The sequence below is a fragment of the Xenopus laevis genome, chromosome 1S (genome assembly GCF_017654675.1).
Source record: "Xenopus laevis strain J_2021 chromosome 1S, Xenopus_laevis_v10.1, whole genome shotgun sequence".
Taxonomy (NCBI): domain Eukaryota; kingdom Metazoa; phylum Chordata; class Amphibia; order Anura; family Pipidae; genus Xenopus; species Xenopus laevis.
In genome coordinates this window covers 40,258,093-40,330,181 of record NC_054372.1, presented here as the reverse complement: position 1 = coordinate 40,330,181, position 72,089 = coordinate 40,258,093, and the positions used below count along the sequence as shown (strand labels likewise).

The window sequence follows — 72,089 nt, the reverse complement described above, 5'->3', positions numbered from 1 at the left end:
ATATATTTTCAGAAAGTACACATTCTGACGAATCCAATATGGGTAAATATGTGTTCCTACTGCAAACTGCCAAACTGCAAAGCAATGCTGAAAGTAACGGTTTTTATCAAATTTCTGAAAATCGTCACAAAGCTTGAATTTTACCCCATTATATGCCCCACATTTCGTAACGTATCAGCATAAAACATCCTAAATATGAATGCCAGGGGTCTACTGAACACTTTGATGCCCAATATGCATAGATATACCAAACTATGTGGCGCACAGAGACCCCCAAATGACAATAGTGTATATACATTTTCACGGCTGACGCGCTGGCTGCTGCAATATGAGCACCTGGTGTGTGTATTATGCGACATTAGACCCCCCTAACAGTACAGAGACCCCAGAAAACCATATATTTTTAGAAAGTACATATTCTGACGAATCCAATATGGGTAAATAAGTGTTTCTAATGCAAACTACCAAACTGCAAAGCAATGCTGAAAGTAACGGTTTTTATCAAATTTCTGAAAATCGTCACAAAGCTTGAATTTTACCCCATTATATGCCCCACATTTCGTAACGTATCAGCATAAAACATCCTAAATATGAACGCCAGGGGTCTACTGAACACTTTGATGCCCAATATGCATAGATATACCAAACTATGTGGCGCACAGAGACCCCCAAATGACAATAGTGTATATACATTTTCACGGCTGACGCGCTGGCTGCTGCAATATGAGCACCTGGTGTGTGTATTATGCGACATTAGACCCCCCTAACAGTACAGAGACCCCAGAAAACCATATATTTTCAGAAAGTACACATTCTGACGAATCCAATATGGGTAAATATGTGTTTCTACTGCAAACTGCCAAACTGCAAAGTACTGCTGAACGTAACGGTTTTTATCAAATTTCTGAAAATCGTCACGAAGCTTGAATTTTACCCCATTATATGTCCCACATTTCGTAAAGTATCCGCATAAACCATCCTAAATATGAACGACAGGTGTCTACTGAACACTTTCATGCCCAATATTCACAGATTTACCAAACTATGTGGCGCACAGAGACGCCCAATTGGATATATAGTAGATAAAATTTACAAGACATAACAAAATAATACAGAAAGTGTGAAATTCAAATAAAATTACTAAAATCCAATAAAACCACAAAAATCTATGCTTTTTTTTTTCAGACTAGTGTAATCAGACATCAGAATTACAGTTTGAATATTATAGCTTGGCAAAATAGGTTTTACGGACAGAATAAAGCAAGCAACAGTTATGCAGCGCTGAAAATGCAATAAAATGGCTAACAATGCACCAAAATCCCTAAAATTTCCAAATAATCACCGAAATAACATACAAAAGGTATTGCACAGTAGTGGTTAGCGAATACGCTATTCGCAAAGGCAATAAAACATTTTTTTGAGCCAAAAACACAACAATGCAATATGAAAAAAAAAAAAAAGCTACACAACAGTGTATGTGTGTGCGCATGTGTACAATTGGTAAATTGCATGTTATGTGCATGTGTTTGTGTGTGCAAGTGTATGTACCCCCCCAAGTGTGTGTGACCCCCCTGATCCCCCAAAAAATGTATGTGAGTGTGTGTAAGTGTAAATCTAAGCATGTATTAGTGTATAAAGTGTGTGTAAGTGTATTTTGTGTGTGTGTTACACTAACCTGGGGTGTGTAGCTGCAGATCTGTGTCCATGATGGCAGGAGGAGTGGAGAAGCAGGAGGGAGTCGCCAGATCCGTTGATCCGATGCGTGGGCGTCGCTGGAGGGACCCGGAAGTGCAGGCAGCAGCAGCAGCGCGCAGCCACGTGCGTCTGTTGCGTTTGTGGGGCCCCTGGACGATCGCGCCTCAGGAGCCCCTTTCCCACCCGCTCCGCTCGTTGCCTAGGGGGTTGTGAGCGAGCGGGGAAGGAGCGAGCAGCATTTAAAGCCGCTCCTGAGCTCCCCGCACGCTTATGCTGCAGAACGTAGAATCTACGTTCTGTGGCATTTCAAGATACTTTTCCACAGAACGTAGATTCTACGTTCTGTGGCACTTAAAGGGTTAATGGATCTGCACACACACACAATTATTTGCATTTGGGGGGGGGGATTACCTCTTTTATTGTGCGACCAATGCTTATTTGAACCTGGGTGGAGTCACCTTTAGAAAACATATCAGTAAGTGGCAGTGTTTGTTTAGCAATGACCGGCTTTTGTGTGGCTACTTAAATTTATTTTGATTTGTGTTAATGATTTTTTCTTGTTTGATCTACACGTATGGCTTCTTCTGTTTTCTTGTTTGAAATGACATTACCCATGTTACTATTTTGGACAAGCGCCTTGGCAAAAAAGAAAAACAAACACACCCAGTACTGTTTTAGTGGCTTTACTGACACAATCTTTGTCAAAATCCAAAAAAGTTGAACAACAATAAAAAGACAATCTATATCTGTATAAAGTTTTTGTTTTTGGAACACACAATATTTATTTTAAACCATTAAATATGTACCTTAGCTGGAAGCCACAGGAGGAATTTGGTCTCAACATATATTTCAAAATATAGCAGCCCCTATAGACCACTAAAGGGCAAAAGCTTTACAAACGTTTTACAAATCATTTGTTGCATGACATTGATAATGCACCCCAGGATTCATCATGGCCAACTTTACATTAAACAGTATCCAAAAATTTGGCCCTTGATAAGCTTGTGTCCAAAACAATAATATAACAATCAATATGATCTACAAATGACACTTGTCACTATATGACAATTTGGCCAGTTTAAAAGTATCAACAATATGAGATTAGTGCTGGCCAGGTAGAGTGTTGGACACCCAACAATGCTTGATAGTGCAAAGTAACAACCAAGGCTTTGTGCCTTTAAGGCATATCATACACCGTGGACTTGCTATTTAATGAGCACAGGTGGAGGAGGAGGAGGAGGTAGTAGGCGTTAGCACCTATTATGAGTGCTGGGTAGCCAAAGTAGGGCAGAGGTAGCCAACATAACTTCTTGTGCAAAGTAACAATGCTTTGTGCCTTTAAGGCATATCATACACCTTGGACTTGCTATTTAATGAGCACAGGTGGAGGAGGAGGAGGTAGTAGGCGTTAGCACCTATTATGAGTGCTGGGTAGCCAAAGTAGGCCAGAGGTAGCCAACATAACTTCTTGTGCAAAGTAACAATGCTTTGTGCCTTTAAGGCATATCATACACCTTGGACTTGCTATTTAATGAGCACAGGTGGAGGAGGAGGAGGTAGTAGGCGTTAGCACCTATTATGAGTGCTGGGTAGCCAAAGTAGGCCAGAGGTAGCCAACAATACTTCATAGTGCAAAGCACAAGGTACACTGTTTTCACTTTGACAGTTGCAGAATATAGGCCATTGTTACATGAATGCACACAACATGTAAACCACATAAATACAGAGCTTGATTAGCATATGGAACCTTTGAAGCAACACTGCACTAGTGATAAATACACCATAAAAAAGTGTATTCATATGCTTGCAATAGAATTCATTGACCCTTACATGTAACATTTTTTGGCCAAGTGAATGTGTTTGGCAACACTGCAGCATCACCATAGATATATGTTAGAGCAAATGCACTTTTTGATGTTTGTAAGTGCTTTTCCAGATGTTATTGGAAAGGGCGCCAATGGGTGTTAGATATGGCACACCTTGGTGCTGATAACACCATACATATATACATATGTTAGAGCAAATGCACTTAGATGTTTTGAAGTGCTTTTCCAGGTGTTATTGGAAAGGGTGCCAATAGATGTTAAAATGGCACCCCTCAGTGATGAGAATGGAGCACAGTGTAAACAATGGGATGTGTTGTTTGGGAGTCAGTCCCATTGCTGGGTAACGGACAAAGTGATACCTGAAGCGTCAATAGGGCAAAGTTTGTTACCAGGAGAAAAATAGGCAAAGAGGCCAGTGTCAGATGGAAAATGACACAGACTGGAGCTAGGGACGTTTGTCCCCTCGGACAGGACAGTGTCCCCTTCTATACCCCCTTTCCCTCCGATGTTGAGGAGCTTAAGGGGGTGGAGGGGGAGCAGCAGGTGGACCAGGGACTTCACCCTCAGCAGAGCCCCCTGGTCGATGAGGCTGGGCTGCCACCAGGTCCTGGAATCCACGATGGATGATCAACCTGGGTCTCCCGAATATCCGTATGGATTTGGGCCATCCACCGCCTCATCCAGAGTTCCTGGCGGCGCTGCTGGTGGAGCAGAGGCTGCATGGCAGCCATCATGGCGTCAACGAGCCCCGGTTGTGCCGCAGGTTGCTCACCCAGTTGCCGTCCTTCCTCGTGTGGTGGTCCCCCAATTGCTGCAGCAGCAAGAAAACCTACAAGAAAAATCAAATCTAAGTATATATATATTGGACATGTGCATAACCCACAACAAACGAGCGGATCTCTCTCCGATATGCCCACCTTGAGGTGGGCAATATCGCGCTGATCCGATTGTGGGCCCTAGGGACCAACGATCGGATCCTAACGAATAGGAACGGGCGGTCGGATCGCAGGACCGCATCAACGAACAGATGCGGCCGCGATCCGACGGGATTTTAGTCCCATCCAATCGAGATCTGGCCGACTTACGGCCAGATCTCGATCGGGGAAGCCCGCCGGGGGCCCCCATACACGGGCCAATAAGCTGTCGGTCTGTCGGCAGCTTTTATTGGCCCGTGTTTGGCCACATTTAGATTGGAGGTGTTTTCTTTTGGGGTGGGGGTGGCATAAACACAACATTAGAGTGAAAATTTCACACCAGTCTGTAGCTTGGAAAACAAGTTTTTTTTTTTTTTTTAGACAAAAAAAAGTTTGAAAGGACATGTAAACCCTCCCTCCCAGTGAGGAGGAGCTTCAGATACCTGCCACTGGTTTTTAAAAGGTTAACAGTAAAGTCTGCAGTATCCCCTTAATCACTTAGAATTCCTTCTCCTCTTCTAGCTCACTCTGGCCCTCCCTCAGGAATTCCCTTTGGCTGTTGGCTAATGAGCATGCTCAGTTCTTCTCAGCTCAGATTACTAAACACACCCTCCAGTCTAACAGCCACTGAGCAGATATCATTACTGGTTCCCATAGAAACTCTGCTCTAACTGTCTGATCCTATTGTATTCTCCTAACCACCTCTCCTGAGCTCAGCTTAACCAATACATGGCATCTTTGGTGACACACAGACAAATAAAGGAAGGGGTTATTAGTTATAAAATTACTCTTACGTCTGGGGGGCACCACAGGTATCACAGCTGGTGACTGGGCGCGGCTTTCAGCTTGGTGTTCTGTAATGTGAGATAGGACATTAGTAATGCTGTAAACAAGTCGAGGAAGCAACTACATTGGCCACAACATTGAACATGTCTGTACCTTGAGCTTCCGGGGCTCTATCAGGATCTTCAGCCTCACCCTCTTCCTGGGGTTTCTGAGCGGCGTCGTCCTGGTCCTGGTCACTGCACGAGTCAGGCCGCGATGTTTGCGGCGGTACTGCAATTGTGAATAAAGAAAACAAAAAAAGTATTAAAAAAACAAAATCATATGGAATTGCAAGAGACCTCCCACATGCTACAAATCTATTTTATTTCTCATTCCAAATACTAACTCCAATGGAATGGTACAGCAAGTGAGATGGAATGGTTAAAACTTAAAGGAACAGTAACATCAAAAAAAAAGTGTTTTAAAGTAATGAAAATATAAGTGTTGCCCTGCACTGGTCAAACTGCTGTGTTTGCTTCAGAAACACTACTATAGTTTATATAAATAAGCTGCTGTGTAGCAATGGGGGCAGCCATTCAAATGAGAAAAGGCTCAGGTTACACAGCAGATAAACTCTGTAGAACATAATGTAGTTATCTGTTATCCACTATTTAACCTGTGCCATATAGACTTTTTTTAATTCCTGTTCCACAGCAGCTTCTTTATATGAACTATAGTAGTGTTTCTGAAGCAAACACACCAGTATTACCTGTGCAGGGCAACAGTACATGACATTTTCATTACTTTAAAACACTTACATTTTTTGGTGTTACTGTTCCTTTAAATACATTTGCAATGGTGTGAGCAGGAGAGAATGTAATATGACAATACTTGTGATTTTAAAAATATTTAGCTTTTTAATCAGCAGATCTACAGTTTGCAGTCTCAGCAATCTGGTTGCTAGGGTCCAAATTAGCATAGCAACCATGCATTCATCTGAAGAAGAGACTGGAATATAATTAGGGGATGGTCTAATTAGTAATATGAGTAATAAAAACTCACAATAACATCACATGTGTAGTCTTACAGAGCATTTCTAGACCCACATTTTAAAGCTGGAAAGAGTCCTTTCATTTTAAAAATAAATAATGAAGGACAACTGAAAAGTTGCTTAGACTTGGCCAGAACATACTTAAAAGTTAACTTAAAGGTGAACCACCCCTTTAATGCAGTTTCTAAACATTTGTACTATAGTGGGGAAATGGTTAATAAAGAAATGGCTGCAATTTTGTCTGTTACAGCTGGACTTAATAACTAGTAATGAACAAACAGCAAAGTTGTAAAGAAAAGCACAAGAAACTCCTCTAATGCAAAACAGGAGCAATATTTTAGCAAAGAAGTGAAATGCTAAAGGGGAAATTAGACATTTATCTAAATGATGTGAATGTGGAAAAAAGGAGTCAGATGTTTGTTTCTATAAATTCAACTTACTTCTCCAGTCTGTGTCCACTCCTTCACTGCCCTCTTTGCTCAAAATGTCCAGAAGCCGGCGCTCGTAGGGCTTCAGTCTGAGTGGAGGGACTCGCCCTCCGCCGGTCTTCTGGGCTTTAGCTCTCCTGGTAACCAGCTTTGCCCTTAGCCAACGCTTCAGGTCACTGAAGCGCTTGTACACTGTGGGGCGATCCCTGTGTAAAGCGCCCACAGTGTTCACCTTGTCCATTACCTGCTGCCAGTGTTGTTGACGTCTGGCAGCACTGATACAATGGGACCGACTCCCAAACAGCACATCCCATTGCGCTACCACCTCGTCCACCAGTGCTCCATTCTCATCACTGGTAAACCTTCGGGCCATTTTGTTGGTGGGGCCCTCCTCTCCTCCGTCATCATCACCCTCCTCCTCCTCCTGTCTCCTCTCTGAGGCAGTTGGTTGTGCCTCCATCAACTCCTCGCTGCTGGGCAGCCTCTGTGTCCTCCTCCTGGGGGAGCCTCTCCGAGCCCTGGGTGGGGTGCTTGACACGCTGCGTGCCCCAGATGGCGAGCGAGACACGCAGCGTGCCCTGGGGGACTCCCTGCGTTGGCTGGGGGACACCCTCCCTACACTATGCTCCTGCCCCCCTGCCCTACGCTCCTCCCTCCCTCTATGGGACCCCCCTGCCCTACTCTCCTCCCCTCTATGGGACCCCCCTGCCCTACGCTCCTCCCCTCTATGGGACCCCCCTGCCCTACGCTCCTCCCCTCTACGGGACCCCACTGCCCTACGCTCCCCCTCTCTACGGGACCCCCCTGCCCTACGCTCCTCCCCTCTACGGGACCCCCCTGCCCTACGCTCCTCCCCTCTACGGGACCCCCTGCCCTACTCTCCTCCCCTCTACGGGACCCCCTGCCCTACTCTCACCCCCACTACGGGACCCCCACCTGACCTACTCTCACCCCCACTACGGGACCCCCCACCTGACCTACTCTCTTCCCCTCCCCTACGGGACCCCCCACTCTCTTCCTCCTCCTCCCCCCAGGAACCCCTCCCAGTGACTCCCCAGCCTGTGCCCCCCTCTCTCCCCCTCCTGCGACGACGAAGATCCCACATAGTGTCGGATCCAGCCGCCGTTGGCACTTCTCCAGGGCTGGAGAGACGTTCCCCCTCCTCCTCCTCAATCCTCCTCCTCCCAGCCATTTGCAGCCACAATTTTCCAAAAAAGTAAACCTGCCTCAGACACCTCCTCCACCTGTGCAGTCTAAATAGCAAGTGCGCAATTAGGCCGAAAATGCACCTAAAATGGCCTCTAGAGGGCTTCCTGTTTGAAAAAAATGGCAAAAAGGAAGTGGGGCATAAAAACTTTGAATCGATCGATTCGAATACAAGTGGGGCAAGGTTCACTTCGATCTTACTTCGATCTTACTTCGATCTTATTCGACAGTACGCTATGACCGAACTCTTCGAATCGAAGGCACTATTCCTTCGATCGCAGGATTAAATCGTTCGATCGTACGGTTTTACTTCGAACGGAGATAGCACAAAAATCCTTCGACTTCGATATTCGAAGTCGAAGGATTTTAATTCCCAGTCGAATATCGAGGGTTAATTAACCCTCGATATTCGACCCTTGATAAATCTGCCCCTAGGTGGCAGAGTGGATATCTCTTTGCAGTTTGAAAATTTCGTGCGTGATGGATCTCTTAAGCTGCCCATAGATGTTGAGATTTTTAAAAGATCAGATCCTGATCGTGAGACCACAATTTTCCCTGAACGATCGTACGAATTGACCATCAACTAAAAGACCAATTTGCCAGGAAAACAAAGGGGAGCTGCCTGCTTGGCCCTGCAAACATAGATAAATTGCACTGGGACTGACAAAGATTTTTTAACCTGACCGATCAATTTCCTGACAGATGTCGGCCGAAAAATCTTAAACTGTACGATCGTTCGAATCCCACTAACCGCACAATAATTTCGAAGGATTGGTCAGACTTCCCTAAAATCGGTCATTCGGCAAGAAGAATCGTGGCGTCTATGGGGAGCTTTATTCTTCCTTCTGAGGAATTCCGCAATACCAAAACCTAAGATACTAACTAATAAACCTTTCTACATAACCCTCCCTGAATTTACCTTCACCTTAATTGTAGCTGTCTTCTATCTTTATTTTTCTGATACGTTATTCTTATGTAATTGAGATTTTTATAGCGCAGACTTATATGGAGATTACATCAGTTACTGACACATACCTATTGGATTTTGTATGCATTCTTTCTGTTTTCTGTATGTAGAGGATATGGATTTGAGCAAGGGAGGCAACAACAAAATGTAGTGTGGATTTCCTACATTACCAGATAAAGAGCAAGGGGGGAAGGAAGAAGAATAGCTAGAGTTACAAGGGTTGTTCACCTTTGAGTTAATGATGTAGTATGAGTGATATTCTGAGACAATTTGCAATTGGTTTTCTTTTTTTATTATTTGTGGTTATTTAGCTTTTTATTCAGCAGCTCTCCAGTTTGCAATGTTAACAATCTGGTTGCTAGGGTCCAAATTGCCCTTGCAACCATGCCCTGATATAAATAAGAGACTGGAATATGAATAGGTGAGGGCCTGAATAGAAAGAAGCATAATTAAAAGTAGCAATAACAATAAATGTGTAGCCTTACAGAGCATTTGTTTTTAGAAGGGGTCAGTGACCTCCATTTGAAAGCTGGAAAGAGTCAAAAGAACTGGGCAAATAATTAAACAACTTTAAAAAATAAATAATGAAAACCAATTGAAAAGTTGCTTTGAATTGGTTATTCTATAACATACTGAAATTTAACTTAAAGGTGAACCACCCCTTTAATAGGGGTATAGCTCTTACTATGGGAGGCTATTGGAAGAGCTTGGGAAAACACTTGCTTTAGGTTGCCCAGTTGTTCAGGAGCCTATATATATGTACAGGTATGGGACCTGTTATCCATAATGCTCGGGACCTGGGGTTTTCCGGCTAAGGGATCTTTCCTTAATTTGGATCTCCATACGTTGTCTGCTAAAAAAAATTATTTAAACATTAAATAAACCCGATTGGATTATTTTGCCTCCAATAAGGATTAATTATATCTTAGTTAGAATCAAATACAAGATACAGTTTTATTATCTTAGAGAAAAAGGAAATAATTTTTTTAAATTTGAATTTTTTAATTATAATGGAGTCTATGGGCGATAGACTTTCCGTAATTCTGAGCTTTCTGGATAGTGTGTTTCCGGATAACGGATCTTATGCCTGTATAAAACGGTCTTATTTGCTACTGTCTCTGAAGCTCAGGCTTTTTGTCTTCCCTGATGTGGCCTTGTGTAACAGTGTTGTGGGCTGTTACTGAGCACAACATTTATTCGATTCATTTATTTTATTCACCCACCCATTGTCCTTTTTGTGACCCTATCAAAAATATTTATAAAGGCCATAGCCAGCCCAAAAGTTAACTGAAGGGTGGACAATAGCATAATGCTCTAAAATATATAGTGGTGAATCATGTTCACGTTAGGGAAACATGGCAGCTGGGGAATACTATGAAGCTTCCAAGAAAATGGAATAAAGATAGAAGTAGTTTCATCACCCAGCAGTAGTGATGGGCGAATTTGTGGTGTTTCGTTGAAAAATTTGCAAATTTCCCGCAAAATTCGCTAAATGGCGAAAAATTTGTGAAATGGTGCTAGCGTCCGTTTTTGACGCCGGCGAATTTTCGCTGCGGTTTCGTGAATTTATTCAACGGTGTCGAATCGCAGGAACTCGCCGCAAATTCACGCCTGGCGAATAAATTCGCCCATCACTACCCAGCAGAGGCCAACATAGTTACAGAACTCTACAGAGATGGATCATGCATAGAAAGGTGACTGGAGAAGCCTCCTACATTCATAATTAATCCCTAAGCCACTGGTAAGAGATAAAACCGCAGCAATATCTGCTAAAATTGGTTTGATATGGTGTCTCTGATAGATAGAATAGAAATATCAATATTCCCCCCCACACTCGCATTCCCTTCCTTCCCATAGCCAATTTATTTGTATACTCTTCCCACAGTTTGCAGTTCTTCTCCCAGGGGCACTGATGTCATGAGGTGAGTTTTCAGCTTTGCTAGTGCAGAGGGTGCAACTGTGTCTTCTGTACTAATAATGTGGCTTCAGAAAGGGAGGCAAGGACCCCCAGAATGTCGCCGAATTTTCCCCATTTCACCCCCTCTACTGAATGCATTCCACCTATCCCACCACTGACTTTATGTGCCCTTCCCCCTTCTTATTTCCACACACCCCTCCTCATTACCCCACTCCATCCATCAACCGTGTATTTTCCCCACCCTTACCCTCCACCCATCCTGTACCCTCTCTTTCTTTTACTTCTTTATACAGTACATATAGGATTTATCAAAGGTAGAGGTGAATTTTCGAATGAAAAAAAAAACGAATATCGAGCTTATTTTTGTGTACTTCAACTAGGGAATCATCCAAATTCGATTTGAATTTGAAAAAAATTAGAAAATTAGAATATCAAAATTTATCATGTACTGTCTCTTTAAAAAATCGACTTTGACCATTCACCATCCAAAGCCTGCCAAATTGCTGTTTTAGCCTATGGGGGACCTCCTAGAACCTATTTGGAGTCAATTGGTGGACTTTGAAAAACTTTGGGAAAAACTTTGATTCGAATTTGGCTGAATACAGACCTATTCAATCGAAAACTGACCTATTCTACCAAAAAAAAAAACTTAGACTTAATTTTGGTTGTTCTTTTTGAATTAGAATTTCGAAGTTTTTTCAATTTGAAATTCGACCCTTGTTAAATATGTCCCATATCATTTAAATGCCCCTCTGTTGACTGGCAGCCTTCAGGATGATCTGTTTGGCAGTACAAAAGGTTTTTATGCAACTAAATCTTGCCTTCAAGCCAGGAATTAAAAAATAAGTGCCTGCTCAAAGGCCACTGAGAACAACATCCAATGGGTTGGTGAGCAACATGTTGCTCATGAGCCACTAGTTGAGGATCACTGTATAAGACAATGCACTATTGTTTTTAATTCTGGTGTGTTATTGGAATAGGCCTCTAGAGGGCAATACTCCAGAAGTATGTTTTCAAACATAATATAATGTGTCTGGCCACACAAGGGAACTGCCACACTTGTTTGTTGCATTTTGGTGATAAATTGGTCATTTGGGTTATGCACCTGAGGAAGGATCTTTTATTCCGAAACATATAGTGCAACTTATCAAAAAAAAGGATCACAGTATGTATGTATGTATGTATGGGAGGCTAACATACAGGCACAAATTGGAGATGAAAAAGTACACATGGTAAGGCATAGTCAGTAGGGACAGGACTAGGCTAATGTTCTAGTACTCCAAAATGTAGGCTCTTAGTTTTTCCTTGAAGAGATTGAGAGAGGATTCCTTACAGAGGAATTCAGAGATGGAATTCCAGAGGTAAGGAGCAGCAAGATAGAAGGGTTTGAGACGAGAGGTGGCACTGGCAGTGGATGTGCATGGTGTGAAGAGAAGGTGGCTCTGAGAAGAGCGGAGAAGACAACCAGGAACGTATAGCGAGACTAGAGAAGGAATGTAGTGAGGAACAAAGGAGTGAAGGGCTTTGAATGTTAGTAGGAAGGTTTTATATGCTATCCTTTGCCTACCAGGCAGCCACGCTAAGGAGTTTAGATGGGGTTGAGCAGGTTCCTTTTTAGGAGAGCATAAAGTTTGGCTGATGTGGTTCTCCAGAGTGATATTTTGTGATTTGTGAAATAAAGGAGGTGTGGCAGTACCTGGCTTTGTGTGATGAACCATATACATTGGGAACAACAAGGGAGGTCTTTACCTATAGTTGATTTATACCTAGGAGGAGCCAAGAGCCTACGTGGCACTGCCAGTGCCACCTTTCCACAAAGCCCTGCACAAAGCCTAAACCTGGCCATACTCCAGTAGTTTCACACCTTAACAAAAATAACAAGTGGACCCATACAGCCAGGGGAGGCCAGCATAAATATAAGTACAATTAAAATGAGTATTCAAAAAAACATAATGGCCAATCTACCCCTTTATTTACCAACACTGAGCAATTTGCAGCTAGTCAGTAATCCATGGCATGCAATCAATGATCAGCTTTATCCAGCCAGCTGCAGGTAAAACAATTCAAGTAGAAATGTGATCTGTTGCCATAGGTTACTGCCCAGGTCTAATATGAACTACTTTTCCACACACACACACACACAGAGGAAGGGGAAAAAGCAAAGAGTCTTATTTTGGTTCCACTGAAAACACCATATAAGGTGTAAATAATTGATCAAGGGACATAGGTCTGTTTCTAATTGATCTGGTTCAGTCATTAAATGGATGACCTTGCCACCCTGTGTGGCCATTATTGCCTTTTCCATTGGCCTCTATTGCCTTCATATTGTCACATTTATTAGAACCCATGGGATGAGAGTATAAATATGTGTATGGAGTCTTTCATGATTATTTCTAAAGAGAATTGTTTTCACTAAGTGTATGTGATTTTGTCGTGTGCCATGTTCACCCCTCCCGAGTGGTAGGTGCCATGGGGCTGGACCAATGGGTGTGAGTTTGAGCAGCTGGAAAGGAGGAAGGTGACAGGAGGGTGGGGGAGAGAGAAGAGGAGGGGGAGGCTGCTTTCAGGGAGTGTAGGAAGGAGAGAAAGACAGTAGCAGAAGGAGGGTACAACAGAAGGCAGACAAAGGGAAAGAGGAGAGGCAGATAAGGAAAGAAATCGCATGAATCAGTAGCAACGACTGTCCATAGTGCGTGTGGCTGGAGACGCAGCGCTAGTGTCTTTCTGGCTCTCCCATTCCGTTCCCAGACAGGTGTGACAGGACTCCCGCAATATGATGCCAGGAATATGGAGATCCGCGTGTCTGTCCGTGTTGCTGCTGCTGCTCGGCTGCTCGAGCTCTCTAGTCTGGGGGCGCAGGCTGAGCCAGGAGCCCGGGGACATCTCGTTTGAGTATCACCGTTACCCGGAGCTGCGCGACGCCCTGGTGTCTGTGTGGCTGCAGTGTCCGTCCATCAGTCGCATCTACACCGTGGGACGGAGCTTCGAGGGTCGGGAGCTGCTCGTCATAGAGATCTCCGACAACCCCGGGGAGCACGAGCCGGGTAACAACTACTCCTTTATTAGCTAGCAGCTCAGTGGCTCATGGTGCGACACATACTGCATTATGGCTCATTGTGCTCCCGACATCATCAGCGTCATATATTATATATATGTCTACTCCTAGTAACACACACACTATATACTGTCATATATTATATATATATTCCTACTCCTAGTAACACACACACTATATACTGTCATATATTATATATATTCCTACTCCTAGTATAACACACACTATATACTGTCATATATTATATATATTCCTACTCCTAGTATAACACACACACTATATACTGTCATATATTATATATATTCCTACTCCTAGTATAACACACACTATATACTGTCATATATTATATATATTCCTACTCCTAGTATAACACACACTATATACTGTCATATATTATATATATTCCTACTCCTAGTATAACACACACTATATACTGTCATATATTATATATATATATATATATGTCTACTCCTAGTAAAACACACACTATATACTGTCATATATTATATATATTTCTACTCCTAGTAACACACACACACTATATACTGTCATATATTATATATATATGTCTACTCCTAGTAACACACACACTATATATACTGTCATATATTATATATATTCCTACTCCTAGTATAACACACACTATATATACTGTCATATATTATATATAGTTCTACTCCTAGTAACACACACACTATATACTGTTATATATCATATATATATTTCTACTCCTAGTAACAGCAATATGTCTGTCCCACTGCTACACTGTACCAGACTCTATATAATGTGATATATATTATATAATATTTCTACTCCTAGTAACAGCAATATGTCCACTCTACCGCACACTATGTTAGAACCTATATTACATAAATACAAAAGTACAGCCAGTATTAGCAATATGTCTGTATCAGACTCTATATAATATCATATATTTTACATTTATTTCTATTCCCAGTATCAGCAATATGTCTGTCCCACTGCACTGTACCCAACAGGCTTCCCTCCCCAGCACTAAATGAATATATAACTGTTGGTTCATTCCTTTCTCCCCATTTCAATTCGGTGCAAACAATGGAACATACCGCATTAGCATATAAGCAGAGGATTCGCACATAAAGGTGGCCATACACGGGCCGATAAAAGCTGCCGACAGACTGTGGCGGCAGCTTATTGGCCCATGTATGGGGCCCCCCGACGGGCTTCACTGATCGAGATCTGGCCGAAAGATGCATTGTTTTTTTCCTTTTACACAGCTTGTACTAGAAATGCTAATAATAAAACAACAAATAGAACTCACAGGACACCACAGATCTCTAAAAACAATGAATTCAGAACCTCACTTTTTGGAAGCTGCCACAACGGAAGCTGTGATATCTCAGTGTATAAAATGTTATAGACCGGTAGAATAATAACTAGCAGGCAAACTGTTTTGCAAAACATTACCTTCTTGGCTATATTAATCAATTTCATTGGAAAAACCGATCTCTCAGACATGGGGATACTAATGTTTTTGGTTGGCCCTTAATATCAGGTTCTCTGGTGAGCCCTTGGAGCCCCAGTCCAACACTGGCTATAGAAATGTGATTGTGCTCAATGATAGCTTGGTCTCTTTTTAACAAAAAATAACATAATTTTAATACAGGTTTGGGATCCGTTATCCGGAAACCTGTTATCTAAAAAGCCGAATTAAAGAATGGCCGTCTCCCATTGACTCCATTTTATCCAAATCCAATCCCTCCATTGGCTGGAGTCCTGTTTTCATTTGTAATTAACCTATGGTGGGATTGCGAGGCCCCTAGTCCTGCATGACTGAAACAACAAACATGACTGAATGATGATTTAATGATGTCGGAGGGTCGCCGTTACAAAGGTTCGCCAGGCTGGGGGTGGCTTTGGGGAGCTTTTAGCTGCTTATATTTTGCCTGCAGCTTCTTTTCACTGATACCAACATGTTCCTATTTTTATAGGAACATGTCAGTATCACTTTAAGGGGCCCATTTACTTAGCTCGAGTGAAGGAATAGAATAAAAAAAACTTCGAATTTCGAATGTTTTTTTTGGCTACTTCGACCATCGAATTGGCTACTTCGACCTTCGACTACGACTTTGACTTCGAATCGAACGGTTCGAACTAAAAATCGTTCGACTATTCGACCATTCGATAGTCGAAGTACTGTCTCTTTAAAAAAAACTTCGACCCCCTTCTTCAATACCTAAAACCTACCGAGGTGCCATGTTAGCCTATGGGGGAAGATCCCCATAGGCTTTCTAACAATTTTTAGGTCAAAGAAAAATCGTTCGATTGATGGATTAAAATCCTTCGATCTAACTATTTGCGGTAAATCCTTCGACTTCGATATTCAAAGTTGAAGGATTTACATTCGGCAGTCGAATATCGAGGGTTAATTAACCCTCGATATTCGACCCTATGTAAATCTGCCCCAAGGCATTCAAACAACCAAGTGACCAATTCTCTTAACTCTTAGGGGCCGATTCACTAAGGGTCGAATATCGAGGTTTAATTAACCCTCCATATTCGACTAGGAATTAAAATCCTTCGACTTCGAATATCGATAGTTAGATCGAACGATAAAAAATTCCTTCGATCGAACGATAAAAAATTCCTTCGATTCGAAGGATTTTAATCCAACGATCGAAGGAATATCCTTCGATCAAAAAAAGTTAGCCAAGCCTAGGGGACCTTCCCCATAGGCTAACATTGACTTCGGTAGCTTTTAGATGGCAAACTAGGGATTCGAAGTTTTTTTTAAAGAGACAGTACTTCGACTATCGAATGGTCGAATAGTCGAACGATTTTTACTTCGAATCCTTCGATTTGTAGTCGTAGTCGAAGGTCGAAGTAGCCCAAAAAAACCTTCGAAATTCGAAGTTTTTTTACTTCGAATCCTTCACTCGAAGTAAGTGAATCGGCCCCTTAGTATGTTATAGAATGCCCAAATATAAGCAACTTTTGAACTGGTCTTCATTACTAACTTTTTATAGCATTTTAATTATTTGCCTTCTTCTTCTGGCTATTTTCAGCTATCAAATGAGGGTCACTGACCCCATCTAAAAGCAAATGCTCTGTAAGACTACACATTGTTAGTTAACTTTTTATTACTCATCTTTCTATTTAAGCCCTCTCCTATTCATATTCCAGTCTTATATTCAAATCAATGCATGGTTGCTAGGGTAATTTGGACCTTAGCAACCACACAGCTGACATTGAAAATTGAAGAGCTGCGGAATAAAAGGCTAAATAACGCAAAATCCACAAATAATAAAAAATAAAAATCAGATTGAGAATATCACGCTCTACATCATACTAAAAGTTAATTTCAAGGTGAACAACCCCTTTAAGTCAACTTTTAGTAGGTTATAGAATAGCTCATTCTAAGCAACTTTTCAATTGGCCTTAATTTTTTCATTTTTTTCATTTTTTGAATCACTTGCCTCTTTTTCTTCTGACAGCTGTCAAATGGGGGTCACTGATGCCATCTAAAAAACAAACTCTTTAAAGCTGCAAATGTATTGTTTTCGCTACTTTTTATTTCTCATCTTTCTACACAGCTCCCCTCCTGTTCATATTCCAGTCTCTTATTCAAATCAGTGTATGGTTGCTAGGGTACTTTTAGCAGAGCAGCTGAATAAAAAGCTAAATAACTCAAAAGCCACAAATAATAAAAAAATTAAAACCAATTGCAAATTGTCTTGTCTCTACATCATACTAAAAGTTAATTCAAAGGTGAACAACCCCTTTAAGTGCACAATGCTTGAAAATTGGTGCCAAGGGTGCTAAGTAAATGTAAATGTAGAACCTGTTTTACAGTGGAACAGCGGTACAGAAGTATGTGCCCAGGAGGTATCATGAAACACAGTGCTCCACCTGGGAAAACCGCATTCTTCTGGGTCACTCTCAACATTCAAAGCACCAGCATAAACAAAGAAATACAACCTATGTACCCTATGGGTGTACAGTAAACAGTGTGGGGTTGCTGCACATTTAGCACATTGCATAGCCTGTATAACTCTGTTTAGATTACATTAGTTCTATATAGTGCCCCCAGGATATATGCAAGGGTAGGCTTTGCCCCATCACTCACAGGGGAAAGTTCACTAGGGATGCATCGAATCCACTATTTTGGATTTGGCCGAACCCCCTATTTTGGATTCCGCCGAACCCCCGAATCCTTTCGACCGAATACCGAACTGAATCCAAATCCTAATTTGCATATACAAATTAGGGGTGGGAAGGGGAAAACATTTTTTACTTCCTTGTTTTTTGACAAAAAGTCACGCATTTACCTCCCTGCTCCTAATTTGCACGTGCAAATTAGGATTCTGATTCGGTTCGGCCGGCAGAACGGCTGAATCAGAATCCTGCTGAATCCTGGCCGAATCCCGAACCGAATCCTGGATTCGGTGCATCCCTAAAATTCACTAAAGGGCGAATTGTCGCCAGCAACCGCTTTGCCACACTCGGCGCCACTTCTTCAGGCACAGATTTGTTACTACTAAGCTAATTCACTAAAATGCAAAGTTGAGTCTCACTGGCGAATTTTCGCTAGCGTAACATCGGCTGGGTGGGCATTTCATAGCAAATTCTTGCTAGCGTTCATTGCTGCCTAGCGAAACTTCGATAGCACTCTTGCGCTTAAATAGGGCGGGTATGTAAAAATTGTATAGACGTCTTTATTAGTAATGTTGGTGCAAAGGCTTGAAGTGGCCACTTTTTCAAACACATGTCCAATGAGCCATAATAAAGACAGAATAGATCCTATAATGCCCTACACATGAGCCCACCCTGAAACAAATTTAGCATGCCCCTCAAATTAGTTTTAAAAAATTGTTCACACATAAATCTTCAATAGTTCAGACATTTGAAAGCAATCTCGCTTTAAAAAAAGAAAAGTCGCCAGCGTTTTTTTACAACTTTTATGCATTTCCAGCATACAGGATATGATGTCACTGACATAAGATTGATGAAGATGTAGCTTCGGTTTATCAGTTTTCCAGGTCTAAGGTGGCGAAGTAAAATATGGCAAAAGAGGTAACGTTTAGTAAAATTTGCATCTTAGTGAATTTGCAGAGTGAAAAGTCGCCTGGTGATAGAGTGCGAACGTATGCTAACGACGGTCTCATTCGCTAGCGAATTGTCCTCTACGCCTGTTAGTAAATTGGCGATGTGATTTCTGGCAAATTGGCGCTAGGGCCGACTACTTCGCCCATTAGTAAATCTACCCCATAGTATTTGTCTGTTGCACTGGCCATGTAATACAACTTGTCATACAACTGGCAGTGCCACAAAAGTTCAAATGGCTCACCCTTAGGTGATGTTTAATAGTCAGTGAATGTGAGATACCCTCACCCAATGTTCATCTGAAAATTTTAACACAAACAGGGATGCTGTGGGGGTTCTCAAACACCTTTAAATACTACTATTCCCAGAATCCTATATGAACTGTTGGCTGTAGAAGCTAGAATGCCACATGTTAGCTCATAGTATTCAGTTCTCAGGCACAATTGGAGTAAACTCATTAACAGATGGAGAGACACAGACTCAGCATTTGTAAATTCATTGAAATGGTTAATGTGCAGTACATGAAGCAGGGGGTATTTGCCAAGGAGCACTAGGCATAGCTGAATAACAAATAGCATGGAGATGTGAGCCTAAACCAACACTGGTTATGCATGGTTCAGTACATTTTGGCAAGCTCATTAAACAGAATTGGGAAATAGAGTTTGGTAAGTGCATACACCAATGCACTTTATTTAAAGGATTTATTTAATACTTTGAGAAACATATACTGACTGAGGAAATTAAACTGGCATTTGCATTAAGCATGGGGTGTGTGTGTGTGTGTGTATGTGTGCCCTTTGAATTGCTGTTCTGGATAAATGTTATGCAAAATAATTTAATTCAGTGATTCAAGATGGAAGATCTAGCAAATAAATGTTTCAGCCCTCTCTGGGGTCAGCGAGGGTCGAAACGTTGATCTAAATAAAGTTCTTTTTGTATTTGCAAAGTCCCTAGAGTGCAACAGCTTTTATGCAAATTCTGTATACACTTTCTGCTAGCAACAGGGCAGTATCCCCTTTATGGTGTGTGCAGCAGGAGTGGGTGAGCTTGGAATAAGCAAGTGGAAGTGTGCAGTGTACTCATAAAAGACTGTGGTTTAGTTGTTGGCTACTCATTGTTGGCATGGCTGGGAGAGTAAGCAGATCGTTGAGCTGCACCTTCCCTATCCATGGTACTGAACAGATTATACTGTGGCAGAGACAATAATTAATAAGGCACTGTTGTCAGAGGAGCACACCAGTAACACTGATATATTTATGTACAATATATGTATATATGTATATATATTTTATTTATATATCGCTACTTGTGTACATAGAGCTGTACAGAAGAACAATGTATTAACAGAGCAAATGGGTCAATATAATAATAACAATACAAAATACAATTACTTATATACTAATTGATAAAGATATAGGTGGAGAAGGTCCCTGTCCTGTAGAGCTTACAGTCTAAATGAGTTGATGTTAAAGCTAAAAGCAGGTCACATAGCTCTTCTTATTGTTGCCAGTCAGTGTTGCTGTGGATGCTTGTCTGACAGCATGCCCATAACAGTATGTAATAACAGTATATAGTCAGCAACACGAGGATGCTCTCAGAGCATCAGCAAGAGGATCTTTTGTTGTGTCAGCATTCCTCTTGGTGATTGTGAGCATTGCTAGGGCCACTGCTGTAACAGGGTGCCCCTATGATAGTCCCAAGACGTATACTCCATTGGCCGTAAATCAAAATGCCTGTGTGTAAATGAAAAATAACTAAATATGGGTAAAAAAACATTGCACTGTACAGGTCAAAATCCCCAAAAATTTTGTTTTCGGTTTCTATATGTTTTGCTGTCCCTGAGGAAGGTCACATATTACTGACTGCAATTATATATATATATAGTCAACTACAAGAGGTCCTCTGCACTCAACCCAATATCAATATATTTAAGAGAGAGACATTTTGTGCATACTGCTACTAAAAAATGCCTTACCCTTTAAACAACACAGGGATTGTTTGTCCATATATTGCAATATATTTAAGCTGGCCAACTACGTCAAAGTCATCCCATATCTGGCCAGTCCTACACTTAATTTTCATCTGATTCATTAAGAATTAAATTGCTTAATTATACATTTTACAAAGGGACTAAGTTTTACCTGCAACTTACTAGCTGCTTTCAAAGTAAAACTCCCAAACTTGGCTGCCCTTTTATTAGACATCAGTGAGATCACCTGACTAAAGCTGGGAAGGGTGGGAGCTACAACATGGAGCTGGTCACTGCTCCTGTATAACTATAACAAACAAGGGAAAGTTGTGCTCACCACTATTTTTTAAAACCATTAGGCAGGGGTGCAATGAGGGTGTGACCACAAAATACATATAGTCAACTACAAGAGGTCCTCTTTTATGTCTTAAATATATTGATAATGGGTTGAGTGCAGAGGACTCTTGTATTTGTCTATATGTATTTTGTGGTCACACCCTCATTGCACCCCCGCCTAATGGTTTTAAAAAATAGTGGCGAGCACAACTTTCCCTTGTTTGTTATATATATATATATAGACAAATACAAGAGTCCTCTGCACTCAACCCATTATCAATATATTTAAGACAGCGACATTTGTGCATACTGCTACTGAAAAATGCCTTACCCTTTAAACAAAACAGGGATTGTTTGTCCATATATTGCAATATATTTAAGCTGGCCAACTACGTCAAAGTCATCCCATATCTGGCCAGTCCTATGCTCAATTTTATCTGATTCATTAAGAATTCTATTGCTTCATTATACATTTTACAAAGGGACTAGGTTTTACCTGCAACTTACTTGCTGCTTTCAAAGTAAACCCCCATACTTGGCTGCCCTTTTATTAGACACCAGTGGGATCACCTGACTATAGCTGGGAGGGGTGGGTTTTAAAAAATAGTGGTGAGCACAACTTTCCGTTGTTTGATATATATATATATATATATATATATATATATATATATATATATATATATATATATATATATATATAAATAATTTAAATGACAGCAACAACATACAATCACTAAAATATTCTCGCCAATAAAATACATTTAATAGACATAGATAGCCAGTTTGAGGACATTTAAAAGAAAGCAAATCTTATCCTTATTTACATAAATATAATTTGTTCCAATTTTTACCATGCAACCATGAAGGATGAAAGTAAAATCATACTGCTAGGGAGAGGCAGACATAATTATATTCAGATTAAATCAATATAGAGCTGCCTTTTTTGAAACAATGTCACAAAAACTCAGTTAAATAGAAGCTGACTTAACAATATGCACCACGGCCTTCATGTAAGTCAAGATATTTCCCTTGTCTCGGTTCCCTAATAAAATACAACATCCCTTTCTAAACAAATTCAGATTAATTCAGCACAACTGACAGTTACATTTCACAGAATCTTTGATTTGTTGCCAAAGTAGGTTTGACTTTCAGAAAGACTCAGACAGAAAATGTTTAGCTGAATATGCAGGATTTCAGTACCAAAACTGGTGCATAACTGATATCAGTGATCTCATAGCCTCACAAATTAAGGGGCAAATTCACTAAAGTGCGAATCGTCTAACGCTAGGGCAAATTCGCCAGCGTGATGTCATTTCGTTACTTCGCCGATTTACTAACGGGTGCTGGTGTAAATTCGATAGCGAAGTGGACCTACTCTAGTGCTACTTCGCACCCTTATGCCAGGAGAAGTTGCGCTATGGCAAAGGGACGTAACTACGCTAATTCACTAACTTGCACATTTTACTGAATGTTACCTCTTGTGCCAGACTTGCCTTCGCCACCTCAGACCAGGCGAAGCGCAATAGAGTAGATAGGGATTGCTTCAAAAAAAGTTGAAATTTTTTCTAAGTCCCAAAAAACTCTTTTCCTTTTTTAAGGGTGATAGGCTGAAAAAGATCGTAAATTTTTTTGGGGGTACCCTCCTTCCCCCCTACATTTCCTAACATATGGCACCTAAACTATACAGTGGGCACATGTGTAGGGCAATATAACACCTCTATTTTATTTTATGAAGCTTTCCCAGGCTTCTGCGATGCTTTAGAAGGTGAAGAATTAAAATTTACACTTCAATATTAGAAAAACAATCACAAATAGAAAATAGAAAGTAATTGGAAAAAGCCTTTATTTATGGTGATCTATCTGAAACCAGCGAAACTGAGAACAATTAAAGACTCTTTAACTGTTCTAAATTGTTAATCCATTTGTTAGCTTTGTCCCTGAATCCCTGAGTTTCATTAAAAGCAGCTGTTAGAATTGAAACAATAGTTGCTAATATTCCATAGATGCTGCTGAAAAATGTATCAACTAAATGTAGCAAATTGTAACAGTTCAGAACCTGCTTCTGGATCACTGAGCTGCCAGACTGAAACCAGACACAGGAGCATTAAAGTTGAAACTTCAATTTTTGGAAAAAGGTAAAAAATAAAAGATGAAAAGCAATTGAAAAAACAACTCAACTGAAAAAAAGTGTTTGGAAGGTGAATAACCCCTTTAATTTTGAGCCAATCTTCTTTTGTGCAAATCATTAGTGCAAAATAATGGTTATACACAAAAGTTAATTATGTCATGGCACATGTCTGAAATAAGAAAAAACACCTTTACTGTAAACCTAAGCTGTAACGTGCTCTAGACAAAATGACCATGCTGTAATTTCAGTAAACAAAATATTTTTTATTATCTATGTGGGCTTTTTCCTAATGTGTGTCAGTAACAGAATGATACTGCTTTAGAATCAGAGCATTAAGTCATTTTCAAAAGCTTATTATAAAAGACAATAAAATTTGCAGACACCCATATTAACTTCTGCGTAATGTCTATGGAATTTATTTGGGCTGTTTCTTTGTACATTTTTAAATAAGAGAAAGTGAAAAGAGACATTTCTCTAGGCAACCTTCCCATACCAGCTGTAATATTATTCATACAGACTCAAAGCAATGTATATAGAGACATTACATAGTATCAGTCAACATTAAAGGGGAACTGTCACTATTATACAAAATGCACTAAACTGTGTGGAATGGGATCTCTTATCTGATATCCGATAATTACTGGAAGGTTCATTGTAAGCAAATAATTTGAATGTATTTTACATATCTCCCTTTTCTTTGTAATATTAAGACAGTAACAAACAAGGGAAAGTTGTGCTCACCACTAATTTTTAAAACCATTAGGCGGGGGTGCAATGAGGCTGTGACCACAAAATACATATAGTCAAATACAAGAGTCCTCTGCACTCAACCCATTATCAATATATCTAAGACAGAGACATTTTGTGCATACTGCTACTGAAAAATGCCTTACCCCAAAACAGGGATTGTTTGTCCATATATTGCAATATATTTAAGCTGGCCAACTACTTCAAAGTCATCCCATATCTGGCCAGTCCTATGCTCAATTTTCATTCATTAAGAATTCAATTGCTTCGTTATACATTTTACAAAGGGACTAAGTTTTAGCTGCAACTTACTTGCTGCTTTCAAAGTAAAACTCCCAAACTTGGCTGCCCTTATAAGACAGTACTCTGTGCTCAATGTTAAATATGCTGCATGAACCCATATTGGTGATACAATAATCCTATTGGGTTTATTTCATGTTTAAATGTATTTTACTAGACTTAAGACTAGACTTAAGATATGGTGATCTAAATTTCAGATAAACCCATGTTCCGAGGATCCTAGGTACAGTCTTCAGTAGGTCACAAATAAGTTCTATATTTCTTTCTTAAACATTTTGAGATATAAATGTATTTAGATTTTTTTTTCCTGCTGCAATCAACCCAGCCATACTGTCTATTAGTTGTATTGTAGATTGCTGACCAGGCCCAGATTTGTGGAAAGGCCATCTAGGCCCGGGCCTAGGGCGTCAGGATTTTAGGGGGGTGGCATGCTGCCCAACCACACCCACATTGGGTCAAAAACACTGGGAATGCGCAGAAGATACAATAATTTGGATATTTCCCGTGCCCAATCCACATTGCCCCGGTCCCGATTATGAAAATTTGCATGAATAAAGGGGGGGGCACGGGCGACGAACGGAAGTGGGCCTAGGGGCGGCCGCTATGTAAATCTAGCCCTGCTGCTGACTCATGCTGGAATCAGCCAGTTAGAGGAGGTAAAATTTGTCAGTGACTCACAGCATCAGGAAACACAGCAAAATGTTAGGTTGAGAAATTCTTTAATTGAAGTAGAAGTATAGGCATAATCAATGTGGGGGCACTCTGTTAGACCACTCCCATGATTATAATTACTTACTGTAGACCCTTGGCAAGTGCTGTTGTTTGTCATGGATCCTTTGTACAGTGCCGGAGATAATCAGCTTTTCACTTTACTGCACAGTCACACAGACACATGGACCGCAATGGATCTCTAGGAAATAGAAGATAGCGATATGTTGCTCCTGCAGTTTTTTCAATTTTGTCACTTGGGAAATTAGTATTATTTTATTAATTGGGTGGCGTTTGTTTTTTTGTAGGGATTGTAAAAATGACAAAAATCTGCTCTTTTTCTCTTGCTAAATTACTCTTGACTTCGATGCAAAACTATAATACTAGGATCCGACTGCTGAATGAATGTATCTTGGTCATTTGATTTGGACATGAAAGATTTGTTCAAGAGAGCTGTTGCTATGGAAACAGAAAGGATTAGCAGAAGGGGATGAGTTCACTGATCTGTTTCTGGCTCCACCGGCTGTTATTAGGAGCATTAATATAGTCACTCCTGCTGCTGAACTAGTAGTCACCATCTGTCACCAATGTAAACCTTTAAAGATTCCGTTCTGTATCAAGTACTGAGCTGATGACAGATCTTGCTTTGCCCTGCTCCTGGCAGGCATATTCAGATTGGGATTTTTGTTCAAAAAAAAGAACCAATTTCATTTTAATTAGGATGTACTGAAAGTGTGCATTTGCAAAAAGACCTACGCTAACCTGCCCACAACTGTAACATATTACTACTCAAGCATGATCAGTAAATGATATCCCAAGTATAAGGAGTATAAACTCTTCTTATGAGTGGGGTTAACAGAGATCTTACACTTAGTACATTGCAATGTTCTGTTATGGCAGAGTCTGTGGCAAAAACTTCAAACGAGCAGAATAGAACCCCTTACTCTTATTTATAAAGGCAACTAAAATGGGAAGAAACATAATTGTGGATAATTTAACTTAGTGCAGCTGCTGTAACTTTATTTACTGATTCACATCTCCCTTCATTCTGTTTATATGGTGTTGTAGTGAGTCAGAGGATAAAGTGCCCTTCCTGTCAAGCAGTTTTGGCTAGCATCTTAACTTGTCATGCTTCTGCAATTCTTCTACTGCTTAAAGGAATCGTCACTATAAAAGTAAATACTGGTTAAAGAGGCTGAGTAAAATAAAACATGTTTTCAAAATAGTTAGTTATCTAAAAATGTAATGTATAAAGGCTGGAATGACTGGATGTCTAACATATTAGCCAGAACACTACTTCCTGCTTTTCAGCTCTCTTGGTTTACACTGACTGGTTACCAGGCAGTAACCAATCAGAGACTCTAGGGGGGCCACATGGGTCATATCTGTTGCTTTTCAATCTGCACTGAATGCTGAGGATCAATTGCAAACTCACTGAACAGATATGTACCATGTGGCCCCCCTTTACTCAGTTTTTATTTTTACACTGAACTGTTACTTTAAACGGACCTGCATCTGACCCTGTATACATATTCAAGGAGCATATTAGGGTTATGCTGCCAGATGCAGTTTTGCGGCAGTGTTGCTCTTTGAAACAAGAAATTTAGGAACTACTATTTGGGACTTTTTTTAATATTCTGCATGTGCCATGGTCTAGTTTACATCTAATTCTTGCTGCTATTTGTGTTAAATACTAAATTGTACCAAATGAGTATTTTCAGACCGACAGTACATTGTTGTTGATTTTGCTGCAAATTCTAAGAAGGTGGGTGGGAATGGGTCTTGTGGTCCAATGGAATTTACTGTATACAGCCGACAAGTGTGACTCTATTTAAATTCTATTGAAGTATAATCCAGTAATCTAAAACACTACAATAACTGGCCCATGTATTCTTTTACACTATAGTATACATTTTGGGGAAATTTTTGCTCTGACCCTTGTCCTACATGTGTGATTCACTATGTCATTGCCATGCCAATACTTTTACACATGCCCTCACAACTTTCTTCCACTTCCCCACTTTCCTTTTACTGTTGTCTGTGTTCTCTATTCAGCTTTGCTCCATCGCTTGTCATGTAAACCTCTATCCTCCCTTCAACACTGTCTCTCAGTCCTCACTCTCTAACTGCAACCTTAAAGGAACAGTAACAAAAAAAAGGAAAGTGTATTTAAGTAGTGAAAATATAGGGGCCGATTCATGAAGCTCGAGTGAAGGATTCGAATTAAAAAAACTTCGAATTTCGAAGTGTTTTTTGGGCTACTTCGACCATGGAATGGGCTACTTCGACCTTCGACTACGACTACGACTTCGAATCGAAGGATTCAAACTAAAATCGTTCGACTATTCGACCATTCGATAGTCGAAGTACTACCTCTTTAAAAAAAACTTCGACCCCCTACTTCGGCAGCTAAAAGCTACCGAAGTCAATGTTAGCCTATGGGGAAGGTCCCCATAGGCTTGCCTAAGTTTTTTTGATCGAAGGATATTCCTTCGATCGTTGGATTAAAATCCTTCGAATCGTTCGATTCTAAGGATTTAATCGTTCGATCGAAGGAATAATCCTTCGATCGTTCGATCGTAGGATTTGCGCTAAATCCTTCGACTTCGATATTCGAAGTCGAAGGATTTTAGTTCCTAGTCGAATATCGAGGGTTAATTAACCCTCGATATTCGACCCTTCATACATCTGCCCCATAATGTACAGATTGTGTTGCACTGGAACAGCTGCTGTGTTTGCTACAGAAACTCTACTATAGTTTATATAAACAAGCTGCTCTGTAGCCATGGCGGCAGCTGATAAAGCTGAAAAATGAGAAATGGGACAGGATACACAGCAGATAACAGATAAGCTCTGTAGTACGCAATAGGATTATTCTTCATTATATTGCCATTCCTTTAGAACACTTAAAATTTTGCTGTTACTGTTCCTTTTAAAGACCTAACCCCCCCATTCTGTTTCAATAGTCCTAGGGATAGGGTAAGAGTTAAGCTTGTATGTGTTTTTACACACTCAACAAATGATACCTGCCAACTGATGGTACAATGTTGGGCTAAGAGACGACCCAGTTGACAACCAGTGGCAAGACCTGGAAACATTATCTTTACAGATTAGACTGACAGTCTCTCATGGCAAAAGTGAGAAGAGCTGAGCACCTGTAAAAAAGAAACAAGGGAAAAACCATGAACACTGTTGAAGGAGGACTAGCGGATAGGAGGGATACAACTAAAAAAAAAACGTGTTAGTATAACTGAGAAATTACAGGGAGAATCGTACATAAAGGGCAGGATTTGCATGTCCTATAATATACATGATGATATGCTAAGCATGTCTTTATGAAATAAAGGGCACAGAAAATCGATCAGGAGTGCAGAGGAATAGCAGAGGGCTGCACTATAGAACTTAACCCTAGTCAGGGGTGTAACTATAGAGTAAGCAGACCCTGTGGCTTCAGGGGGGCCCAGGAGGTATAGGAGCCCCATGAGGCCCAAATTCATATACATTTTGAATACATATTGTTAAAATAAGACATTTTTGGGGCCTGAAAAATAATTTGCTGTGGGGCCCTGCAATATCTAGTTACACCACTGCCCCTTATGAGCACTGTACATTCCTTCCTTCAAAGACGGGAACGTGGGAGCAGAGATACTGTTGCTATAGAAAAGTCTCTAGGGGGAATAAAGCCTTTTTGGAGAAAAAAAACAGCAAGCTCCCTTCTGTATAGGGCATATCAGTCAACAAAGAATATGACGTATGCTAGAAATCAAGTTACTGGCTCTGGGAATTCTATTGGAAATGAATGCAATGGTCTATTAAAAATGTTACCATAAGCATTTGCTTTTCTTAGTCTTTCAGAACATCATTACTAAAGTCACTAGGAGGATAAATGTGATTCTGAATCTTATACTGAATGAATATAGACATGTGTTGTGTTTTCTACCTACGGGTAAACCCCAGTATGCCCATAACCTGGCTCTCCTGCACACAATTCTCTGGGTGACAAGGACTGGCAATAAACGACATCATTGGGCATATTTAGCAAAGTGTAAACATAGAGTTCACCAGAAGGAAATCTCACAACTCTGCATTCAGTTATATGGGGCTTTTAGAGTGCACTCTCTATGGGGTAGCACAATATTGATTTGACACATCTGCTTTGCAGTCTTTTGGGAAATTGTATGGAAAATTAAAGGGGAACTTTGTCTTCCAAACCACAATTTGATAAAAAGGCCCACATAACACAGAAACCCCTATATACCCATCACAGTTACCTGTTTCTTCAAAAAATATGAATAAAAGATCACGAAAAGCCTGCATAGTTTTTAATTGATGTATATTGCAAAGTTGCTGGAAACTTACTTTTCAAAAAGCTTAAGCTTAAGGTAATTTTTATTATGTTATAGAATTGGCAATTCTGAGCAACTTTTCAATTGGTTTTCATTATTTATTTTTTGTAGTTTTTGAATTATTTGCCCTTTTCATCTGACTCCTTGCAGCTTTCAAATGAGCGTCTCTGACCCCTTCTAAAAAGCAAATACTCTGTAAGTCTACAAATGTATTGTTATTGCTACTTTTTCTTACTCGTCTTTCTATTCAGACCTCTCCTATTCATATTCCAGTATTTTTTTCAAATTAATGCATGGTTCATAGGGTAATTTGGATCCTAGCAACCAGATTACTGAAATTGCAAACTGGAGAGCTGCTGAATAAAAAGCTAAAAAAACTCAAAAACCACAAATAATGAAAAATGAAAACCAATTGCAAATTGTCTCAAAATATCACTAAAAGTTCTTAAAGGTGAACAACCCCTTTAAGTTATGTTTGTGTGGAGTTCCCCTTTAAGATTTATGGGGCAGTAGTAGACTGAATCTAAATCACAGAAAGACCCCTTTCTCAAGATCCCAAGCATTCTGGATTACAGGTCTCATATCTGTAATTGATTATGGAAAACAAGTTGTAAATACACTTTCGCTGTAACATCAGTGCTCTGTCTATACTCAGTAGTGATAGTGCAGCTAAATTGCTTTGTCTTGACTTGCATTGTAAATGCAGAGCAGGACTTTAACGTATTTACCTTAATTAAGTGAACAGCTGTTGTTTCTCTGGGCTTCCATTGAGTACACATGCATACGGCCCTTTTGTCTGCCCACAATGTTTCCTATTATCCTCCCACGCATATCCATAAGGTGCGTCATCAGAACCCATTCCCTTGTGGCGCTCAGTGCGTATGTGGAATTGAGTGGTCATGCTGATAGAAAAGGTTAGCTAATTATTATCTGCAGAACTGTCCCTATATCTCTGATTTTGCTATACAGTGTGCTTGCATATGTTTTAGGCTTTTTATGGTTTGGAAGGAAATGATTTAAAGCTTACACGGCATAGAAACCTTGCACATACAGTAAATGCAGAACCTACCTTTTAGGCAAATTTTATGAAGGCCATTTATAAGAAGGCATTATTGCTAATAATATACAGTTCATGCCTGGTTTTAGGGGAGGACAGTAAGGACATTTACTCTGGGCTTCATCCTGTACCATTCAATTCCCCCCCACATGAGCATATGTGTTGTGTGTCAATTGTTAGATGATTTTAAGTATAGGTAAGGGACCTGTTATCCAGAATGTTTGGGGCCTTTGGTTTTCTGGATAAGAGGCTTTCTGTAATTTGGATCTCCATACTTTGTCTATTAACATTAATATTACCCAATAGGATTGTTTGCCTCTAACAAGGATTAATTATATTTTAGTTGGGATCAAGTGCAAGGTACTGTTTTATTATTACAGAGAAAAAACTGAATCTGATTAAAGATGGTCTATGGGACATGGCCTTTCAGAATTTGGAGCTTTCTGGATAACGAGTTCCTGGATAATGGATTACATAACGGTATATTTACATTAGATCAGGGATTTCCAGTCTACATTTTTCCAGCTGTTGTTGAATAGCAAGACTGACCAACATGGTTCTTGCCTAGAGAGATGTAGTGGTTGGAACACCATGTGGGCCAAGCCCTTATTAATATGTAATATGGCAAGTATATGGGTAGTGCCATAGCTAAGTGCTACTGAAACTGAAAATGAGTTCCAGTTTTGGGCCTGTGTTTTTACTAATGTTTTCTTCTGTTCACAGTCTCACAGTTTACTCCATACCAAAATTCTGCAGGAGTAGCACCATGGAGGAATATGTTTTTTTCTTCCACTCTCCTTAAATATGAACCACATCCTTAGTTTGATATAGTCTGCCCCTATAGTTGCCTCTAAAAATCTGTTGCAATACTAACAATGTTGTGTGATTCAGTAACATGCTCTTCCAGTTGAGTGCAAAACGTGGCCTCCTTAAAGGAACACTAACACCAAAAAATGTAAATGTTTTAAATTAATGAAAATACAATGTACTATTGCCTTGCACTATAAAACTAGAGTGTTTGCTACAGAAGTTTTACTATATTTTATATAAACATGCTGCTGTGTAACCAAGGGGCAGATATTCAAAGCTGAAAAAGAAGAAAAGGCAAAGGATACAAAGCAGATACAGGTAACAGATAAGCTTTATAGTAAACAGTGGGATTCTACAGGGCTTATCAGTTATCTATTGTGTATCCTGTGCTTGAATGGCTGCCCCCGTGGCTACACAGCAGATTGTTTATATAAACTATAGTTGATTTTCTGTAGCAAACATACCCATTTTACAAGTGCAGGACAACACTACATTGCATTTTCATTACTTAAAAGCATGTTTTGGTGTAACTGTTCCTATAATGATTCTGCCCCATTGTTCTCTATATTGTACCTTGTTTCTCCATCCTCTTACTCAGTTTCCTTCATCCAGCCACCGTTTTCTTGGTTCTCAACTCTTCTACTATCTTGTGGGTTACTATTTATTAGTTTTCTCTCCACTCTCCAACCTTTCCATATGTCTTAACCACCGTCTACATATTTTTCACTTCCTTTGCTATATCTATGATGTTATATAGCTCCATGATCTCAGCATGGTTATTCTCCATATACCATCTTCATTTACGGGCCTTTTTAGGAATTAGATCATTCTAAACAGTGAAAAATGAAAAAGCAATTGGTTCATTACAAGTATATCCTCTTACTAATCTTTCCATTGTTACTTTCACCTTTTTGCCCCATAGAAGAAGGAATATGTACTGGAGCATGAAACTAGACTTTACTCTTGTCTGTGTCTTCTGAGCTCTTCTTTCCCTTGTTTATTCTCTCCTGCTTCTCACCATCTTTTATGGTCCCTCTTGCATTTCTGCACTCTTTTTCTCTTTTTTTCATTTCTGCCTGAGGATGGTGGAAAGCAGTGGATGGGGAAGAGGGGATCCAACTGAGGGCCCCATAGAATAGAATTTTCTTGATGAGCAACAGATTCGCTATTGGTCACTGCTGACTGAGCTGTATCATCAGCAGTCTATACGTAGGCCCTAAACAAGCATTTGGGGGATAAAATTGAAAACCAATGCCCCTTCTGACTGGACCATAGCAATGCAGTGGGATAGCTCTAAATTCAGTTTGAGTCCAGCCAGCATAAAGAACAACATCAACATGTAAATGAAGTTAAATTTTAGAATTAGTGTTATTTATTAGATTAAGTTTAATATACAGGGTGTTCTTTTTCAGAGTGGAAAACCAAAGTGCAAACATTACAAATTACAAATTTGTTGTAGGCATTCATTATTACAATTTAGTCTTATTTCAACACAAAAGCATGTGTTTACTGTTTATTCCCAGGTTGCATTCTCCTCTCTAATTTGTAATACAATAGTTTAAACTTGGTTAGCTGCAAATTATTCTCTCTTCTATTTAATACACGTAGCACACAGAAGTGCTGTACAATGTTTTTAGTGTAGTGGAATATTTATACCATAAACTGTACTTACATGGGCCAAATTACATTAACATGGTGATTATATACAAAGAAATATATGGTGTTCTTATGCGGCTGTGTGTCATAAAAATCCTTTGGAGGGACATCACCTGGTCTGACCTGGAAACATCCTGGAGTTAAAAAGTAGTATCTGTAAAAACACTCAACAATGTACATGTTGGTTTGCTGACTGTTCCTACAAACTCTCATTCTCCCCATAATTTGGTCAGCAAAGTGTAATATTTTGGGCTTAGCTTTAAAAAGCTTGCAGTGGATTAATTAGATTGATATGAAGTGTTCCAAAATGTATATAACATTCTTCTTTTGCCAATCCACTACCAATAACCCCATGTCAATGGCTGTATGGCATAGGGACCCTGTGCAGGCTTGTAGCAAGAGAATAGTATCCATTTGGGGTGTAGTGTTGTTCTGCCACCCATTTTTGTTGTTATGTTTACACAAGAACATATTTGATGCAGCTTTATGAAGGTTCCAGTGAATAACCAAGAGGTCTAAATGACCCTTCTGGAAATGGCTTCCCTGTACCCATCTCTATTCATTTTCCACATTGCAACTGGATCACTCTATACAGGACTCAACACTTAATGAGATGCCAACTGGCCAATTGCAGATCTATATAACATATAGGCCGATGACTTCCCACACTAGTCAGTTGAACTAAAGAAGCTGCTTTTGAACGTCTTCAATGATTTCTCAGCAAGTCCAGTTGCTCTAGAATTACTTCTACTAGACACACTCCTGAACAACATGCAGAACTGGTACATACTCCCCAAAGACTTCAGATATTGCACTTTATGGTCATATAACTGTCCATCTTTTATTATAGAAGCTCTTTTGCAAAGTGCTCCATTTACCTCTAATATGAGGTTGTATTTTGTATGTAATCTCTATGTTCAACGTATACTCTTATTTTTGTACAGCAATGCAGAATATTGTGGTGCTTTATAAATATAATATTAATATAATCATTTTTTTTTTACATTTTTAAGTGGAGCTTCCTTATCTCATATTATATATATATTGTTATCTCGGTAAGTGATCCATTTAGTGATCAGCTTTGCTTTGTGGGACAAGGCTCTGATAACTGAGTGGATATCCAGAATTTCTGCCTTAAAGCAAGATGGATTAAAATGGAAGCATTAGTGCTTCAAAGTAAAGCAGTCATTGAGGACAATACATAGTGTATCATTTTGTTAAAATTAGAGACTTGTTAAAACTCATACTTTTGAAGGCACTTTTTGTTCATTCAGTGTTTTTTCCACTTGTATTGCAGGTGAACCCGAATTTAAATATGTTGGAAATATGCATGGAAACGAAGCTGTTGGAAGAGAGCTGCTTATATATTTTGCCCAGTATCTGTGCAATGAGTATCAGAGGGAAAATGAAACCATTGTCAATCTGATCCACAACACTCGTATCCATATTATGCCTTCTCTGAATCCCGATGGCTTTGAGAAAGCTGCCCAGCAGGTGGGTACAGAAAGAATATACTAAGTTGTAGTTACAAAGATTCTTCCTATCTTTGGCGGGGATAAAAGTTTGCATTGCAGAGTGTGAATAGAATCAGGGAGCAAGCTTTTGTGTGACCTACTGGACCAAAAGACTCTAAATTGGCTATCCAATTAAACTGGGGTACAAAATCTCAACAAACAACTGTGTAACTAAGGTAAAATATGATCTGATTAAGTTTGATGATATTTGATTTGTTATATTATTTTTAGATGTGCAACTTTGTAGATCTGTAGTATCAATCTGTAGATGCAAGGGCCTTGCATAGTTTAAGCCTAAGCCTGGTGTAAGTCGTTAAGGGTGCAGAGCATTACTTATTGCAAATAATATTTGCAGTCAAGTCACTTTCAATTTCTTTTCCATAGTCTACAATATGGTACCCATAACAATACAAATAGTCTGAATAAGAAACTGGAACCTAACACAGAATGCCCACAGACAATTGCTGTAATGTGTGTAATGTGTTATGTGTGTCATTAGTCCAAACCCTCAAATATCAAAAAGCAGTTAAATAAGTCTACATCCTAGGTGGTGGGCAATATTATCTAACACTATATATGCCACAATTGATTGGTTATAGTTATAGTCCATCATTTATATCAATCATCTATCTATCAACTATCTGTCTATCTTTCCATCTATCTATCTATCTATCTATCTATCTATCTATCTATCATCTATCTCTATAATCTATCATCTGGGTATGGGCATGGATATTGGAGAGGGAGCAGAGAGAAAAAGCAGAGGGCACAGAAACCGGGCAAGAAACTGGAGTGAATGGCTAAGGGTATTATGTTGAGTATACAATAGCTGGATTAAAGGCAAACTTGTATGTTCTAATTAGGCTTTATTATAGAAATGAATGTTTCAAATCCCTCTGTTTTATTTTATATTTGGTTACAAGCCTGGAGACATAAAGGACTGGTTTGTAGGACGTACTAATGCTCAGGGCATAGATCTGAACAGAAACTTTCCTGATCTTGATCGCATTGTATATTTAAATGAGAGGGAAGGAGGCACAAACAATCATCTGCTGCAAAACCTAAAGAAGTCTGTTGATGAAAACGCAAAGGTTAGTACAAAAAACACAGTTGTCACTGTAGCAGAACAGTTGCTTGTTGTGCCTGGGCTGGATGTGTGTATGCTGTATTTATTTTAAATATCAAAATTAATTAAACATAGATACAGGGCTCAAGCTGTTGAGTTCATATACTAACAGTGTTTTTGTTTTGGGTGGAAGTGGAGTGTTTTGTGCTTATTGTAACTAAGTTGATAAATTGTAATAATCATTGCAGCTGGCTCCAGAAACAGTAGCTATAATTCACTGGATTATGGATATCCCATTTGTCCTTTCTGCCAACCTTCATGGAGGAGATCTAGTTGCAAACTATCCATATGACAAGACACGCAGTGGTAAGTGACCCTCAACCTTAGGCAATGAATGTAATCCAAGGGAATTAAAAATGTATTTTTAAAATATTTATAGAATAATATATATATATATATATATATATATATATATATATATATATATATATATATAGGAGAAGGAGAGCTGTTGCACGCAAGGGACTCTTATCTTATTTTATTTAGATCGACGTTTCAACCCTCAGTGGGGCCTTTATCAAGATCAGCTCTCCTTCTACAAATTTTTATACATATATTCTGTTGGCACCAGGGCATTATCTCCTTTTTTGAAGTGTGTGCAACAGTCTTACAACAGGTCAGATTCGCCCATCACTAATCTGTATCCCATTTATTTGCCTGTGCGGCCATACAAGTGTATGGCCACCTATGTATTGCACATGCCATTCATTCCCAGCTGGCCATCCAAAACTTAGCATGCAGAGCTTTAGAGAAATATTTGGTGACTTTACTCCTTCTTCCTCATTGTGACTCCCTTTGCAGTTGTGAGAAATAAATCACAACCTTTTCCCTTAAAGGACCAGTAACATCAAAAAAATTTTTTAAAAAAAATTAATTTGTATACTAAGAAAATACTGTAAATATATTAAACTTTAAAATCGGAAGTCTTTATTTAGAAATAACTTACCAAATCTCCGCTTGCACTCCTCTTAAAAAAAGGCGACAGGGCAACGATCCATCATGCGACACTCAATTTCTCCTCCCTGGCTATCTCCTATAAGGAAGGCAGGGAGGAGAAATCGAGCACTGCACAATGGATCACTCGATCGCCTTTTCTGAAGAAGAGCGCAAGCGGAGATTCTGTAAATTATTTCTAAATAAAGACTTTGCGATTTTAAAGTTGAATAAGTGTGGGTGGTTTTTGTTCGTAGTATACAAACTAACTTTTTTTAAAAAAAATTTGATGTTACTGATCCTTTAATTTGGGATTCTTGCTGCAGCTGTGGCATCTTGACAGATTTAGGGCGTTATTTATTTAGCTCTGAATATTCGAACCTCGAATAATTCATAGTTTTTGGAGCAAAAAATAAAAACCTACGAATTCTTAGAGATTCCGAAAGTCCGATGGTTTAAAAACTCAAAATCCGAAATCCCGGCATCTAAAAGCTCTCGAGGTCCTGTATAAGTTAATGGAGAAGGTTCCAGTGTCTGCGCTGATGTCTGTACCGATATCCGATGATTTTGTGGTTTCTGCACAAAAAACTCTGAAAACCCTGAAAAAATCTTCATTTTTGTGCAAAACTACAATTCGTAGTTTTGCCTGACCCTATTTTTTTCTTCTTCATAAATAAGGTCCATTTGGGAATTCGGAGTTGCTCATAGTTTGATATTAGATATACTGAGATAAATTCGGACCTTGATAAATAACCCCCTTAAGGTAGCATCATTTTAATGTTTAATGATCTTTTAAATAAATCACAAAATCATGGAATAAATAAATCTCATATTTTCATTATTTGGTCCAAGGTTTCTTCATTTGTACTTTACTATTACCTTTAAAATAAAGGACAGGACCAATAACAGCACTACGAGCCATTTTAGCACTGTGTACAAATAAAGATAAAAGGGAAAGAAAAACTGAATTGCAATATGATATGCTTGTACAAGGAGCCCTCTGCTGGTCGTTATTAAAATAACAGTAAGGTCACCTACCAAAACAAATGTTAATATATGTATCCTTTGGGCCTGTTTACATATGTAAAAACAGTAAGTCTACTACCTCAACACTTATAACTTGGAAAAACAAGATTTAAAAAAAAATGGAATGTTTATGAAAATATGTTCCCCTTGTAAGTAAGGAAAGATATTGCAAAACAAGACCATTATGGTTTGATTGAAGCAAAACAAAACGTGGTAAATGATTGTTCAGACCCAGGTTGTTACTGCATAAACTGAGGTGCTTTAATTGAGTGTTCAATTAAAGCACCTCAACGATCTGCATCTGACCAATCATTTACTACGTTTTATTCTGCTGAATATTTGCTTTATTGATCGGAAGCTGTTGTTAATAGGTCTAATGAACTGAATCTATACCTTTTCATCAGTTATGGTTTTAGGACAAAAAGTATTTAAGGCATATATGCTAATTTTTTTCTTTTACAAATAGTGAAAACTCACCAGATCTGTCTGGATATATCACAGATTTTTTAAATCACGCTGAAAAGAATAGTGCCTATAGACTTGCATTACCGCAATGCTTTTTCAGAGAGTTTATGAACTGGTTAGGGATTCAGAGCTGCTTTGGGACAGTTCTGACCATACAGAAATAAAGGAATTCAACTGGTTTTCTCCATCAAACACTTTCTGCTGTAAAGCCAATTTGCTAGCACACTGTGTTAACTGTCAGGAAAAGTTTCCTGACAGTCAGTAAAATTTGAGCTGTAGGGAAATTGACAGAAATCCCCAATTTGACCTTTGGTAAATCTTCCCATATGTCTTATAGCAGCTGCAAAGTTAATTGTTTGCTTTGCAATTGTGTGGTATTTTTCTGTAATATGGTTACTGCTCATAGTGGACATATTAAATAGATCCATAATGCACATCACAGGCTATTGCAAGCGTATGCAAATCCTCCAGGGTTATACCACTCAAGTGATATGCCAATGATAAATTAATATTTAGTCAACTTGCTTTTTTTACATTGTTTGTTATTATTCCTTATCCTATAGGAAGTACACATGAGTACAGCGCGTGCCCAGATGACAGTGTTTTCCAAAGCTTAGCCCGGGCCTACTCATCCCTTAACCCTACCATGTCAGACACAGACAGGAAGCCATGCCGCAAATCTGACGATGACACCAGTTTCGTTGACGGGACAACAAATGGTGCAGCTTGGTATAGTGTACCTGGAGGTAAGTGTTTTTTTAAAATTCATGCCAGCGGTAAAGCAAGTGGATATACTGGAAGATGAATAGGAGAGGGCCTTAATAGAAAGATAAGCAAAAGTAAAGAAAAAAACAATAGATTTAAGGCGGAAGGGGGAGTTGACCCCCATTAGCAATCATCAAGTACTGGACTACGATTAAAATACATTTTTATTTCTAGACTTATTTAAACCAGGGGCAGAGTATGCACCTATTATTACATTGCCATTTAGGTTCATGCAAACTTTTTGTAGATACGTTTGCACCAGAAAGCATACATCTTCCATTTTCTGATTTGAGTGATATATATATACTGTATACAGTGTCGGACTGGCCCACCAGGATACCAGGAAAACTCCCAGTGGGCCCAGGTGTCAGTGGGTCTCTTGCTTCTAACCATTTGGCCTATTTCATGGTCATTCCCCGTTTCATAGGCGTAATAATGGAAGAATAGAGTATAGTTAGTAGATATAAAAGACTAGGAGAATAAAGAGGTTAAGTGAAGAGAGGAGAAATAATAGTTTGGAAAGTGGGCCCATGGTCTAAGGTTTTCTGGTAGGCCCCTGGCATCCCAGTCCGACACTGACTGTATAGGTATTAATGTTTGCTTCCCTGGTCCCCAGCCAAACCCCCATCACACGCAAAAGCCTTGATCACCTTGTGACTCTGTTATATGTGTGTGTGTGTGTAATTATTTGCAGGTATGCAGGATTTTAACTACTTGAGCAGCAATTGTTTTGAGATAACAGTTGAGCTTGGCTGTGACAAGTTTCCTTCAGAAGAAATGCTGAAGTCCTACTGGGAAGATAATAAAGATTCTTTAGTAAACTATTTGATGCAGGTAAAAAAAAACTAGATAAACAAATAATTTTGTTGGTTTGGGGTCTATTATGAGTACCTTGCCTCAGACGGCATCTCTCCAGTAGTTACCAGGGGCGTCCATAGACCATAGGAACTGAGAACCCACCCCAGGCTGTGCATGTGAACAGGGGTTGCGTGACGCCTCTTCCAGTTGCGTATGATGTCACATCTGGCATTGACGAGCATGGTACCCCTCATTCCTCCTCCCGCTCTGCTGCCAGATTTAGACAGCAAGTCAGCTGGGGAATTTTACAAAAAATTTACCCTTAGATGCATATATATATATATATATATATATTTATATATATATATATATATATATTAAAACAGCTCTGCACATTTCTTTTACTTTTATCAAAATCTTTATTATGATAAGGAATAATTTGGTAGCTTTGTTTTTCTTATTGTTAGCTTATTGGCCATGATAATTTTTCTTTGTATTTACCTAATGAAAAAATTAGGACATGAAATGACTCTTTGCTATAGACCACATCTAAAGAAAAAAGTACTTCTTATCTTCTGCTTCTCTTATTGTGAATACTGACATTTCAGTTGCTGCTTTCTTTTCAGGTGCATCGTGGTGTAACGGGATTCGTTAAAGATCATCATGGCCTTCCAATTGCCAATGCTACTATATCTATTGATGGAATCGACCATGACGTGACTTCAGGTAAGGATCGTTATGCTTGTGAAATATTTATTGGGATTAAAATGAATAATAAATATTTTTTGCTGATGATTTGTTACTTATTGTTCCGACACCAAATACTTTATTAGAGGAAATGTTTAATTTCGTGCAAGAATTTAGTTGTATTTCAGGATATTAAACAAAGTTTGAAAAAGATGTGAGTATGCTTGTCTTTGGTTCCCTATCACAAAATCATTCATACAAATTGAACTAAATCCTTAAACCAAGCATAATATGTAGGAATTTATTCCTTGTCTATAACTCCAGCTATTAAAAAATGTTTCTCATCTTAACAATATAAATTCTTTGCTTAATTTCTTTAAAAATTATGATTTTTCTGAACTGATACTCTTTAGAAAATGTGTCCTTTCCCATTAAGCACTCAGAAGAATGAAAAGACAGGATTCTGCTTTCTCAAGCTATTCATGGAAAAATATTAGACCTAAAAATTTTTGCTATAAATTGAGATATCAGTGCAGAATAAAATGCAATCTGGTTTTGGGTTTTTAATCTGGTGGCAATTTCCAGATGTTTAATAAAATGGATACACAGCATGATTGGGAGAACTATATACACTTGGATTTAGAAACTGAAATAAACCATGAGAAAACTGTAACATGGGAATATATACGTATTGAACTGAAACAAAAGCTTTCAGGGATTTATAATATATTTGTGGAAACTATTCTTTAGTCACAATGAATTGAAATACCAGATGACTACCTTCTCTCCAGTTAAAAGTCAAGGTTCTTTTTTCTCCTTTGATTGATCTCAGTTACATTCCCTGAAACAAGTGAAAATAAGAGAAATGGTAGAGCACCAAAGGGTACAACTACTTGTCAGATAATCCAGACCAAAAAGAGTCTCTATAGGCAATCATTTACATGCAACTTCAAAATTTGGTGGAAAACCCTCATTTAATTAAGATTAATTCTTTTGTGGATAAGGTTTGGTTATGAAATAAACCAGATAAGGATTGATTATATCCTTCCAATAAGGATTAATCATATCTTAGTTGGGATCAAGTACAAGGTACTGTTTAGAGAAAAAGGAAATCATTTTTAAAAATGTATATTATTTGGATAAAATGGAATCTATAGGAGACGGCCTTATCGTTATTCTGAGCTTTCTTGTTAAAGGGTTTCCAGATAACGTATCCCATACCTGTATATGCTCAGTTCAACATTCCGTACCATTTATAAAATTACCAAACTTCTCACTGCTACACACTCCACAACCCGTCTCTCTTTCTTTTCTCTTCATGCAGTAGGTGTAGTCTGTTTTTGAGTGAATGCTAAGTCTAATACATCCTTTGGGGGTTGCACCCTTTGCCTAGAAGATGTATTATAATAACTGGTCCTGATGTAAATCCTGTTTTTCTGCATGCAATGTGTTTGTTTTGTTAGCTTTTGTTTGTGCTGGAGTTGGTTATTTGAGTTAACTCTAATACAACTGCTAGGACAGGGAGCACCCCCCAAAAGATATATTAGACCTACCTGTCAATCCAAATCTGACCCAGAACTCTGCATGAAGAGAGCATTGACAGTAACGGGCTGCTGAAAGTGAGATGATAGTGTTAATGAAGAGTAACTTAATAATTTCATAACCAATATAGAATATTTAATTGATTATATATTTAGAAAGTGTCTTATTTCATTGAGATGAAGCTTATATTAAATTGTCATTTTCGCGATAGATCCCTTTAACACAGAAAGCAAACCAAGCTATTTATTATGCTCCAAATCAAAGATCTAATCAAAGGACTGGAGAGAACAGTACTTTGAGATGATTTACTTTATGGTTGATTTTTTTTACCTAAAATGTGACGAGATAATATCAGTTAATTTCATAAATAAATCTATGATCATGTCCTTAAAATAAATGAAAGAAACTGGAGAGGCTCATTTCAAAGTATATTAACTAACACTGTCTTTATAGTATGTATTACTTGATTGGTTTGGCGGAAAATGTAGCTTTACCTGATAAATTAAATTAGATGGAAGGAGCTGCACCATCATCTGCCACCTTGTTGTTTAAAAACAATGGAACCCAAAAAGAGAAGGGTCTCCCTAAAGCATACAGCAATTATTCGTAATGAAACACATTATTATGGATGCAGAAAACAAATCCATAAATATAAACATAATATATAAACACAATTCTTAAATAATATAACCCTAAACAGACTAAAAACAATGCTACAATTCATATAGGAGGACATGGATATTCAAAAAAAAAAAAAGAAAAAAATGCAGTCAGTATTAACCCATAAATTGCGAGTGGAAGATCAGATGATGGGCCAGAAGGAGCTTCTGATAGTGAGGTGAAACACTTGTTGGTTGCTTACATGTACAGGCTGTTGCCATCTTACCCCAGGCTCTCAGGTATCCGCTGAGTGCATTTAAACTTGGTACATGTGTTGCACAGGACTTTTCCAAAGATTTTGTCTCTCTTGTACCTTGTTTCCTCCAGCATTACCTGACTTGTGTGTTCCTGTATGCAGTTCTGCCAAACGCGATGAGCAGAATTGAACAGGGAAAGCATCAAACGTACACACTGTATCAGTCTGCTGCCCCGTACTACCCTTTCTGCTGTATCTGAGTCAAGAATAACTTATATAATTGTTTTGAAGCTTAAAAAAATAATGCAAATAATGATAATAATATATATATTTGCTGCTTAAGTGCTTTAGAATTGATTTGAGAGTAAAAATCATAAAACATTTGATAACCCTTGGCAAAAGTGTCTTTGGTAAAGGCAAGAAATTTTCATCATTTTCCCCTCTTCTGAGCAAAATTTTGTATACATTTGCACATGTATTGTGCTGTGGGTACATACTGTATGGTGTTGGGAAAAGCCTCATTAAATGTTAAATCAGGCCTGAAATGCAAAAAGCATAAACAAATCGGTGTCTGAGTTTTCTATTAAGTTTTTTAATGTAGAAAAGTGTATTAAACAGCTGTTGAGGATATGAGCTATTCACACTTTATATAAATATTTGGTCCCAGTTGTCTGGCTTTGCAGAAACACTTGTATATTATAAAGAATGCATTAAGCAGTCCTTAGTGAATCATGAGCTTGATAATATTGAATCATGTTTTTGCAAATACTTCATATTAAGCTTCTGTTTATATAAAACTCATATAAAAAACTTCATTTAAAACTTAAGTTTCTTTCTCCCATTTAAATTTTAGCAAAGGACGGTGACTACTGGAGGCTGCTGGCACCTGGCAATTATAAAATTACAGCTTCAGCACCTGAGTATCTGGCTGTTACAAAGAAAGTAGCTGTTCCTTATAGCCCGGCTGTTAGGGTAAGTATCAAGCACAGATAGGGAAGACAGGTTAAATACTCAAAGTTTCATTAATATTCATGAATTATTGGGTATCACAGGCGTTTATGAGCAGTATTTTTATAATGACTTTCACTAAAACAGGTATGTGATCCTTTATCCTGAAAACCCTTATCCAGAAAACTCAGAATTATGGGAAAGCAATCACCCATAGAGCCCAATTTAAGCAAATAATTCTATGGTAGACAATTCTAGTATCTGCTGATTTACTTAGGGGCCCATTTACTAAGGGTCGAAATGAATTCGAAGTGAATTTTCGAATTCAAAAAGTTTGAATTTCGAAGTAATTTTTGGGTACTTTGACCATTGAATAGGCAAAAAAATAGTTTCAAATTGAAGAAACTTCGAATATTCGACCATACGAAAATCGAAGTACCGTATATACTCGAGTATAAGCCGAGTTTTTCAGCACCCAAAATGTGCTGAAAAAGTCTACCTCGGCTTATACTCGAGTCAGCTGCTAGGGAAGAACTAAATGTATACTGATATGTTAAAGTTGCTGCTTACTCACTGATCCGAAGACAGCAGTGACTCCTCCGTGCTTCCTTAGCCCTCCGCCCCTCCCCTCTCAGCTCTCGTAACTCAGTCCTCCCTCCTCAGCCCTTCCCCTCTTAACCCTCCGTGCTCTGCGTTTGTGAGCTAGCATTTTCATTTCAGCTTTGAGCACGGAGGGGAGGGGCCGAGGGCTAAGGAAGCAAAATCAAGCCACGAGGGGGGAGAAGTATGGGCAGAACGGAGGAGTCACTGCTGTCTTCGGATCAATGAGTAAGCATCAACTTTACCATACTGCCATCGGTGTCCGCATAACAGGGCAAGGGGGGGGGCACGTCTGCATAATATGGCAAGGAATTTGTCCCCTTCTTTAGCTGCCCTACAGTTCAAGCTATTTTATGAAGCGTCCGGTACACAGACTCATAAGTCTATGCAAAACCCTTACCGGCTTTTTGCTGTTCTAGGGATTCCTTTGATAATGGTATGCGCAGCAGAGACTTGTCTGCCTGAGATTACCGTCGCGAAAGAGAAGAAAGTGCTGAGAGATAATGAGAGGCCATAGGAAAGACACAGAAAGAATAAAACAGGGGGTGAGTTGAAATATGACAGGGAGAGGGAGATTAAAAAAGAGCAGCAGGAGGGGGAGGTGCGGGAGAGATAAAGGCAGGAGAGCAGACAGGCACACTATGCATATATAAGAGAGTTGCAAGCTCCACAGCAGACAGACAAGCACTTGGCCAGAAATTAATTTAGGAGTCAGGATCCAAGTGCTGCAAGACAGGCATGTTAACCATTTAGGAAACCAAAATATGGGTACTAATAATTTGAGTGATATGTTATCTTCCTTGCCCCCCCCCTGGAAAATATTCTGCGGACACCCATGCATACCGGTATACTTTTTAGAAGACTATTAGACTGCTTGCTGAATTGCATTGTAAAACAAAACTGTACAATACATTGTAAAACATTATGGGATCAACAAAGATGCTGGGAAACACCAAAGACACTTATCAGATCTTCACTAAACTTCTTTTACTTAAGTGCCAGTTCTTCCCTAGCAGAGCGCACGCAGGAGCGTGTGTTCTGCTGAACATGTCCTAAAATGTATTTGTCACCCCCTAGGCTTATACTCGAGTCAATACCTTTTCCCAGCTTTCTTAGGTAAAATTAGGTACCTCGGCTTATACTCGGGTCGGCTTATACTCGAGTATATACGGTACTGTCTCTTTAAAAAACTTCGACACCTTGCCACCTTAAACCTGCCGAATTGCTATGCTAGCCTATGGGGACCTCCTAGAACCTAAAGCCAGTATTTGGCTAAGTTTTTAGAAGTTGAAGTTTTTTTTTTTGAAAATCGTTCGATTGAACGATTTGAATTCGATCGAAAACGGCTAAATTCATTAAAAAAACTTAGACTATCGAATTTCTACAATTAGATGGTCGAATTTTGAAGTTTTACCACTTCGAAATTCGACCCTTAGTAAATGTGCCCCTGAATGTATTCACCAATATTTGTCTTCTTTGACATAGATTGACTTTGACCTTGAGTCCTTGTCAGAAAGGAAGGAGGAAGAGAAAGAAGAGATGATGGAATGGTGGAAGATGATGTCACAGACTTTGAATTTTTGAAAAATAAAAATGAAAAAGTCAGTATATAGAAAAGCGGTTTCAACATATTTCTAGAAATGCGTGTGCTTAAATACAAGAGTGTGTTGTACATACACATTACATATACATTACTAGAAATGTTGCAATATGTGTAATTTTTATTATGTAATATGTTTCCCTTTCCTGTAATAGAAATAGATGGAAAACTGCACTCCTTAGAATTGCTAAGCTTTTGGCTAATAATGTAGAGGTTACTGCTGTGAAAAAAGCAACAAATAGTTTTAAATACTGTAATTAATACATAGAAATGGGAGGCCAGAAAAGGAGCAGTTCTGTAGAAATGCAGTATTCTGTGTGTAGAGTCATGTGTAGAGTCCTTTTGAGTTCATACAACAGTATAGCACAGCTGCTGCCAAAAACACTTGGCAGTATACATATATATGTATAAAAATGATCTCAATTCCATTTAGTGTGGGTGCTGTAAGGAAATGTATATTGGCATGGAAATTTATTTTTAGTTTTATCCATAAAAGAATGTAAATTAAATCCCAATGTCGCCTCCAGATAGGAAATATTTCTAGACAATATTACATTTCTGGTTTATGCATTAATCAATGAGAGTGCCTGACTCATTCACTTGACTGCACAGAAAAACTTCCATGAATAGGACAAATTCATCAGAACAGTCTAGTTAGAAGTCTGCGTTTACCTTATATTTAGGTAACTCCTTCCCCTTTAATCTACAAGGTGAAGGAGTTACCTTATATTTGGGTAACTCCTTCACCTTGTACATTAAAGGAGAAGTAAAGTCTAAAATAGAATAAGGTTAGAAGTGCTGTATTTTGTATGCTGAACATACACATCAACTTACTGCAGCACAAGCCTAATCAAACAAATGATTTATGCTTTCAAATTTGGCCACATGGGGGTCACATTCTTGTAACTTTGTTAAACATCTTTGCAAGACCAAGACCATGCACATGCTCAGTGTGGTCTGGTCTGCTTAGGGATCGTCATAAATTATTAAAACAGCACAAGTCAAATAATATCTGCCAGAAGAGGATACAGCAAGACTGATTAATAATCAGAATATGCAGACTGCACTGGGTCCTGTGTTGTCATGTAATCTAATGTGGATTTTATAGTTGTTGTATTGTTTAATACAAACTTTCTCCAACTCTGCAGAACCAGTGGCTGCAGCAAAATAATCCTTCAATGAGAATCCCAGTTTATCTGTTTAAATCTGGCTCCATGATCTTTGTCCCTGCAGCTGGAGTTGGAAACAGTAAAGGGGATGTAAAGGCAAAAATAAAATCCAATACAAATCTCTACACAGTCGCCGACTGCTCTTCAGGGAAACAAACAAAGCTGCTTGAGTTCTGCATGGCTGGGAAGTAAGGCGGGGGCTCCCCCTGCTGTTCATAAGTATGATTGTTTCTCTGCAGAGCAGTTAGGGACCGTCTAACAATTCGTATCCACAGCAGTAAATGAAGGGAGAATTTCACTGCATACAGTCAGGTTTCTAATAAAAACTGTACACATTTTTTTATTAAAGTATATTAGAGATAGGTTTCTTTTTCATTAAAGAACGTAAAAATAGGAGTTTTTGCCTTTACATGCTCTTTAACTGTTAGCATTGAAAATATGGGGTGCCTCACATTGTATGGCATTTGAGTGAAACAAAGTAGACACTGAAAAGCTAAGTGACCAGCAAGAGGATTTGTTCAGCTTTGTTCAAAATATACATGAGGTAAGTTTCTAGATATCCACCAGTAAAAAGATCTGCAATGGGCGATATTATGAGGGGGAGCCATATTCGCTGCTTATTACCCCAAAATACATTTTCAAACTCCCCACTGGGTGTTAACCAACCAAAAGTGAAACTTACAGGGAGAATACTGCTGAAAGTTAAACAGTGATTTGTATTGAGAGTAAAGCTGGCCATAGACACACAGATATCACCTTATATAAAACAAGGCTTCATAAGATTCTCTGACTGTGGACTCAAAATAATTGTCCAAACATTTTCTCTATCATGTATTGCCTGTCTGACGACATCCATGTGTGAATGTCACTACTATTTCTGGGTCATGATTTTGGTACGACCTCTGTCAATTAATATCCAGAACATCATTTGATTTGTTATTTTTCCTACTTTAATTCTACAATTGAAATTTGAATGGTCAGTTTTAGATACGAACTATTGCTATGTGACCGTTCAGCAATCAAAGACTAAACTGTGAACATGTATGGCCATCTTAAGATTGATAGTCACACCTTGGTTGATAGAACTTTGCCACTTGTAAAATAGTGTAGAATACAATTAAGAAGAAATAAAAAAAATCCTAACCAAGTTTATAAGAAAAGAGTACATGTAAATAGAAGCTTAGCATTGAAGCAAGGGAAGACCAATTGTAAGCAATATCTAACAAGATGGTTGGTGTGGAATAGTGTTAAAGATGAATATTTGTAGAGGATTTCTTAAACAAATGCATGAGAGATAAGTCTACCTTCGTGGTTCAAACCGGTTTTGGGGTGACAGGCCAACTTGATAACCAAACTAATGTTTTTATGCTCATTAGCCTGAATCCTGGAGAAATAGCTCGATTTCTGTTGAATATTCTCTAAAAAATTCAAGTATTTACCCTCATTTCCCCTGATAATATTCTTGAAAACAATCAAGGGAATGAAAGAGCTTTGTAAAACAAAGAAGAATGCACAGAGCTAAACTTGCCATATGTAATGCCCAATGATTCATAGCAACAAGCACAATAAAGTTCCATCAGCACAGAATTAAAATGTACCAGAGTCGCTCTATTTCTTTCTAAATGAGTTTTACATCCATATGTTTGTGTGTTGTGTTTTTATATTTAGAATATATATATATATATATATATATATATATATTATTTTTTGTAAATCTTAATTCAGTATCGGCTACAAAAAAATGTAGCAAAAAACACAAAATAATAAAATACTGTGAAGGAAAGGGTGCGCTGATTTTTAATAACTAAAAGGCAAATAATTTTTCATTATCTTTCAACATATTTCTCTGTGTGACTATAAAAACTATATTAGTCCATAGCTATATGCTCATAAAATTCATTGTAAAATGTTTACAGATATGAAGTTTAATGTAGTTGGTAACTGCTTCAAAATACCAGGCTGTCCGGGTCAAAACCAGACAGGTGGCAACCCTAATCCAACCCAACACAATGGTTCCAGGTGCAGGCAGGACAGGAGGCTAAGGCCCACTTGGTTGCTTATTTTCTGCCAATTTCAGCTCCTCTGTGGCACTAGCCTAAAATATTGGACTATTTCAGTAAATCTAGACTCACAAAGGGTATACTGTCTTAGTTCTGCAATTATAAGCGTGTATTTTTTATTCAATATGCTACTAATTATTTAAATAGATTTAAAATATATATATTATACAGACATGGGGAGGATCATGCCAGAGAGTTGTCTGAGGCTTTGGTAAGGAATCACACTGAAGCATATGCTTTTTTTGTTTTTTTTAAATGGGGCATATTACATTTTTGAAAAATCAACCTCATTATTAAGAAAATGATGAATTCCGTATGGTACCTGATTTCAATCTGGCCTTCATGGGGTTTTCTTCTACCAGTGACATAACTACAGAGGAAGCAGACCCCGCAGTCGCAGGGGGGCCCGGACTTTCTTTCTCTATTGCTAATGAGAAAACCCCCTCCTCCCCAGCCGCTCTCTTTCCGGCAAGGAAGGGGACGCCAATAATGGTGGGACGTGGGAGGAGTCGGGGGATAGGAGTGCGCCAGGCCCCTCTGAAGGTTTTTTTTTAGGGGGGCCTGGCACACCCTAGTTACGCCACTGTCCCCTACAAGTGCTTTTACCCAGAATTCCACCTTAAAGGAGATCTAACCCCCCTTTATAATAATAAAAACCCCTACCCACCATAGTCCCCCTCCCTGCTCCCCCCAACACAGGAGTTAACACAAGTAAATACCCCTAAGCCGGTAATTACCCCTTTTTGCAGAGTCAGCGCAGCTGAGCTCACGGGGGCCATCTTTAGCCAATTCAGTAATCTCAGTAAGGAAGCTCTGTGTCTGTGCATGCGCAGTTGGAGCATTTTCAGGATGACGGCTTGAGTTTGTAAGCCAAAACGTTGAAATAAATCTACCAGCTTTTTTTCACTTATCAAGCCCTATGTGTGCAGAAGTTTTTTTGCTATATAGATATATGCTGCCAGTATTAGGGATGGGCGAATTTGACCTGTTTCGCTTGCCCAAAAATTCCACGCCGGCCAAATGTCGCCTACGCCCATTAAAATATGGGAGACAAAAAAAATTCACGCGCGGTGAAATCTTATTTTGACACACGTCTTTTTTTTTTTGTTGCACGCTGCCATACAAGTCTATGGGCATCATTTCCGCAGCGAAACAAGGCGAAAAAATCGCCCATCCCTGGCCAGTATTAAATACTAAGTCTGGGAGGCAAAACCCAAACTAGGGAGTTTATTTTGCACTTGAGTCTGTTTCATTGTGATCTACTGAATGAATATGATAGGGGTATAGTCATTGGTAGTAAGAAACCAACGTGTCACTGCTGCTGTTTTTCTTCCAATGTTGTTAACATTTTCATACCCATTTTAAATCATGAAAGTTATTTTTCTAGTTATGTCATAGTTCTTTCCATTTACCATTTAAAGGGGTTGTTCACCTTTAAATTACATTTTAGTAGGGAGTCATATTCTGAAACAATTTGCGGTTGGTTTTTATTTTTTATCATTTGTGGTTTTTGAGTCATTTAGCTTTTTTTTGCAATTTCAGCAGTCTGGCTGCTAGGGTACAAAGCCCTAGCAACCATGCATTTGTATAAGAGACTAGAATATAAATAGGAGACAACCTGAATATAAAGATGAATAATAAAAGGTTGCAATAACAATACATGTGTGGGCTTACAGAGCATTTATTTTTTAGATGGGGTCAGTGACCCCCATTTGAAAGCGGGAAAGAAGGCGAAGGCAAATAATTAAAAACTATGAATAAAAACACAAACACCAACGGAAAAGTTGCTTATGTTTGGCCATTCTATAACATATTAAAAGTTAATTTAAAGGCGAACCACCCTTTTAATAGACGGGAAGATTTTCATTTAACAAAGTCATACCACAAATCTAGAAGTGATATATCTAAATCAACTGGACTTGATGAGTAATCCTAAAACGGTTTCAAAGATCATTCAGTACTACAGGTCCATTTGTTTAATACTAAATACTGTCACAGTTTGCTTTGCTTAATGCAAAAACAGTAGCTTATGTAACAGAATCAGTACAATATAATTATTTCCACGATCTCCAGTCAAAAGTGGTGTGTGTTCTGGGTCCTTTCTGAGACAGTGATGGCTACCAATTTTAGGAGCTAATATCTCAACATTCCAATTCAAATTTTACAGAATTTTTTTTTCATCTTAAAATCATGAATTCAAATTATGGTTTTAAAAACTTGATAGTTTGATATATATTGAGCTGATAAACATCAATGTCAAACTTCTGCATCTAAAAGTTTGCAAATCCAATTCATTTTTGTTGTTCTAATTTTTCAATTTTTTTATTGCGAGTTTGTAGACCCATTGAAAATGAGGAGTAGAATATGCATTCGTTGTATTCAAGTTGTTTTCACAGTTTAATTCAATCAAGTTTTTTTTACAATCAAACTTAATAAATAACCCTGAGTAAAATTTCAAGTTTAATTGACCTGACCTCTAAAATGAATAAATTCTAATTTGGATAAAGAAGCCTCCCTATCTCATAGGGTTCTATCATTTCTATCAGACAGTAACTGATATTAAGCACAGGGCTGTTGCAGCTATATGAGCAGTGCAGACTACTGCTGCCATTCTCCCCTAGAAGTCCTATAGGGCCTCATATGTGGACATCGCTGCAGTTGCAGGTTACATATCAGCACAGCAGTAACAATTTGATAAAAAATCAATTTCATTTTTAAAGTGTTTTGGTGGTTCATGTGTCTGCTGGTGCTACCTAGCATAACCTTTCATTAGGGGACATTTCCAAAAATGCTTCCTACATTTGCAAACTGATCTGGATAAATAAATAAAAACAAGGCCAAAAAATAGCTTTTATTAATAAGCAGTGTGGTGTTGTGGTTCTGTGAATGAAACATTTATAAAGTGGTGCTTTCAGACTTGTATTTCTCGCAAGAGCCGGGCCACACCGGCCGGGTTGCTTAGGTTGCTGATGCCGACACATGCAATTGGCATGCACGCATGCGTGGAGGCGCAGGAAGACGGGGAGTGAGGGGACCGGACATGGGGTAGGTGACAGAACAGGTACATACCTGGCGCCCCCCCAGCTTTGCGACCTAGGCTTGTGCCTACTCTGCCTGCCCCTATTTCCAGCCCTGCTTCTCGCTGTGCCAATAAATAAAAACAGCATTTAATAATTAAAAGAGAGAAAACAAATAGAGTGCAGACTGTGTCCTGAATTAGTGAAGTGTTATTGACATATTCCTTTGATTTTACTGTGCTGCCCATATTTATATTTCCTTTCTAACAGTTCATAACTGTCACATACGGCTCCCTAAATTCAGAACAAGTGCTAAGCTCCCTAGTTAAGCAAAGCTCTGCCTGTAGCAGCCATCTTTGGCCTCAGGAGGAGCCCTCAGCTACTCAGATGCCGACAGGTCTTAATTTGAGAGGAGCAAAGCAGATTTCTGAACGAGCAACTAAGCTTTGGACAGAAGGCACAATGTGGATCAACAATAGTGTTTAGCCGCACACCACTTACTTGCTTGCTGGGTGCATCCGTATCCCTGGCAGCCTCCAAGCCAAATATTATACAGATATGTGAAGTGGGAAGGAGCACACCAAAAATGTCCAGGCAATGCCTTAATTCATATGCAGATTTATTGAGTGCACAAGCTTTCGGGGTCAGAACCCCTTCCTCAGGTGCACCTGAGGAAGGGGTTCTGACCCCGAAAGCTTGTGCACTCAATAAATCTGCATATGAATTAAGGCATTGCCTGGACATTTTTGGTGTGCTCCTTCCCACTTCACATATTTGGACAGAAGGCAACAGTTCAGGGAATAGACGAAAAGCATAGTCAGGCAGGCCGGGGTCGGTACAGGCGGAGTTCAAGGAGGGTCAGACAGGCAGTGGTCGGTACAGGCAGCGTTCAAAGAGTAGTCAAGCAGGCAAGGGTCAATACCGGAAGAGTTCAGAATAGTCAGGCAGGCAAGGGTCAAAACTGGAATCAAATCGTACCCAGATACTAAGCAAGTTGGACCTAACAACGGGCAATGATTACCAGCCCAAAGCCCCTTTAAATATTCGAAATTTGTGCCAAAACGTGATGACGTCATGATGCTTGCGATGCGTAAAACTCGGAAGTGTGCGCCATAGTAGAACTGGCAATGGAGGAAGAAGGATCACCATGGAGGGCGTCCCCGTCGACCCACTAGACCACCAGGATGAGTCCTCACAATAACCCAGTCAACAGCTGAGGAATGACAGAAGGCTGTTGTAATTCTGTACAGTATATTCATAATATATTGCTTTGTGAGTCAGGCCCCACATCTGGAGAGAGAGCTGGTAATGTACAGTATTGTTGGTTGATGCTCTCATTTACCACAATACAAATGTTCTTACCTTTCCAGATAATGATGAGGCTGAAGCAAAATACAGCACAACATACTGCATTTCAGTTTAGGTCATCACCTCTAATATCTGCATTTATTACTGAAAGTGCTTTCACAATCCAGATTACTTTTATGAAGACCATCAAAATGCTTCTCTACACTACTTTTATAAACTTAGTATCAGTTATGAGCACGGGTATTCATACCATTAGACAAGGCACTATATTTAAAAGCTGAATATCCATTTCTTACAAACGTGTACCTGCAATATCTACGTCCTCCTCCTCCATGGTCCAAGCTCAGGACAGATAAGCTAGAGGCGACATCAAGGCACTATCACCAGATTTGCACGTTCATTTGGCCTCAATGACCCTTTTATACATATTCATAAAAATGTCCTACCTAAAGTAACAGGCACAAACACTCAAGTATATTAACGGCTCTGCTAGTTTGACAATAAAATGTCATCAATCCATCAATGTAATCAAGTGTCTATTCTATACCATTAAGGAGATGCACAAACAATGTATTCATAGGCAGGTAACAAAAAGTCCCTGAATCCATATCTTCCCAATAGAACAAAATGAGGAAGGGTTGCATGAAACTTTGAGCCTAAGGAGGGGGTTGGGGAAATGGGTCATACCACTATGGGTTCATACCACCTGGAATCAGGTATATCGGTGTAAAAAAATATGTTTCTGCAACATCATATAAAGTTTATGCATCTTTTCTACATAAGCCCAACAAAGTACCTTTACGGATTAAAATTGTGAGTTCTGAGTTGTAATATTTGCATATAAATTAAGATTCTCCATCAGATAGCAAAATATCCTGATTATTTAACAATCCTGATTAATTAACACACTCAGTTCAGTGAGAAAAGCTTTATCATGTGAAAACTTAAAGGGATACTGTCATGGGAAAACATGTTAATAGTGCTGCTCCAGCAGAATTCTGCACTGAAATCCAATTTTTAAAAGAGCAAACAGATTTTGTTATATTCAATTTTGAAATCTGACATATTGTCAATTTCCCAGCTGCCCCCAGTCATGTGACTTGTGCTCTAATAAACTTCAATCACTCTTTACTGCTGTACTGCAAGTTGGAAGGATATCACCCCCTCCCTTTCCCCCCAGCAGCCTAACAACAGAACAATGGGAAGGTAACCAGATAGCAGCTCCCCAACACAAGATACCAGCTGCCTGGTAGATCTAAGAACAGCACTCAGATACATTAAGTAGGAGAAATAACAGCCTGCCAGAAAGTAGTTCCATTCTAAAAGTCACATGACTGGGGCAGTTGGGAAACTGACAAAATATCTAGCCCCATGTCAGATTTCAAAATTGAATATAAAAAAATCTGTTTGCTCTTTTGAGAAATGGATTTCAGTGCAGAATTCTGCTGCAGCAGCACTATTAACTGATGCGTTTTGGAAAAAACATGTTTTTCCATGACAGTATCCCTTTAAGATTCATTTTAACGTTACCCTTGAATCCTCTGGGAATCTCAAATACTCTGCACTATCCAATAACAGCCAAAATACTTTTTTTTATACTTCTCTGCATCCATTAACACTACATTAGTGCCTTTATCTGAGATTTTCATGATAAGATTCTGTTTAATTCACTTAGACATTGTCTCTCCCTTAAATTGTCCTATGATATAGGTTTCACTGGTAATCTTATCTCTTTCTCATCAAATGTCACAAAAGCCCTTAAAGAGGTGTTTTTCCCTTTTAGTATTTTACAGAATGGCTAATTTTAATGTGTAAATAGTCAGAAAGGTCCTCAAAATGTAAAAGGATTTCCACCACTGGACTGTAGTACTGTATCTCCCATTGCAGCCAAGGGGAATTTACTAATATATGCCATTGGCAATGTTTAAAATGATCATATATACTATATAGTACAGGTATGGCATCCATTATCCGGAAACCCATTATCCATAAAGCTCTGAATTACCATTTTATCCACATAATCCACATTTTTTAAAATTATTTCCTTTTTCTCTGTAGTAATACAACATTGCCTTGTACTTGATCCGAAATAAGATATCATTAGCCTAGTGCCTATTGGGTTTATTAAATGTTTACATGAGTTTCTAGTAGACTTGAGGTATGAAGATCCAAATTACACAAAGACCCGTTCTGGAAAAGCCCAGCTCCCGGGCACTCTGGATAACAGGTCCCATACCAGGTTGTACCAGGTCCCTGATACCTGATTGTACCTGTCCTTGCCTCTGTTAGCAGTTATCTTTGTCAATAATATTTTATGGCGGTGAGGAACATTTGTACAAGATGCAGGGCCGGAACTAGGGGTAGGCAGAATAGGCACATGCCTAAGGCGCAAAGCTGGGGGGGGGGGCGCCAGCACGTACCTTCTATGTCGCCTACCTCTAGTCCGGTCCCCTCTCTCTCCTCTCTCTCCGTCCATTCGCACAAGTGACAATTCGCGTGCATGCGCACTTATTGGCCTGGCTGGCCCGGCTCTGACAAGATGGGTATATTGCTGGGTTGCAAAACAAGTTTATCTTCGCTCATTTTAGCCACTTAAATGGAGCTCCAAATCAGGAATATCTGCAGGTTCATGTTCTGCATTTAAATCAGTGATCAGAACAGAAAGAGGCCTGTAGAACTGTCCACCTCCAACTAAAACCAATGATCCCTCGAAGATTGATTGAGGCCAGTGCACACAACATATGGTGGTTTGCACAAATAATTTTGTATGAAAACACATTTTGCATTAATTCTGACCTGACGACACAGTTTTTATAAACGGCACAATGTGCAGATAAAATATTTTTTTTGTGCACAGAACCGAGAAGGAATTAGAAGAAACATTGACCACAACCATAGCCAAATGAGCTCAGTTAGGCTGACTCAGCAGCCAATGTCTGTCCACATATGGACTCCTCTATTCCTGCCCCTAATGCCACCCATACACCTCAGTTCTTGTATGTGGGATTATGAACGGGTCCCTTCACACAGCAGGCTTTTCTTCTAATCATTTGCATCTATGGAGCCCTCTTATGCCCTTATGTAGTTGCTGCTCTCTGTGGATAAGTTCCCAAAGACATAATGTAAAGAGGGCAGAACATTTATTTTATATCAAATTCAATTAAATCATATTTTATGGAAAACTGGTAAAAACGTGTGTGATAATTGATTGTGTTGAAATTGTTTTAAACAATGCTAATACCACCAAAATATATTAAATACAAGGCTTATTCTTGTAGAAGAATTTAAACTGACATAAATTGGAAACCATTAAAACATTCCACTGTCCTTAATTTACTTTCATCTTAGGAGGATCTTCCTCTTTAACAGCTCTGATTATAAGGTTTGCAACATCAGACATTCTCAAACAAGTCTTTTATTGATGTCTGAAAAGCCATTAACAGCTCACATAACAACAGCCAGATATTGACTCCTGCTGAGGTGAAAAGGAAGAAGCCAAGGTCAATATCCCCCTGAAGGAGCAATGAATCTTAATATTTACTCTACAGAATATAATAAATTAGGCACCGCACTGATTCCAACTATGTACTGACTTTCAGCCACTACTTGAAGCAGCATTCTGGATACTAGGATAGTCTTTTTTTATTTTTTTTTTACATAGAATTAAAATATGTAGGTTTAAACATTTTTTTAAACACATGTTTTAGTTCTGATTTAAATCACTCATATTTACAGTTTTATTGTTTTTGTTTTAAAATAATTTTCATTTCTAACACATAATATCACATTTAAGAAAAATAGCCCTGTGGTTTAACTTTTAAATATTTAATTTTAAGCACACTAATGGGCATATTTATCAAAGGTCGAATTTCCAATTTGTGTGAATTTTTTTACTCTAATACATTCGAATATACTCACAACTCGAATGGGAGGTTATTGAACGTCTAATATTCGAACGAATAGTCCCGACCCAAAAATTTCCCTCTGAAAAAAACTCGAATGTCAGAAAGGCAATTGACATATTCAAATGGATCACAGACCTCTGGCATTAACTTGTAAATTAACTTGGCAGGTTTTAGGTGGTGAATATTCGAATTAGAACTGTTTCCATGGTCGAGGTGTGATAAATCTCACATTCAAATTTGCATTCGAATTGGGGACACCAAAAAAACAATTCAACGTTCGAATTTTAATTCAAAATTTACTATTCGACCCTTAATAAATCTGCCCCACGGACAGATTTATGAAAATGTGAGATCATCATGGAAAAACTCCTATGGGACTTTTAAAAGCTTGTTTATTAAATGGTAACCCCTAACTTTCACCCAAATACACTTCTAATCCCAGAGCAATGAATAGAAAGTGGGTGAGAAATAAGAACTTGTTTTGAGGCCACTGGGAGCAACAGCCAAAGTGTTAGTGAACAATATGTTGCTCTGGAGCCACTTCTCAGCAGACCAGAGGGAATTTTACTGGGTAGCGGATATTCCAAGTTACTGTAGCCTATTTTTGTTACCTCTAAGGGTTATTAGCCGCATGTCCTATAGAATCTCTGAAAGGCTAGTATACGTAGGTTGTTCATCATCATCTCCTTTCTTTAATGGTGTCCAATGGGTGTCCTAGGCCTCAGTCTAACTAGAAATACAGCTTGATGGGTTGTTTTTGCAGAACATTATTATTAGGTGCTAGGTAGCACAAAGCCCCCTTGAATGGTTGTGGATAACAGAAAATAAATACACAAACACCCTTGCCATGGGACATGTATTTTTTAAATTAAGAATACATTGTTCTTTAAAAGAAAGCCAGTGTATAATGTAGAGATCTGTTTAATTCCTCCTGCATTGAAGTGGATTGAAAATTTAAAAAGGAAGATTCATTTCCTCTGGGCATATATGGAGACCAATGAACACAAAGCCCTGACGTTCATCATGTAAATAAGAGGAAGGGCAAGAGAGAGACACATAAGGGTTCAATATAGTTACAGAATAATGTTGGGACTTTTATTTCGGAAATAGGGATTCACCGAAACCAGGATTCGTTTCGGTATTCGGCCAAGATTCGGCTTTTTTTAGCAGGATTCGGCCGAATCCTTCTCCCTGGTCGAACCGAATCCGAATTTACATATGCAAATTAGGGACGGGAGGCAAATCACGTGACCTTTTGTCTCAAAACAAGGAAGTAAAAAATATTTTTCCCTTCCCACCCCTAATTTGCATATGCAAATTAGGATTCGGGTTCGGTATTCGGCCGAATCTTTCGTGAAGGATTCGGGGGTTTGGCCGAATCCAAAATAGTGGATTCGGTGCATCCATAATTGAAAAGCATCTTCTACAGTCAGTTTATACAAATCTTGGAAAATTATATGAATCAAGTCATGCACTGTAGACATTTTGGGAAGCCTTAGAATTTATACACAGAGTCATTTTCTGTATTCTTAATGTGCAAAAACCACAGGGCATTAGGATCAATTCTATTACAGAAAAGAAGTGAATAACTTTGTTTAAAAGAAATATGAACATATTCTACTTGCTTATTTGCTGCAATGAAAGAGGCAAGACATCCTGAGGTCCTCTTCAAACTATCCATGCACTGAGGCTTATGGCTGAACAAAAGCTGGGTAAATTGTCCAAACATTGGTTTGTCGGTATTATAATGTAAAAAAAGAGAATATAAAGCCTTACCTCCCATAGGATGTTCTTGCAGGCTCCAAAGGTAAGCTCTTAAGTCATCCCTGTCTATGACCTTGGGGTAGGGATGGAGATGAAACATGAGGGAGTCATTCTATTGCCCCTGTCGGATCTCCATGCTGCATAGTTCATACAATTCATTCAGTTTCCAAGTGATGACAGGGATTGCTAAAGCTGCGTGGTTATTGGTTAGTCAAAAACCGCCCTGCACGTCCCACACTACTGCATAGTGATTGCATTTAATGAAGGCAATTTACCCATCACAAGTTACATCAGAACTCACTATCTGCAAAGATTAGTTATGCAATCTACTGACTTCTTGTGAGGGGATCATTAACCTGCATTAGTGCTATAGGATAAGATAGGATGTTACCACCTACCTTCCTTGTACACACCATTTTGTACAATCTCTGATTAGGTCAATGGGAAATAATAGTGCCCATTAAATGGCATAGTATTTTAGAATAGAGTCTAGAAAACTCAGTGTGCTTAGACATTTTCCCCCCAAATTCTAATTTTTTCTACAAATTTATTTACCCCACATCTGTGTATTGTGAACGTGTTCCCTGCTAAATAGTCAGAGGTATTTCTAAAATATCCAGACTATCATTCTGTAATTTAACACATTGGTCAATTGTATATACAAACCAGACCACTAGATGGCATTCAAATATCTTAAAAATTCTCACATTTTTATGTTACCAAGGCACACCATCTAACTATCCCTGCAGAGTAACACACCTATATTTGCATGTATATCAATTTATTTAGCATATGTTAACTTGAATATACATATTATGTTTTTCTTATAAAGAAAGTCTTGTTAAAAAATATAAAAAATACATTTGGGGGGAATGTAATTAAAATCACAAACGTTGCTTAAAAAGGCGTTTTTGCGAATGTTTAGTGAAAAAACATTCGCTGGTGAACATTACATTATTGCAAAGCAAAGGTTAGCGTTAACGCCTGCTCTGGAGTTTAGTTAAATATTTTGTCCCAAAATACCCGTTGCGATTGCGAAATTACATTCCCCCATTAGATACGTAAAATGAATATTGACCATTTATTTTTGTATAATATATTTGAACTTTTTTCAGGTGTTAAGAGGACCTATAGTCTGGTGCCCTTCCTAAAGCAGTCTGTGATTAGTCAGAGGTGGCCAAAGTCAGCTTTTTCCCAAACTGCGGGGTTATTTTTCCCAGAAGGGGCAGTCTCACTGACTAAGGGGCAGAATGAAAGCCAGTTAGGGTATTTATTTGGGGAGAATATCTATTTGGTTTCCTAGATACTCAAGCCCAGCTTGAAGGTCATGTAGGGTGGGATTTAGTGCAATCTCTTGAAACTATGGCTGCATGGCTGAAACAGGAATATTTTCATATATCCGTAACCTTCTTATTAGATACATATGATCATGAATAAAACATGGGCTGCAAAGGGGAACTTGAACCAAAAAAACGAGAAAGCATTGCTCGACAGCTTTTGTAGCTTTAATGCAAATGCCATAATATTTACTAATTCCGCTATAAACATTCCCTGCACAAGGAATCAGACACCCACAAGTGGAATAGCTTTAGGCAGAGCAGAATAGTCCTGTAATAAGCCTAATAAACTTAAATACACAGTGATTTCTTTACACTACACTTCATTTGCCCTACTTTGTGACATGATTGACTTAACTGCTTAGCTATTTTATTTACAGTGCAGTGATGAGATTATAGGGCCTGATTGTGCGCTTCCAAGCACTCCGGACTCCTGGAAAATTCAGTTGATTCATCTTGGGAATTGTAGGAAGCAAGCGCGGCCATTCATAACCAGGAAATGCTTACTTGTACTTGCCGAATATACTTCTGGGCCAGGTATTTCCTGTACTGTGTTTATGTTTCATTCTAGGAAATGCTTTCTTCTTCTTCTTCGTCTTCCCTGATGCTTATATTTTTCTTTAAAGCCTCATCCATTCATCATATTACTGTAATGAAAACAAAAAGGAACATTTGTTTTGCACCTTGTCCATTGACAGCCTATGTTCTCAATACCTGTGAACTTCCCACCCCTGCCCTATGCTGCTAGGTATGCTGGAGTGCAGGACTTCAAATAATACATAATAATAATCATAAAAATACATGAAAGAACAGCTCAAGACACAAGCTAAAGAAGGAAAAAAATTACATTCTACTCAATGTACTGTAACTGAATGTGTCACAGTGGGACCTGGATTTTATTATTGAGTGCTGTTCTTAGATCTACCAGTCAGCTGTTATCTTATTGGGAGCTGCTTTCTGGTTACCTTCCCATTGTTCTGTTGTTAGGCTGCTGAGGGGGAGGAAAGGGGTTATATCATTTCAACTTGCAGTAAAGAGTGACTGAAGTTTATCAGAGCACAAGTCAAATGACTGGGGGCAGCTGGGAAACCGACAATATGTCTAGCCCCATGTCAGATTTCAAAATTAAATATAAAAACATCTGTTTTCTCTTTTGAGAAATTGATTTCAGTGCAGAATTCTGCTGGAGCAGCACTACTAACGATGCGTTTTGAAAAAAAAACCTTTTCCCATGACAGTATCCCTTTAAGGAAATATAAATTAGATTAAATGCAAGGTGTCGTACAAAGTATACTCAGAGTCAGGGATGATTTCATTAACTGCCATTTGAAGTAAAGGCTATTTGTTAGTTTTCCTTATTTCCTTAGCAAAATTGTAAAAATTATACATAAAAATTGGTAGTTTTTCCAGTGAAGAAATATGACACTTGACCTGTTCCACAGCCAAAATTATTTTGACTTTTAACATTAGAGATGCAGTCAAAAAAAGCATGAGGGAACAAGTGGAGGGCTTTCATAAAGGTCTGTGAAAAGGTGACTTTCAGTATCCTCTTTAATTTTATTAGGGGGAACATTGGACCATATCATTATAATCAAGGCCGATAACCTCAATGACAATGGCTGCTATGAGCTTGCAGAAATCTATTAGCGCTTCTGGGCACACTGTTCAGAGATCAGCACCAATATCTGTGTTAACAGAGGACTACAGGACTTCAGACTAGAGGAAAAGAACTTTCATTTGAAGCAGTGTAGCTGGTTCTTCACAGTGAGGACAGTGAGGTTGTGGAATGCACTGCCAGATGATGTTGTGATGGCTGATTCAGTTAATGCCTTTAAGAGGGGATTGGATGATTTCTTAGACAGACTTAATAGCAAAGGCTATTGTGATACTAAACTCTATAGTTAGTGTATGATTATATATAGTTTATGTGAGTGTATGGTATGCACCGAATCCATGATTCGGTTCGGTATTCAGCCAGGGTTCGGCCCTTTTCAGCAGGATTCGACCGAATTCTTGTGCCTGGCCGTACCGAATCCAAATCCTTAAAATCATGTGACTTTTTGTCACAAAACAAGGAAGTAAAAAATGTTTTCCCTCCCCCACACAGATTTGCATATGCAAATTAGGGTTCGGATTCAGTTCGGTACTTGGCTAAATCTTTCACAATTGATTCAGGGGAGGGATCAGTGTGCATATATGTATGTATTTGTGCTGGGTTTCATTTGGATTGTTAAACTTTTTTCAACTGAATTAGCTATGTAACTATGTGACTGGCACTGGTATGGGCACACACGTATTTATAGCAGTGCTGACAGGCTTGTCAGTGCCAACATTGCTCTTTCTCTATGTCTTTCTCCATGCCAATAGCAATGGCTGTCAGTTGCTACTATCAATTGAGTTTTTTGACCTTGGACGTACTGTTTATTAGGACTTAATTTGTTGATTGTTAAATGCCTATCTATTAAATTATACATATAGATACCTATAGCAGAAAACTCACATTTAATGTATGGCCTCTTTCCAACACTGTATTAAAACTCCTAGTACTTACATATTTATTTTATAATAATAACAACCCTGTATCCCTGTTTATATTTATGTCTTATAAAGCACTGTGTCCATTTGTGGTGTGACATAAATATATATATATATATATATGTATGGGATTAGACAAGCCTTCCCCCCTGTTCTGCCTGTGACATCATCAAGCCCATTTAAAGGCAGAGGAGTGACTGATTGGCTGGAAGCCCCAGAGGACGTTTGGGAAAAAGAGGAGAATCCAGGAAGAGCCTAGGTTTGGAGCCAAATCAAAGGGGTTGGCAGAGAGAGCTTATAAAAGAGCCCCTGCTGTAGCATCCAGCCAGAGAGACAGAGGAGATAGAGAGAGAGGCAGCCGAAAGACTGAAAGTGCTGTTTGGAAAGAGTGACCAAGGAAAGTTTAGAGAGGACTGCAGCGGGCTCTGCTTTGAATAAGCATAGATTCAACCTAAAGAAAGCCCAGTTTCTGTCTACTGTGTGTGGATACTTTGGCCACATGTGAGTCCCCAGGGTGAGGACAGGTCTTGTTTGTGTACCTGCCATATCGGAGTGGCTTCTACATACAAAGGGAAAGGTAGCGTTACCTGGGGACATATAAACTCTTGGGGAAGGGACAAATTACCAGGTACTGAACAGAGCTAATTTGTACTTGGTCCATCTGGAAGGGAGAGTGCGACTGTGGCACTGAAAGACTGTGCCAGGGGTTTGATAGTCCACACAGGTTCCCCAGAGCAAAGTTATATTGTGTAATTTGCATTTACAGTTATTCCATTCAAGTTTATATAAAGTTATATTTGGTTATTGCCAAGTCAGATTGGAGTCTTTGGGGCCCACTGGGGCTGCAAATAAAGGGCCCTCCTGGCAGTCCCCAGGGGCCCCCTCCCGACATCCAATTCCCTGCCTGGCACATGCGCAAACGTGGTGCGCATCGCGAACTCGGTGCAATGTGCATGCACCACTCGCAGCAGCACCATTCGTTACTTTATGGTAAGCCAGGGTAGGAAATCTGAGCTGGCCGGGGCCCCCTGGGTTTTTTCCCAGTGTCCCACTGACCCAGTCCGACACTGGTTATTGCAAACTGTGTGGTTTATTTTCCTGAGATGAAATTCCTCAGTGCTCACTATGAGGAGGCACTGCGCTGTAAATTCCAGTTCTCAGTATCTTTCATGAAAAGGGAATTCAGGGCCCTTGATTGAAAAGGGTTAATTGCTATTTGAGAGAGTATACCAACAAAGGGTTACCTATATTTGCTCTGGATTTTTTCAAGGCAGTTTTACTCTTCTTACATTCAGTTGTAGTTTTTTTGCTGTATTGCAAGCAGATTTAATAACCTTTTGTACTAATGCTTTATACATGTATTTATCATATGCACCTGGAGCTTAGCTTTAAATATATCTGAGATGAGACTTTGGAAAAGTTGGGTCTTGCTGGTGCCTTTGTGTTTCTGAAAATACTTTGATCCCAGGTTCTTCAACCAGGACTTCATTCAGCAGCAGTGGAAGTGGGGTGTACATTGGCTTCTTCCAGACCCTTTTATAAGAATATGTGCCCACATGTATATTAACTTGTGTCTGCTTCCATTGTGGAATGGGTATTAGTGACAACAGGCTACGCAAATTAAATTGGATTGCATTATATACACCACCTCCAGATATTACAGGACACACAAGCTGAACACTGTGTATCTTTACCCTCAGTCTAAATTCTTGGATCACTAGGCTTGCAATGAAGTGGCACTCACTGTCTTCTGCTGCTACTCACTTAAACGTCACTCGACTGTGCAAACCTAGGGAACCTCAGCCACGGAAACCAAAGCATTCCCTACAGTTAATTGCCTGACATCACTTGCATCTGTAAGAAGAAGAGTATTTCTTGTATTTTTCAGTGAGAATAAGTAAAAGTTGAGGAAAAGTTGAGATGTTATCAGGGTGCTCTAGAAATGAAGAGGTTATTGCACCTGAATGTAACATCCTGAATATGCTAAAGTTATTACAATCTTGTCACTAGATTTGATAGCACATGTTAAAAGGGGATCTAAAGGCAAAAAAATAAAATCCTATTTTTACTTTCTTTAATGAAAAATAAATCTATCTCCAATATACTTTAATTATAAAATGTGTACAGTTTTTATAATAAACCTGACTGTATGCAGTGAAATTCCCACTTTGTTTTACTTCCTCTGACAGCTGCAGATAGGAAACTTCAGACGGTCCCTAACTGCTCTGCAGGGAAACAATCATACTTTCAAATGGCAGGGGGAGTGCATTCTGCATATTCTGATTATTAATTAGTCTTGCTGTATTGGCTTCTACGGCAGATATTATTTAACCTTTGCTGTTTTGATTAACCTCCCAACTGAAGCCCAGACCAGACTGAGCATGTGCACAGTCTTGGTCTTGCAAAGATGATGACCCCCTGCGGCCAACTTTCGAAAACATAAATCATTTGTTTAATTAGGCTTCTGGTGCAGTAAGTTCATGTTTATGTTTAGTAAACAAAATACAGCATTTCTAGCATTATTCTATTTTAAACTTCCCCTTTAAGGCAAAATAGCCCATCATGCAGATATCACATTATTTGTGTCACTTTTGCTTTATTTTATAAATGTCAGTTCGGCATTACTGACCTCAACATGAGTCAAATCCAATGAGTAGTTCCGGAGCCACTGAAAAACACACATTAGAAATATGCTATTCTCTAAGTACTGAATGTTCTGATGCGAGTGGTGTGTGGGTGTTATTCTCACAACTCATTTAAAGGCGTAACAAAAAAAATTAAAGGGTTTATGAAGTTTTTACTGAGCCCCCCTTTTCAAAGAATGTCACGTTTATTGCGTCTTCAGTTGGTAAAAGAGTGTAACTTGCTGCTCCCTTTTCCCTGCTGCCTCTATCCTTATGAAGTCATGTATTTCGGTAAGTGTAATTAATAACCACTCCCAGAGAGTGCAATGCAAAGTGATGATTCCTGACCCTAGAGCTGATTATTTTATGAATCCACTGCTACATATACCTCCATATGTTTAACTATCTGGGATAGCAGCCTTTTTCATCCATTGTTTAATTGGGATGATAAATCACATCACAGTTCTAGCACTTGGATTGGACTAGCCAAAGTAATGCATTTTATGACATATCCATTTGCTTTTACAGTGTATAGACAAGAACACCAAGCACACTGAATACTCACTGTATGTATCACTTCCTCTCCCTCTTAGATCGTGAGCTCTTGTGAGCAGGACCATCCTCCTATTGCCTCCTAACAATATTCAGTTGTAACTGTGAATCTCTTCTTCTCCAATGTTAGTCTGGATATGTAACTGTACTTGTGAAGAATGATTTCAACCTGTCCTGGTTTCAAAATATGAAATGGTGTTACCGTATATACTCGAGTATAAGCCGTTCCAAGTTTAAGCCGAGGTACCTAATTTTACCTCCAAAAACTGGGAAAGCTTATTGACTCGAGTATAAGCCGAGGGTGAGAAATGCAGCAGCTTCTGGTAAGTTTCAATCAAAAAATTGAGGGTGTCTGCTCCCATTGGAGGTGCCGGTGTCTCATTTTTGGATGCCGGCGACCATTCTTGGACGCCGTCGAATATTCTTGGAGACTATTCTTGGACACCGGCGACTATTCTTGGATGCCGGCGACTATTCTTAGGCGCCGGTGACTATTCTTAGACGCCGGCGACCGTTTTTGCTCTTGACTCAAGTATAAGCCGAGGTAGAGTTTTTCAGCATATTTTGGGGGCTGAAAAACTCGGCTTATACTCGAGTATATACGGTACTTCCTATTGCAGCTAGAGGCCCAACTATGCACTTCATTCATAGACATCATAATATATTAAAATGGGGTTTTGTAATTAAATGAAAAACGTTTACTAGAGGTCCAGTCACCTATAGAAATCAAATGGCAGGGAGCGTTTCTGGTCTCCTTTTTTAATGCAAACATCTTTGTCATTGTTATGGTTTTCTGCACTTTGCCTTATATCATATAAGATGGTTTGTGTTAAAATAACAATCACCTATAATATGATGAATGCTCTGGCAGGGGTTGATAGGAGGACATTAGCTGGATCCAAAATCCATGGATTAAATTAATTTTGAACCTCGTCATATTTCCTCTAAATGTTTCTTTTTCTCTCTACAACAAACAAGGCTGATGTGAGATAAAAACTGAAGTATCATTCTTTCCCAGAAACCTCAGCCAAGTGTGGGCTGTATCTGATATTGCTACCCTAGCCAAATGTGGGATGTGCCTGATGTCCCCTGTTGGCATAGAGATGTCTTGGTTTATAGACAACAATTCTTAGAAATTCATTATTTATCTTTTTTTAAAAAAAGAAAAGAAAGAAAATAGGTTTGTACATAGAGGAACTGTAAAATAAACAGAATTGTGTTCTGAATTGTCTCAATGCAGTTTTACTCTTCTTACAGTTGTACAAAACCTGCAAACCTATTAATACCCTGCATGCCAGATGGTATCAGTGAGTCATGGAGGCTGGCCAAGGACATGGACAGAAGGCACTATACTGAAATATCAGAATTAGGTGCAATAATATGAATAACAGACATAGCATTATATACAGTCCTTTAAACCCTAGCTATGCTAGGTTCTCATTTGCAGATTTTTCTTGTATATTTTAAGCCAGTTGTAACTTTCTTAAATATATTTAAAGCAGATTTAATAACTTAAGTACTAATGCTTTATATATGTACTTATTGTATGTGTCTATAGCGTTAAATATATCTGAGATAAGACTTCATAAGAATTTTTGGGTCTTGCTGGTGCCTTTGTGTTACTGCGAATGCTGTGATCCCAGGTTCTAGGATTTACCAGCAGTAGAAGTGGAGTTGGTATTGGCTTTCCCCCGATCCATATTAAATACTCTTGGAATTTTACTCCATGTACTTCATCACTAGTTTATAAAAAACATCACTAGTTTATGAAAAATGCATATAATCTGAAGCCCTGCAACAATTACTTTCTGATTTTGATTCTTCAAATACAGGGCCCTAGATATCACCTTGTTTAGGACATTTTTGGGGGGGGGGATTCTTACTCCATATAAATATAGTGGGCAAATCTGTGAAACTGGGAAAATTTGCCAAAATGCATTGAAGTCTATGGGTGTCAATTTTTTTTGTCGTGCAATGGAATCTATGGGCATCATTCTTGCGGCGAAAGTGTGTGCAAAATTTCACTCATCGTTACCAAGACTTGACTTTTTACATTGTTACTTGATACAGGTCACTGGACTAAATATGGGTCATACAGGACATTGTTATGTTGTTATATTGGTTATATTGGTGTCCAACTTATTAAACTACAAGAATCCTCCCACTGCAATTGACGCAAGAGTAGATATTCCACAGGTCCTACTTTCCAAGTACTGGCCCTGTTTTAAGACCTTGGTTGCAGAGTACAGAGCACAGAACACTGGGCAAATAACCCATAGCAACTTATGAGTGACTGGCTGCAGGTCAGAGTCACCTGAGGGTTGAGCAATGAAAGCAAACTTTTGATTGGTTGCCATGGGTTACTGCCCAGGTACAAAATGTGCTCAATGTTTATAAATGATCGCCCTGCCTACAGCTATTAGCTCAAGAATGTTTTTGGCTCAACTGCCCCACAATTCTGCTGTAGCTGAACTACAGCAGCAGCAATGTGACAGCAGCGGAGAAAGCAGCTGAAAAGTATAACTTTCTAATATTTACTAAACATTATATTGTAAATACATTATTTTTAGGTATATATTATAAATGTATTTTTTCAAAGCTGCTGCTTGATTTGTCACCAGCTTTTGTCAGACATACCTTTCGCACGATTGCTTTCAGGGGCAGAACATCGGCTGATCTGTTCTTTTCTACTTTATTTGATCTGAATGGTTGGTGAATGGTTAGTGGCAGGTCAGATATGAAGGTATATCTGCATGTCTATGGCCACCTTAAGGGTAAGGCCAGACGAGGAGATTCGGGGAGGTTTTGTCGCCTGGCTGAGGCAGTTCGGGGAGATAGTCGCGCAAAAGACGTGATAAGTCGCCAGGCGACAAAACCTCCCCGAATCTCCTCGTCTGGCCTTACCCTAAGAAGCTGAGGCTCCAGTGAAGAGTAAGCTCCCCGGCAGTACCTCACCATTCAGGGAACCAGTGAATAGAGAGCTATGAGTAGGTAGTTCCAGTTGTCGCACAGACGGCAACCCTAATGCAAGTTGTCTCCTGTGACAGATACCTGTGAGCCACATAGCCACCTGACCTGAATAAATAGAGGCAGAGAGAAATTTGATAATATTATTATTGGGACTTGTGTGAATATCTTGAAGTGTTGATTTGGCCATTTAATACAAAAGTTATTAGCATCATCACTACTCCACCTTACATGCTACTAATACTGGTTCTACCCATCCCATTGGCTTTAGGATCTTAGCCCATACACAGATTAAGGCAAATGATCCTATAATGCTGGTTTGCCCCACAGCCCAGAGGGTCTCAAAGTAGTGGTTAGGGGCCTTAAGATCAGTAAGGATCATATCTGGGAGTATATTTATTTTCAAAGACACCCACCTGTTATAGAAAGCTAATATTTCTGAACAAATCAGCATTCAGCACAAAGGGAATGTAAAGACAAACTGATTTAATTTTTCACTAACTGTTCCGTAAATCATAATATAGGTTATTATGCCTATAGGGTACTCTGCCTTGTTTATCAGTATATTTGTGTTTATTCATATTGATCCAGTTCTTCCACAGAATCAACCAACAAAACATTCTTTGGCAAAAAAGAAAGAGCCATCTGGTGGCAATATTAAAAAAATTGTATAACGATTTGCTTAGGCTTTTCAAGAAATATTATGGAATACAGCAGCTCTCACATTGGGCAGATCCCTGACTATGCTAAGTACTGTGTAATCTCCCTTTAAGTATGGGTGTTTACCATCTGCTGCTTCTTCATGTTTAATTGCAATATCAGATGTGCTAGAGAGGGAAGTTCTCTACTATATATTGTGTATAGATAACTCCTTATTAAACTGTGCCAATGACTTTTTTAGTATAAAATGCCAAGCTAAATATGCCATTAGGGTCACTCACATTTGCCTGATAAATATGTTTGTATTCATTGTTGTGCAAATGCCCATAGTCTATTGTTGAACTCACTGAGAAACAGCGAAACCTCTAACAGCATAGAGACGACGAGCCAGAGTACATATCGTCCATTATTCCATTGCATTGTTCCATAGTGTAGGATGTAAAATTCTAGAATTCTAAAATGTCTCTGCCAAAAATCTGTTTATGGCAGTTTGTTAAAAACAAAACACACAGTGCTCAGGAGAAAAGGACTGCTTTGTCTTGATTCATTTCTATTATTTTCTGAAATAATATTTAAAGAGATACTGACACCTGAAATTAAACTTTTTTTTACATCTATTATAATATTGGCTTTGCAAGCTACTTCTAACTTTGCCATAAAGTATTTGCATAATGCTTTTACATTACCTGTCTGACGCCCCATGTTCCTGTATGAGGGGCTGCCATATTTGTGCAGCAGGAGTCCGTTAGCATTAGAAACTCTAACTAACAGGCTGAGATGGGACAGTCAGGTTGGCAAAGTCAGAGTGTCAGAGAGTCAGGCTTAGGAACTTCAACTAACAATTATATACAAAAACAAACCTCTCAGCAAAAAATGATCAACATGACCTATAGGTAACATTTAATTCTACATTCATATGCTAAAATTCATTTTTTAGTGTCAGTATCACTTTAAGGGTAACGCCACCCAAAAATAGTTTTTCATAATGGAAGAAAGTGCAATAACCAACTTTACAATTTATATTAAATAAACATTTGCAGTGCCTGTATATGTAATTGTAATTACTACTGAAAGCAATAGTAATGCAATACTTCTGGCTGTTTAAATTCCCTACACTGCTGGTTCTGACTCTTGCAGTGTGGCAGAGGCTAGTAAAGTCCTGAAAGGGAACTGACTTCTGTTAAATTGCTTCACTACAGGTATAGGATCCATTATACGGAAACTTGTTATCCAGAAAGCTCCAAATTAGACTCCCTTTTATCCAAATAATCCAAATTTTAAAAAATGATTTCCTTTTTCTCTGTCATAATAAAACAGTGCCTTGTATATGATTTTCGGGTCTTCTTCCGGTGCTTCAGCAATTTCCGTAATTTTCAGCGCATGAGCAGTTGTTAAAGAACTGGCGGACTGCTCCAACTGCGCATGCGTTCATCCGGCAGTTATTTCATGAAGATTATCGAAGAGAAGAAGATGGCGCCTGTGAACTCCGATGTGCTGAATCTTTAACGAGCGGTAAGTAAAAATTTAGGGGCACTGGGAGCAGGGAGGGGGTCTATGTAGGGTAGGGGGTAGGGAATTTTAATATAAAGGGTTGGTTCTCTTTTAAGCCTCCCTCTCGCTCCTAGACAGACTATAACAAAACTAGCTGTCACTGGCTACCCTTACCTACATCTTAAAGGGGAAGGAAACCTAGTCGGCGCAAACCCCCCATCCCCCCTCCTGTTTGTTGCCCACCCTCCTTCCTCCCCCCTGGCCTACCCGTCCCGCTGGGCAAATGCCCCTAACTTGTTACTTACCCTTCTGCGCAGGTCCAGTCCAGGGAGTTCACCGACGACATCTTCTTCCACGCGATCTTCTTCCTGCTGTGAACGGCGTTTTGGCGCATGCGCAGTAGGATCATTTCGCCGCTACGGATCTGCTGCGCATGCGCCAAAAGTCACGCGCATGCGCAGTAGATCGTACCGGCGAAATGATCCTACTGCGCATGCGCCGTTCAAAGCAGGAAGAAGATTGCGTAGAAGAAGATGTAGTCTGTGAACTCCCTGGACTGGACCTGTGCAGAAGGGTAAGTAACAAGTTAGGGGCATTTGCCCAGCGGGACGGGTAGGCCAGGGGGGAGGAAGGAGGGTGGGCAAAAAACGGGAGGGGGGATGGGGGGTGTGCGCCGACTAGGTTTCCTTCCCCTTTAAGACACTGGAGCCCTGGGCCTGTAGCAACCTTCCAGAGGGGTGAGGTCCCAGAATAGACCCTAAGCATGTGTGCTCTCCCTTTTAAACACTGCCACCTACTGGGCCTTGAACTACAATCAGTGTCGGACTGGGACACCAGAGGCCCACCAAAAAAAGTTAGACCAGGGGGCCACCAAAA

The 72,089-nt window shown here is 39.1% G+C and overlaps 1 protein-coding gene and 1 long non-coding RNA gene across 2 annotated transcripts; one reads left to right on the top strand and one right to left on the bottom strand.

Moving 5' to 3' along the window:
* Positions 1-13,374: 13,374 nt before the first annotated feature.
* Positions 13,375-48,580, top strand: cpe.S (carboxypeptidase E S homeolog). Its single transcript, NM_001127856.1, has 9 exons — positions 13,375-13,814; positions 34,262-34,458; positions 35,402-35,569; positions 35,793-35,910; positions 38,592-38,774; positions 39,488-39,627; positions 40,218-40,317; positions 43,530-43,648; positions 45,710-48,580. Exons 1-9 carry the CDS (start codon positions 13,547-13,549, stop codon positions 45,806-45,808), a joined length of 1,392 nt encoding a protein of 463 aa, NP_001121328.1. The 5' UTR covers positions 13,375-13,546; the 3' UTR covers positions 45,809-48,580.
* On the bottom strand, positions 39,528-41,351 carry LOC121399287. The gene is made up of 2 exons (XR_005964879.1): positions 41,059-41,351; positions 39,528-39,886 (listed from the first exon to the last, which is right to left on the bottom strand). It is a non-coding gene; the product is annotated as an uncharacterized LOC121399287 (long non-coding RNA).
* Positions 48,581-72,089: the final 23,509 nt, after the last annotated feature.

What these genes read in the sequence shown, in the direction of transcription:
- cpe.S (NM_001127856.1), top strand. Translation starts at nt 13,547, where the DNA reads ATGCCAGGAATATGGAGATCCGCGTGTCTGTCCGTGTTGCTGCTGCTG. An exon ending in TTGAGAAAGCTGCCCAGCAG is followed by an intron (nt 34,459 to 35,401) that starts GTGGGTACAGAA and finishes TTTGGTTACAAG; the next exon opens with CCTGGAGACATAAAGGACTG. An exon ending in CTTATAGCCCGGCTGTTAGG is followed by an intron (nt 43,649 to 45,709) that starts GTAAGTATCAAG and finishes TCTTTGACATAG; the next exon opens with ATTGACTTTGACCTTGAGTC.